The following is a 72089-nucleotide window of genomic DNA, read 5'->3' as shown; positions in this document are numbered from 1 at the left end:
GTACACACTTTTCATAGTTAAATTATTTACAAAATCTCTTAGTTATCTGTATTCACATTTTTGTCTAGCTTTCTCTTTTACACTAATTTTTACATCTTCACTTTTTTTTGGACATTGTTTGCACTTGTAGCATCCATTCCAATTTTTTGACCTGCCACCTGTCTTTGCAAAGTTACATGCTGTTCCTCTTAATTTTTGCTGTGCCCCCCTCCCATGGAAAACTCCCCAAAAAGTGAAATATCTAAGGTAGCTGCCCCTATGTTCCTGATCCGTCCTGCCTCCCCAGTTGGCCCAGTAAGACACATTTCAATGTCTCAAGATAGTTCAGTTCATCATAATATTTTGAAATCTAGCATTTGGTGTTATTAGGTACAATCTATGACTGAAAACACATTTTCATATTAGGTTTAATGTTTCACTGTAATAGTTGTTGCAGTGCTTACTGGCTGCTGATCTCAACAAGAGTGGATAATTAACTTTGAAGTTACTGTTGCCGGCCAAGATAATTGATTCAAAGCCAGTATCCTTGGCACTCCATTGGACCTAAAGTAAAAGCAGCTCATGACTGCTTTACAAATATATTTCCCCCTCTATGTTTAAAAGCTGAAGTGCTTGTGTTCTGCAAAGGGCCAGCACTGAAATGCTTGATTCTATTAATTTGGGAGTATAACTTTTTCTCAATGAATTTGTTGCATTGTTTTGCAAAAAGGTCTAACTTTACCTTGAAAAATCTACTGTGCTAAATCTCCAATACTTATTCTGTTAACAGAGGTGTCACGGATGCATATTGTACCGTAAGTGGGAAGAGGTCTGAGTTAGGTTAGGTTCATAAGCACACATGCGCATCCAATCATTGCAGAGTGTCCATAAATAGCCCCGGGGAAATGTGTCTCTCATGTCTCTTGGTACCTCCAATGGGCTGGATGGACTTGTAAAGCTTCTGAAAGCACACCTTGTTTGTGAGCTAGGAATACTGGGGAAACATGAACAAAAGCTGGGACATTCTGGCGGGTAACAGTTAAATGTTTTGACAAATTGAAGCTTAATTATTAGATACTGTATTATAAGGTAAGGACAACTCATTGTGTTCCTGTGTCTGAGCCAGAAATTCCTGCTTCACATATCTATCCAGAGCTAGACAACCAAAGAAAGTCCATTGATAACTTGACCAAATAAGTTGAATGAGCAGCACGGTGGCTCAGTAGTTATCACTGTAGCCTCACAGCGCCAGGGACCCGGCTTAGATTCCAGCCTCGGGTAGCTGTCTGTGTGGAGTTTGTACGTTCTCCCCATGTCTGCGTGGGTTTCCTCCCACAGTCCAAAGATGTACAGGCTAGGTGGATCGGCAATGCTAAATTGCCCGCAATATTCAAGGGTATTTGGGTTATGGGGAATGGGCCTGGGTGGGATGCTCCAAGGGGTGGTGTGGACTTGTTGGGCTGAAGGGCCTGTTTCCACACTGTAGGGAATCTAATCTAATCTAAGCCTGTAAATCATTCAATACACCTATGGCAGTTGGTAAGAGTATCCTGGTCCACCATACTTGATTCAGAGTGGCACTCTTAAACCTAAATCCTCTGGTGACATGCTAGGAAGCTAACTATGGGAAGAAATGTAAGCATATATGTTGTATGCCTCATTTTCCACCAGGAGTAAGACAAGCTATTATAAGACAGATATGTTTTAATAACATTGATCTTAGGACTGTTCTATACAGTTAAGTGATATTACCTTGACCACCATTAATTAGGTGTTCAGATGGATTCAAGTACATTCCCAGATGCATTGGAGCACTTTCCCTGTGGAAGAAGTGCCACAATGCATTCAACATTGTGGGAAATAATGTTTGGGAAACTTCTTACAATGATCAGCAGTAGAGTTTAAATGTTACTTAGAAACAAATTGCCTTGATGTTGAAATATAGAATACAATCCAGCCTCCTTCAGTTGTTATAACATCTGATTTGAAATGGAAAATGAGAATACTATTTGGCCTTTCATTTTAAAGATGTTCCATTATCTGGAGGTATTATGGTTTGATACCCAAGCTGAGTTTTGAAGTTGGTAAACAGTTTACATCAGCATAGAATTATGTACATAGTTTGAATAACATTTTAAAGAGATTTAAGAAGAATTATCATCCTTGATGTGGTATCTGGATAAATTGTTGCCTGTTTTTAGAACTGAATGACCATTCTTCTTTTTTTCCCTAATTAGAATGAAGGTTCCTTTCTGTTCAACATGAATGATAATGTATTTGATTGACATTAGATGGTGAGAGATTTGCTTGTTTTAAGAACAATTCAAAAGATTCCCATTATGAGAACATAGTTCCTGAGGTCTGTACATAGAGGATAATGGTTGAGTGGTTGTGGACGATACATAAGGGCATGAAGGATGCATAGGTATATTAATGGCATGGAGAGATCACAGGGTTATGAAGGAGAATGTTGGGTGGCATGGAGAATTTGAGGGGAACGGAGGCATCCAACAGTGCATGAAGGGAGCATTGGGGTGGATGGAGAATGAGGGATGAGGTTTAAAGGGCATGAGAATGAAGTGGAGACATGAATAATGTCCCAGTGAAATGATGCAGTCTTCTAAGCAGCTTGACTTGGAACCCACAGTCCTCTGTCTTTCTTAGTAGTTGGGAAATCTGAATGCCATCAGTGTATTTCTCTGATGGGCACGGTTAGAGGAGATAGTCTGAGATTACCAAGTTGGGAGAGGCCCCAACTCGCAATTTCGGAAACTAACATGAAAGAGTCAAGTTATTCAATTGCAAAACTGTTTTCGGCACATACAGGTCACTTTCACCAACATGGTGTTGGACATCTTGTTGGAACTTCACTCATCCAGGCAAGTAAAAAACATTTCCATCGCATTCCCGACTTGTGCCTTGTAGGCCACAGTATGAGTATGGCTGATCCAGTTCAGGGACAGGGCTATTGCTTGGCATTTATTGAGCATGAATATACCTTGCCACCTATCAGTCCAAGCCTGAATGCTCTTCAAGTCTAGTACTTACAGCTAAGTGCTGTTCCAGTATCTCAGAAGTTGTCATTAGTACTCAACATCATGTAATTATCAGCGAACATTACCACTTCTGATTTGAAGTCAGAGAAAGGTCTAAATATTTGGTCCAAGCACCTGTAAATAATAAAATGAGAATCAACCAATCTTCCTGTCGCTGATCAGTTTCTTGTGACTCCTGCTGAAGTGTATGTGGAGATCTAGGCTAGTTATGATCTTACAAGCCTCCATTCAGTATTTGCTCTAAACTCTGAAATTTCCTCCCTTTGTATTTCAATGCTTCCTCCTTTGTGGCAATCCTAAAGCTGGCCTCAATAGGAAGCTTTTGTTTGGCTGTCTTAATATTCCCTTATGGTTTGTGTCAAATTCTGTATCATGGCACTTCTTACTATGTTAAAGGCGCAGTATAAATGCAAGTTAATCTACCTTTTGCAATTTAAGGTGATCATGATAAATGGTTACTCTGCACTCTTCTAACTTACTGAAGACAACACCAATAGTAACTGTGATCATCAATAGAAGTTCAGATGCAAAGAAACATAATTGGGGTGAAGGACAAGAGAGTAATGTCCCCGGGTGGAGCCATAAAGGATTCTAATGATGAAAAACCTGGGAGAATCATGTGAGAATTTCAGTGAAGTCATTCTCAATATTGGGAGCAACTAGCTGAATTTTCCAATTATATTCTGGATGTTGGGATAAGATTCTTCCAAGGGTGCAGTGAGGTGCCTACTGGAAGGACTATTGCTTGGGTATTGGCCACATTTTTAGTTGTCTGAAAGTCCATGGAAGTGCCTGTCAGTCAGGGTGTCCAGGCACAGTAAATCAAGGGCACTCTCCAACATCAGTCCTTGGACTCGGCTGCAGTCGGGCATCTGGTCTCTGCAGGCAACTAGGGAAGGGCAGCCAGGAAGAGACTGTTGATACCTGAGGGCTAGCAGACCCTTCAAGGCAGAGGCTGGAAGTGACTGCACGAGGAGTGCTTGCTGTCACTTTCTATTAACCTGCAAGCCACAGCCACATAATGGTACCGAGAATGTCTGTGACCCGTCCCCTATTGGGCAGGGTAGGGCCTTCAACCAGTGAGTGGCAAGGCAGCAAAACCCAGCAAAGTGAGCCCATTCAAAGGACAGTAATGTTACATTCAGATGCATTTGGAGGAAACACATCTAACAGGCTCCCAATCTCAGGCCATTCCTATGCGTTGCCTTACCGTCTGCAATGCAACCCCTGGCCTTTAACATTGCTGACTATTTCATGCCACACCATCATGCACTGATGTCTATGATACAATAGTCAGTCCATCTGGAGGAATGATGCTGGCTTGTCAGAGTCCTTTGCATATGCAATGTACATGCCTGAACATATGGTAGCAGCTTCTCAGGTCACACATTGCTCCGTGCTGCGTCATATCCAGAATAGGGAGCTGGACTCACTGCATGGCAGTCACAGTAATGGCTATGCAGTTACTCATGCAAACAGACTGTGTGAGACTGTAGATACACAATTACAAAGGTGAGTATCAATATACAATGCAGCCTCACTTGTGCTGCTAAGGTGCCCTCAAAAGGTTTACCTGCTCCCACCCCTTCCACTGTATCTCAGCGCCACCCTGTCCTCTGTAACTAGGGTGGAACGAACCATCCCTACAGCAGAGCCTATTGGCTTTGGAGGTTTTCTCAGTTGATCCCAGCAGGGGCCGGGGAACTGGTGTCCAGAGGGCCCAGATGTACCATGTCTGTTCTCGCCAGAAGAAAGTGCACCACTCCCTCAGCTCAAGCTCCTATAGGACTGAGGGTGGCACGCAGAGTGGAGCTGAAAGGCCCTTCCACGCTGGGTGTGCTCTGAGATGAGGTTTTATGGGGCCTGTTTGTGCAGTCTGTCCTCTGGCTGGGTGCGTACAGATACCGTCCAGCTTCCTTGTGAGAGACGGACACCCTCAAATGAGGTCAAGGTCACCTGGACCCCTGTTGTCTTGATATTGCGGGCCAACGGCAGGATAAATGGAGCATTGGTCCACTGGCGTATCCTGCAGGTTTGTGGCCAAGGCTTAGAGGTTATGTGCAATGAATAACATTGACAACTAGGCCAATATGAGAGTGGCACTTGAAATAAAAATGGTGCCAACTTGGTTGGCAGCAGATGGCTACCTTGTTATCCTCACACGAAATGTCACCATCTTGTCCGTTTAGAGGATGAGGATCCAGACGCTGGGCACCCCACCACCTTCCTGGCTCTTTCAGAATTACTGCAGGCTGTTTTCTCTCAGAATGCAACAAAATGGTGATTGAGCACAGTGAGAGTGTAAAACAGAGATGTCCGTACTGGTGCAGGTAGGGCAAAGTTGGTAAGCATCCTGAATGAGTGAGTTGGCAGCACAGAGGCCCAGCACAGCTGAGGAACTGGATGGATGAGGAGGAGTGGAGGCGAATGTTACAATCAATAGTGAGAGTGGAAGAGCATGAGTCTTGGTGGGAGGTGGGTGCAGTACCAGAGATCGAGCGAGCATGAGGTAGCAGAGAGCGAAGAGTGGCACTTCCAACTCAAATGGAAAAGGTGAATGATACCCCCCACCCCACCTGGAATCAAGCACTGATGTGTATTCCCCCGGATAGTATTGATATCACCTACCTGGGTAGTGCCTTCAGACTGAGCTGACAGGGTCTGGCACTGTGGCCTTCTTTGGAAAGAGGCAAAGTAAAATGAGGCTAGCCCTCCTCTTAACAATCCCTTCCACCCATCCCTCCAAGTAACCGCGGCAACAATTTGACCTTGCCAGACGTTGCTGGCACAAAGGTCAATCACCTGTGCAGGGCATCTCCAGGACATCCGCACACGCCCAGGTGCACCAAAGCCTTTTAACCAGGCATCTCTGGCTAGCTGCAACAACTTTCAGCGATGTTAAGTAGGAGAACTGGTCTGGAGTTGATGGGACAGGCCGCATGGGAGCTAAGGAGGTAAGGAATGAGACTGGATCAGGACAATGCAGTGAGAAACCTCATCAGACCTCACAGAGGGAAGCCCTCTGTGAAAACTGACTGAGTTGAAAACCAGGAATGAATTAATACCTTCACAAGAAGGGGGAGAAAACTAGAATAAGCATTGGAGTCATTCACAATAGCAAAGTTTAACTTGTTTTCAGTCGAGTTATTTATTGGGATGTTTCAGAAGCAACACATTTTTGGACAGTCTTTGTAAGAAAACAAAAGAAAAATGTCATAAAATATCTGTTGCGTGTCCAATAAAACTTCCACAAACAGCCACAGTTATAAGTGCATAAAGTTCCAACGTACTGACTAAAAATGATTGGTCTTCCAAGAGAAACTTTTTTTGAACTTTACTGGAAACTACATTCAACAGAGACCAACTTAAGCTGAAATGTATATGTGAAGCATTTTATAATGGACGAGATCATTTTAATATGAATTTATTACTCATTCGTAATCTGTGACCTTTAATCTTTAGGATACAATTTTGTGCCCTGCTTTTTCTCAGTGAGGCGTTAAATGCCTTTCCTGTACAGCATTTTGAAATACATCAAAACTTACGTGATTTCGTTGAGGGTGCTTTTGAAAAATATAGAAGTAAACAAGAACAACAGAAAACTGTGACAAAATTATAATAGCCCAACTTTTGTTGACAAAATAATGGCGAGGACTGCAACCTCACAGCACCAGGGACCTGGGTTCGATTCCAGCCTCGGGCGACTGTCCGTGTGGAGTTTGCACATTCTCCCCGTGTCTGCGTGGGTTTCCTCCGGATGCTCCGGTTTCCTCCCACAGTCTAAAGATGTGCAGGCTAGGTGGATCGGCCATACTAAATTGCCCATAGTGTTCAGGGGTGTGTGGGTTATAGGGGGATGGGTCTGGGTGGGATGCTTCAAGGGGCAGTGTGGACTTGTTGGGCCAAAGGGTCTGTTTCCACACTGTAGGGAATCTAATCTAATCTAATCTTTTGAGGCTTCAAGTTACTTATATTTAAACAGTGCAGCAATTTTAGATGAAGTGTAGATGCACAGACAAAGACTAGCATCCAAAAATTGAGGTTTAAATTGCAGCACTCAACTGTTAGCTTTCTGAAAACAGCACCAGAGTGATTGTGTTATACCAGTGAAAAGCACTGAAATGCATGAAGGTTTTCTGTTTGCACAGCAAATATGAGCACACCACATGAACCTGTTTCTTTTTATTTCACGTGCAAGTACCATATGCTGAATGTTACAATTTTTGGCAAAGTGCCGGTTGCGTTGTTTAACTGGAGGGTTTTTCACCGCGAGGCCTAGCATCTTTTCTTGACGTATCTCACCAAATTCATCTCATTAATGATTTACCCTGCCCCTAGAGTGTTCCTCATGTCTAATTCTATCCCATTCCTGGAGCAGCTCTCTGCTGTTGTGTTAGCCTGGAATTGTCCATCATCCCTCGCATCAGCTCCATCTTTAAAAGGCCACTATGCACGCAGACAAGCAGGAATTGGGGCCTGAGGAAGTATAATTGAGCTTCTTCATAGCTTATTTTCTTCAAAGACACCATTTCATTCTCCCTGCTTATCTGTCACAACTGTTCTGATGTTGTCTCCTTCGACTGGGTTGCTTTCAACCTGTCCTCCTTTTCCACTCTTTGCTCAACTGAGCATTACACCACTCCCCCAACCCGCTGTCCCGCACTGTGGTTGAGAGGGTTCTCACTGATGTCCAACTTTTCTTGGACTTCTGCCCTCACCTGTTCCCCTCCCTCCCACAGATTTCCCCTTGCTTTCACTTTCTACCTCTTTAGCCTCCACATTTAAAGGATCCTTCCTCACCATCCCTCCCCCACACAACCAAACACACCTCCCCTTTCCCTCCAATGCCAGCATTCACTACAATCATTTTCTCGGCGATACCTTGGCCCACTCCTCCATCACTCTTAAACTTCCACACTTCATCATGACAAACTCTTTGTGCAATCGCAAATAGTGTAACACTTGCTGATTTACCTCCTCCCTCCTCATTGTTCAAGGCTCTAAACAGGCATTCCAAGTGAAGCCGCATTTTACCTGTATTTCTTTGAGTCTAGTTTACCGTTTTCACTACTCAAAATGCAATCTCCTTTAGATTGGCGAAACCAAACGGAGACTGGGTGACTGTTTGCAGAACAATCCTCCACATGAATGACCCTGACCTCCTAGTTGCTTGCCAGTTCAATAAAATACCCTTTCAACTAAATTTTCCTTTGATCTACCTCCGCTTCTGTCAAAAATATAAAACCCACCATATTCCAGAAGAAGAGTTATACAGGACTGGTAATATTAACTCTGTTTCTCACTCCATCGATGCTGCCGGGCCAGCCGAGGTTCTCCAGAATTATCACTTTTTGTTGACTGAAAACATTCTGCCATTTAAGAAGACACAATATTCTGACAGGGCCTAACCAATGTTGTCTTCCAAATTAAAACTGTGTGCATTTTTGTGTGGTGAATACTCTAGTGATCATGTCCTAGGCCTATGCTCATCCCACAATGTGGTTCAGGGATGGGTAGAGAGTAAAGCACTACAATCCGCAGATAGATTTCTCTCCCTTCTTTCCCTGTAGGGCATGTTGTGCGTTAGTCCTCCCCACATCCATAACACTGCACTGTTTTAAATTGGCCAAAATTTAAAACCCACCTCTGTGGGGGATATGTTGATGGGGGGGGCGTTTAACAGGCGTGAGGTGGTGAGTGGTAACCCTGCCACCTTCCTGCTTCTACCTTAATGAGGACGATAATGGGAATGTTTGGGGATGAGCCTTCCTGTCCCACAACCAGTTTAATTCTATAAATGGGTAATTATTACTCTTATAAGGCCATTTCCCAGCCATTGTTGGAATTCAACCAATTGCAGGCGAGGGACTCACCAACAATCTTCTGAGTTTAGTGGGTGCCCAAAGAAACACTGAGACATCTTACTCTTGGAAGGAAGGTTCTCTGATCTTGTACCAATCAGGCACTTAAGAAGAAAACGGTATGGAGGACCCCAATATACGACATCCCTATTTGCTTGAAGCTGATAACCAATAAGATGTCTAGCTCCAGGCAGTGCCACAGAGGAGAACACAGCTGTCAGTTGGCACTGCACACAGCCCAGTGTCCCAGGATTGAAGAGTGACCCAGAGAGAAAACTGGGGGCATGGAGTGGGGATCATGGAGAAGAGAGAGAGAAAGAGAGAGAGGGGCCTCAGGGATCAGAAACAGGGGAAGGAGATTGTTTCCATCACCCAGTGGCCCCTTGCCCATCTTGGCACTCCTCAATAATGCACAGGTTTATGTCAACTGAGGATGTACCATGGGTGACCAGATTGTGAAGGCAACATGTCAGGTAGCCAGCTGGGAGTTGGAAATGTTGCAGCTGATTCCAGAAGATACCACCTTCGATGGGGTAAAGCCTGACAGTCAACTTCCTGCCCAATAATTCCTTATAAGGAGTTGGAAGCAAAATATCAAGAGTTATCACTGAAAGCAACACGTCTCATTCTCAAACCCTGCCTCCATATTCCTCACTTCCTGAAAGCCAGTCAAACAAATTCTGTCTGGTTCGCTTGTGGAGGGGGAGGAGCTGATGGAGCGGGGGCGGGGGCTTCTTTCAAAGACACAGAGTCCCCAAACTCAGGTCTCAGCATCAAGGTAGTGAAGGACAGTGGGAGGAAAAGGTGCTCACAGCGAGCCACACACTTGGCAGTTCTGCCAATAGACCCGAGGCCACTGACCACCCATCATCAGCCATCTTTTGTGATCCTAGCCCTCAGTTGGGTACTTTAGCAGCTACTATCACTGCCTTCCTCATGGTGCTCCTATGCAATGAGGTTCTGATTTTCTGGTAGGTGGGACCACTGTCCAGAGGGCCCTGGGCCCCAGGGACATTATGCACCACCCCTCTCACTTTAGTCCCTGGTTAGTGGAGGCCTCCATCAGCTTTGTTGCATTCTGCCCATCCTTTGCCAAGCACAGGACAAGTGACCCAACATTCTGCACAATACACTCGTTAAAAATATACACACTGCATGCTCACAAAATATACTTGCCGACAGTAGCCTCAGCACACTGCTAGATTGAGGGACTGACAGCATACCAGCTGCAAGCCAGGAAGCTCTTTCTCAACAGCTTACTTTCTGGTCTTTCCTGTGAGTCCCACTTTATATTTCAGCAATGTTTACACCTCACTGGAATAGTAACCTTTGCTATTCATGCCCCAAGAAATGTTGCCAATGTACTTATGCAGATGACCAATCTTCAGCCTCCAACTATTGTGTCTGGACATGTGCTTGGCACTCTGTCTGCCCAAGCTGGTGGGCATCCACAGATTCAACTGAGGACAAATTCCCACGTATTTTCCAACATTGCTTAAATAACCAGCTATTTTCCACACAGGTAGCTGGCACATGCTGTACATGTTGGTTTGATGTCTCTGTGTACCATAGATGATCTCCCATCTGGACAGGCCATCTGTGCAAAAGATAATGTCAATAGGGCAGTTGTGATAGCCAACATGCTAACAGACACGGCGCAGCAAGGAGCAGATAGGTAGGTAATAGGAAACCAAGTGCTAAAAAAGCAAGCCAGTAGCCTCACAACACACCCTGGTCCAATCCTTGAGCTGGGGTGTCTATCGTTGTGCACAAAGTGACACTCGCAGAAGTTGCCCCTGTATAGGACATTGGTTAGGTCACCTTTGGCATTTTGCATGCAATTCTGGCCTCCCTCCTATCGGAAGAATTTTGTGAAACAAAGAGAAGCTTCAGTAAAGATTTATGAGTATGTTCGGATAACAAGGTGTAGAGCTGGATGAACACAGCAGGCCAAGCAGCATCAGAGGAGCAGGAAAGCTAACATTTCAGGCCTAGACCCCTATTCAGAAATGGGGGAGGGGAAGGGGGCTCTGAAATAAACAGAGAGAGAGGGAGGAGGCAGATAGAAGATGGATAGAGGAGAAGATAGGTGGAGAGGAGACAGACCGGTCAAAGAGGCGGGGATGGAGCCAGTAAATGTGAGTGTAGGTGGGGAGGTAGTAAGGAGATAGGTCAGTCTAGGGAGGACGGACAGGTCAAGGCGGCAGGATGAGGTTAGTAGGCAGGAGATGGGGGTGGGGCTTGAGGTGGGAGGAGGGGATAGGTGGGACGAAGGACAGGTTAGGGAGGCGTGGACAAGCTGGGCTGGTTTTGGGGTGTGGTGGGGGGAGGGGAGATTTTGAAGCTTGTGAAGCCCACATTGATACCATTGGGCTGCAGGGTTCCCAAGTGCAATATGAGTTGCTGTTCCTGCAACCATCGGGTGGCATCATTGTGGCACTGCAGGAGGCCCAGGATGGACACGTCATCTGCAGAATGGGAGGGTGATTTGAAATGGCTCACAACTGGGAGATGCAGTTGTTATTGTGAACCGAGAGTAGGTGTTCTGCAAAGCGGTCTCCAAGACTCCGCTTGGCTTCCCCGAAGTAGAGGAGGCCACAATGGGAACAGCGAATGCATTATACGACATCAGCAGATGTGCAGGTGAACATCTGCTTGATGTGGAAAATCTTCTTGGGGCCCAAGATGGGGGTGAGGGAGGAGGTGTGGGGACAAGTGTAGCACTTCCTGCAGTTGCAGGGAAAAGTGCTGAGTGTGGTAGGGCTGGAGGGGAGTGTGGAGCGTACAAGGGAGTCACTGAGAGAGTGGTCCCTCTGGATGGCAGATAAAGGTGGGGAGGCAAAAATATCTTTGGTGGTGGGGTTGGATGCAGATGGCGAAAGTCGGAGGATGATGCGTTGGACCCGGAGGTTGGTGGGGCGGGATGTGAGGATGAGGGGAATTCTGTTTTGGTTGTTATTGCAGAGAGAGGGTGTGAGGGATGCAGTGCGGGAAATGTGGAGACACGGTCGAGGGCATTTTCGACCCCGGGGGGTGTGTGCATGGGATGTTGCGGTCCTTGAAAAACGAGGACATCTGAGATGTTTGGGAGTGGAATGCCTCATCCTGGAAGCAGATGCGGCGGAGGCGAAGGAATTGGGAACAGGGGATGGAATTTTTGCAGGAAAGTGGGTGGGAGGAGGTAGCTGTGGAGGTGGGTGGGCTTGAAATGGATATCGGTTTCCAATTGGTTGCCTGAGATGGAGACAGAGAGGCCCAGGAAGGAGAGAGAGGTCCAGGTGAACTTAAGGTTGGGGTGGAAGGTGTTGGTGAAGTGGATGAACTGTTCAAGCTCCTCATGGGAGCACGAGGTGGCCCCGATACAGTTATAAATGTAACAGAGGAAGAGGTGGGCTTTAGACCCAGTGTAGCTACAGAAGAGGGACTGTTCCACATAACCTACAAAGAGACAGGCATAGCTTGGGCCCATGCAGGTACCCATGGCCACCCCCTTTGTCCGTGGGAAGTGGGAGGAATTGAAAGAGAAGTTGTTGAGGGTGAGGATGAGTTTGGCTAAGCGGATGAGGGTGTCAGTGGAGGGGGACTGGCCGAGCATGCGGGAGAGGAAGAAGCAGAGGACCTGTTGGCCATCTGCATGGGGATATTATGAGGATGTTGTCAGGTTTAGAGAGTTTGAACTTTATGGGGAGAGGCTGAATAGGCTGGGGCTATTTTCCCGAGAGTGTTGGAGTCTGAGGAATGATCTTCTAGAGGTTTATAAAATCATGAGGGGCATGGATCAGGTAAGTGGGTAATGTCTTTTCCCCAGTGTGGGGGAATCCAAAACTAGAAGGCATAGATTTAAGGCGAGAGTGAAAGGGAAAGATTTAAAAGGGACCTAGGGAGAAACCTTTTCACACAGTGAATGATGCGTGTATGGAATGAGCTGCCAGAGGATGTGGTGGAGTCAGGTACTATTACAACATTTAAAAGCTATTCAAAAAATAAAGTGGATGCGTATTTGAATAGGAAGGGTTTAGAGGGATAATTTCCAAATGCCCACAAATTTATATAGGATATCTGTTTGGCATGGATGAGTCAGACTGAAAGGTCTGTTTCTGTTCTATGTCTATCTATGATTCTATGGCTCTAAAGGATCCCAAAGGTAACAGTGACCATAAGATGGTAGAATGTAGGATTCACTTTGAAAGTGAGAAACTTGAGTCAAGCAAGTATACTAAACATAAATAATTGCCATTATCTAAAGAGGAAGACAGGATCATCTAGAATGGACTGAGAAAGGAGTTTGGCAAAAAAAGATAGTTGAAGAATAGGGCAGATATTTAAGAAAATAATTCATGATCTCAAGTAAGAATGATTCCTGGAAGAGGATAAACTGATAATGATTAAACAAGCAAGTTAAGGAAAGCAACAATCTCAAAAATGCAAACGTAATATTCAGTAAACATAGAACATAGAACAGTACAGCACAGAACAGGCCTTTCAGCCCACGATGTTGTGCCGACCATTGATCCTCATGTATGCACCCTCAAATTTCTGTGACCATATGCATGTCCAGCAGTCTCTTAAATGACCCCAATGACCTTGCTTCCACAACTGCTGCTAGCAACGCATTCCATGCTCTCACAACCCTCTGTGTAAAGAACCCGCCTCTGACATCCCCTCTATACTTTCCTCCAATCAGCTTAAAACTATGACGCCTCGTGTTAGCCATTTCTGCCCTGGTAATAGTCTCTGGCTATCAACTCTATCTATGCCTCTCATTATCTTAAATCAGAAGATGTCAGAAGCTTTAAAAATCAACAAAAGATGACAAAAAATATTAAACAGAGAGGAAATAAATATTAGACCAAAATAGCAAGTACTGTAAAAAGATATGTTGGATCTTCTCTACATACATAAAAGATAAGGGAACATCAATGCGAACATCAATTCCCATAGAAAACAAAGGTGGAAAAGCAATAATGGGGAACCAGGAAATGGCAGAGGAGTTGAATAAATATACTATATCTATTGTTATGATAGATGATACTGAAAGCATTCCAAAATTGCAAAATAAACCATGGGCTAAAGTAAGTGAGGAAATAAACTTAAAAGCTGTCACTGGAGAAAAAGTACCTTTGGAAACTCATGGAGCTAGAGACCAATTACTCCCCTGAGCCTGTTGGGTTTCATTCCAGAACATCAAAGGAAATAGCTGAAGAGATAGTGAAGACATTGATAGGAAACTTCTAAGAATCTTTAGATTCTGGAAACATCCCAAATTCTTAGAAAACCTCCATTATAACATACTTATTCATGAAGGGAAGGAGAAAAAAAACAGTAATTATAGGCTAGTTGGCTTAACATCTGTTATTGGAACATGTTATAGGTTGTTATAAATGATGTAATAACAGAGCACTTAGAAATACAAGCAGAGGCAACTGAGCTTCATGAAGGGGAAATCGTGCCGGACAATTTTATTGCAATTCTTGGAGGAAGTACCAAGCAAGATAGAAATTGGGGAGCCACAGATCTAATATATTGGCTTTCCAAAAGGTGATCAATCAGGTTGTGCTCATAAGGCCACTAAATAATTACAGACCTGATGGTGTTGTGAGTAGTATATTAGCATGTACAGAGGATTATGTAACTAACAGAAGGTAGTGATTTGGAATAAAGAGGGCAATTTCAGGATGGCAACCTATAACCAGTGCAGGACCAGTGCCAGGGCCGTAATTATTTACAATTTATGTTAATAGCTTCGATGAGAAAAGTGAATGCAGTCTAGCTAAGTTTACAGATGACACAAAAGATAGATGGGAAGGTAAATGGTGACGATGACCTAAAAATTCTACAGGAGGCTGTGGACAAATTGAATGAGAGTGCAAAAACGTGACAGAAGGAATAATATTTTGGAGGATCTAAAATCATACACTTTGTCGAGGGGAAAAGAAGAGCTGAATTTTATCTAAGCGGGGAAAAATTGCAGAGATCTGCAGAACAGAGAGATTTGCATCCTCATGCATGAATCACAAAAAGAACACAATCCAAGATCCGCAAGCAATCTGGAAAGAGTATAAAAATAGTGAGGAACATCTGGAATGTTGTGAATAGTTTTGGTCCCTGTATTAAGTGATGATGCATCATCAATGCAGGGATTTCAGACAGGTTCATGAGATTGACCCCAGACATGGGGGAATTTCCTTATCAGGAGAGGTTTCTTGAGTTGGTCAGTACTCCTTGGAATTCAGAAGACAGGAGACCTTATTGAAGTAGACAAGATTCTTAGATGCCTTGAAAGGGTAGATGCAGGGAGGTAGATGCCTGGCTAGCGACACCCTCATCCCATGAATGAATAAAGAAAAAAAAACCTGAGGGTAGCTGCAGCTCAGGCAAGGAGAAAAGTTGGAAAGGAAATTCCTTCATGGTGACCTCAGCTGGTGTGGGAATTTGACCCATGTTATTGGCATCACTCTGCATTTTCAAATCAGCCATCCAGCCAGCTGAGTTAATCAATAGAGATGGAGATTAGATAGACCTTAGATTTAGGGTAAAAGTTTGGCACAACGTTGTGGGCTGAAGGGCCTTTACTGTTCTACATTCCATGACCGGAAACATCGGCTCATTTGTGAGATAAATGCCAATTTGAACAAAAGCAGAAATTGCTGGAAAAACTGAGCAAGTCTGGCATGTGCGTGCAGAACCACAGAAGGACACTGGACCAGAAACATTAACTCTGCTTTCCATCCACAAATGCTGCCAGACCTGGCTGAGTTTTTCCAGCAACCTCGGATTTTGTTTTTTTTTATTTCCAGCTCTGAAGTGTTTTTTTTTGTTGTTTACTGCCAACGTGCACTGGTTAAGCGGAAAAGGTTTTGTCTGTGTTGTTAGAACTTCAGGCTCCAAGGTTATATGTAGGAGATGTGACTGAATAAGAGAAAGAAAGGCACATTAATAGGTACAGGTAAATTGAGGAAATGCACAGGTTAGATTGTGTTTACAATGGGATTTGTTGTAATGAAGGAAAGTGTGCACATGATACATGCTTTCTTATTCATAAAAATTGCAGTCACGCAAAAACAGCGAATATCTCTTTTTACTCATTCACTCAAGCAATTGATTAACACCTTCATGTAGGAACAAAGAAATCTAACATCATGTTATATTCTGGGAAGCATACAGGTTTGAAGAACTAATTGATCACGAGGAACATTTTGTGATGACAGGGTAGGCTATGCCAAACAAATGAGAACACCGAGCAGTTGTAATCTGATGTTCCTTTCAGTAATCCCTATGGAGTCTACAGAATGCTAATGATCCTGATGTTCTGCTCCAAGTTGCTTTGCATCCAAAGCAGCACAGGCTGCTCCAGGAATGTCCACTTCCAGACCTTTTTTGGAGTGCAAAATTGACCAGAGTGGAATAGCCAACAAGTATGTGGGATATTCAAGTTAGATCATATTGATAAAGTTTGCCTGACCTGTAAAGACAGGAGAAAGGTCCCTTTGAGATTGCAATGAGCATTCTAGTAGATGTAACAATCCCCTCCTGTTTACTTACAAAACTCATTAATGTGCTGTGGTTACACGGAACACATTTTAGCCGCCGTTCATTGGCATTTATTCTTTCTTGAAGAGTTCAAGGACAGTTCGGCTCTAAAGGATATATACACGGTCACAAATATGTGTATGAATCTCACTGCTGTCACATAGAGCACTTTTTAAAAAATTGTTCATTGGATGCAAATTGCCCATCTTTAATTATCCTAGTCGTCACACTGAATTTAAATTAATTCCTCTGCTCTACTGGAAAACACAAATCCACACATGGACAGCACCTGGGTGATATCACAGCAATTCCCTGTGGCTGCTTAAAGTGACTTAGCGTCATAAAAGTTCTGTGCAGTCACAAAACAGCTCCACTGAGAATTCTGATTCCTGTTCCTGACAATTCTTTGATATGGCAAGAGAAGGATGACGTATGGTGAGCAGGCAAGATGCTTCAGTGGTCCCACAATGTCACGGGCAGTCAGAAGCAGGTCTAATCTTATTTTAGCTCAAAGGAAAATAAAAAAGAACACATAAAAGTATCCTTCTTGGTTAAAGCAATCATGATCCCCAACTTTTAACAATATTCAGGCTGATACTTCCTCACAATCAGCCAGGTCTGAAAAAAGATGTTTCTGTGAATGTCACCTACCCTTGGTGCACTCTGGAGTCTTTCATACCTAAAGCTCTCTTTCACATTCCTAAATCAGCTTTAGGTTTTCTCAACCATCAGAGCACAAGAAGGGCCAAACTTCAATCCTAAATGTTGCCATATTGTTCATATACTGGAAACAGTTCTCACCATGTTGTTCTGACCAAGAGTCCAGGGTGGGGCACTCACTCAACCGGGCAAGATAAAAATGTCAGAAATGGCTTGCATTGATTTTGTTTCTATAGGTTAATTGACAGAAGTGGATTCAGGTGTGATTTCCTCAATTGCCAAACTGTGTTAAAATAGATTTTCATTACTCATGAAAGAGATTTTGGATGGGAGGTGGAATAATGGTGTTCATTGCTGGGGTTGCTGATACAAATGATCTTAGCATAAGCCAGTGGAATACAGATTGTGTGACCAAAACTGTGTAAAATTAACATTCAGGGGAAGTTATTGGGACTATGTCTTGAATACCAAACCATTTTCCTGTACAAAACCTAAGGGATATATTTTGGTATCCTAGACAAAAAGCGTAAGTCTGATCACAACGGCCAATTGATCAGCACCCCTTCTGCTAACTTAAACATTCATGGACTCCACTGCCAATGCACAGTGGTAGCAATGTGTGCTTTATATAAAGCATACTGCAAAAACATACCATAGCTCCTTTGGAAGTATCTTCCAAAGCTGTGATCTCTACACCCTAAAGGGACATGAAGAGCAGATTTGTAGGAACATCACCATTTGCAGATCCCCTCCAAGCCATTCACCATCCTGATGTGTAACTATATCATCGCTCCATCACTGTTGCTGAGTCAAAATTCTCAATCTCACTTGCAAACAGCATTGTGAGTGTACCTAAACCCCCAGGACTGCAGAGATTCAAGAGCACAGTTCATTACCAACTTCTCAAGAGCTGCTGGGACTGAGCAACAAATATTATCTTTGTCCGTAATGTTCAAATCCCTGAAGGAACAAAAACACTTCACTCTGATCAAAGATCTGTGTATCAGGAATAGCTAGAAACACCTGAACGAAGCAATTGAGAGTTTTCCATATTGATGAGTACCCAAGAGGAGGTAATGTAGAATAAGTCATCCTGAAAAGTTCATACAAAACAAACAAATTGTGTGAATTGGTGCAGAGGATATAGCTTCAACTTAGTGCAAGATTAATTTAGGATTGAGGTCAAGACATGAAACTTCAATTGTAAATTTTGGCATTTCATTTATATGGAAAAAGTAGATAAAATAATGAAGGTTAAATATTTGCCACCATTTGAGACATAACCAACTCTGATGGAGTTGAGGGAGCTGCAGGGTCTTTCTTGCGAAACATCCTATGGATAACTATGATGGACATTCACACATGTTCATAAAAACAACTCAGCTAGGTACCAGAAAGCATCTTTGTACGATCTTTGATGGTAGTGAAGTGAAGGGCAGGCACGGGTGCAGGCAATGAATCAGCTTTCTCCACGTTTTCTCATAGTTGTGCTAGCATTGATCGCTCATTCCAACTTCCACTTGAGAAGATGCCTTCTTAAACCACTGCAGTCTGTGTCTTGTAGGTACATTCACAGACAGGATAGGAAGGGTGTTCCAAGAATTTGACCCAGTCCATTGAAGAGCAAATTTTAAATCTTGCAGCTTCATCTACCATGCTTTGGGACAGGCCTTTGGACCAACTCGTCTTAATTCCAGTTCTTCTGTTTAGAGGGACACATACAGTTTTAGGTGAGGAGAGGGAGGAAGGAAATTGGAGATCAAAAGAAAAAAAAAGTTATGGTAGTCAGTACCAGGGAGCACTTTCCTATCTTGGGCATCAATAAAACAGTGTGATGTTAGTTAAAGCACAGGCCACAGATGTTGCATGAAAATTTGAGATCTGAAGTCAATTTACCATTGAAATACTGTCAGCAGAAGACATGTAGGAATCTTGCAATCAACAACACTTTAATGTAAAGCAGCGGATTTCTGTAATCCTGAGGGAATAAAAGACCTACAATGTTGATCATGTTGCAAAAAATCTCAAGAGGAAGTCTCCCCTCATGTGTCGACAATATCTTCAGGATCCAATATAGGAAACAAGCCAAAAACATCTTTCGGCTGCATTTTGTATGGCTGTTACATATGGTCTGTTCCATGTGGAATAATTTTAACAGCATGTATTAAAGACAACATTTATTTGTACTCTGTGAACTTTAATTTTTACAAGATTCAAACAGCTGCCAGTTCTGAATTCCTGTCACAATAAATAGGTTCACTTGACTCAGTAATATTTTAACCAGGCAGAGATAACGTGGCTGTAATGTAAATCCTTGCAAAGATAAAAATGGCAATGTAAACACTGATGAGATCATTGACATGAGAGAAATGTTAGGAAATAACATGAGATTCTTTGAATAAATATTTTAAAAATTTTAGTATAAAATATTTGTTTTTGTTACTGAACTTATCCAGCTATCATACATATGAATGGATAATGTTGTAGCTATTGATGCTTAAATGACTCCTTTAGCTTACTCACCCTGCTGGATAGTCAGGTTGTCAAAGTGAAGCCTCGCTATATGCTTCTTTTCACAACTTAATTCTCTCTAAATTTATCCTTTTTTCAGAAAAGTGCATTCCCGTACAGTGAAATCACTGTTCTGTCACATTTTATGAATATTTATTGTGAAGTGCATTTAAAGATCCATTGGCTTTATTAAGAGAATGATTGGCAAAATTTGCCATAAACTGCATTTTTAAGCACTTATTTTAAGCACCGTTAGTGCAGTTTTGGGTCCAAGGTGGCATTCACGAGTGCACACCTCTTCTGACGCTTCTACCAATTGCCACGAAGCACCAGAAATATGTAAAGTGACCAGTTGTGACGTCAGTCAGCACAAAACACCAATTAGACTCCAGTAACTTAACCGTTCCAGCCAGCAGCCTGTCTTAACCCTGCAAAGCTGAGCGTAGCAACCGAAAGCTTAATCTCCTACCTACTGTTCATTCATTCATGGGTTGTGGGCATCGCTTACTGGCCCAGCATTTATTGCCTGTCCCTAGCTGCCCCTTGAGAAGGTGGTCATGAGTTGCCTCCTTGAACCACTGCAATCCACCTGCTGTGGGTTGACCCACAATGCCATTAGGGTGGGGATTTAAAGACATCAGCTTGTCATGATAATGATAAAATGTGGACTATCATCTTCCAACTTCCATCATCTGATCTTAATATCTGAAATTTTCATGGACTGAAATAGTTTCAAAAAGGAAAAAACATACTGAGAAACAGTTGCAGTAATCATTTCTCAACAGAATGAGCCGAGATTCATGAAACCGTGAATAAACAAGAACCCATCTCAACTGAAATTAACATTTCGATTCAAAGATAGTGAAACTAAGCAGACATGAAGTACCCCTGGATCCCTGTTTCACTTACACCTACATGAGAAGTTTATATGCTGAAGATAAAATGAAAGAAACATAGCCTGCAATTAACTAGCTCAGAAAAATTATTCCAGCCACAGGAAAAGATAGGTCAGTTCTATTTGAACAAATATCTTTGGCAGAGTTGAGGAGGTAGATTTGTGACTGGAACTGAAGGAGGCTCTCTCTCTCTCTCTCTCTCTCTCTCTCTCCCTCTCTCTCCCTCTCTCTCGATGTTCTTGCAATAAGTATGACAAAGCTGGGCATTAAAGCAAAATCAGAAAATTATCCAAACACAGAAACTTCAAAGATGTAAGTAATATACACAGCTGTTTATCCAGAATGTCCCGAACTAACCATGGTCTTACATTAAAATTTAACACTATGCTGCAAGGGTTGGTATGGGCCCACTGGATTTGAATATAGGAGGTATAGTCAGTAAGTTTGCAGATGGCACCAAAATTGATGGTGTCGTGCCCAGTTCAAGTAAGTTATCTCAGAGTAGATTGGGACCTTGATTGGATGGGCCAATGGGCCAAGGAGTTGCAGATGGACTCTAATTTTGATAAATGTGAGCTGTTGTACTTTGGTAAGGCAAATCAGAGCGGGACTTATACACTTGATGTTCAAGTCCTGGCGAGTTGTTGCTGAACAAAGAGACCTTGGCAATATAATAAAATGTGAGGCTGGATGAACACAGCAGGCCAAGCAGCATCTCAGGAGCACAAAAGCTGACGTTTCGGGCCTAGACCCTTCATCAGAGAGGGGGATGGGGGGAGGGAACTGGAATAAATAGGGAGAGAGGGGGAGGCGGACCGAAGATGGAGAGTAAAGAAGATAGGTGGAGAGGGTGTAGGTGGGGAGGTAGGGAGGGGATAGGTCAGTCCAGGGAAGACGGACAGGTCAAGGAGGTGGGATGAGGTTAGTAGGTAGCTGGGGGTGCGGCTTGGGGTGGGAGGAAGGGATGGGTGAGAGGAAGAACCGGTTAGGGAGGCAGAGACAGGTTGGACTGGTTTTGGGATGCAGTGGGTGGGGGGGAAGAGCTGGGCTGGTTGTGTGGTGCAGTGGGGGGAGGGGATGAACTGGGCTGGTTTAGGGATGCAGTGGGGGAAGGGCAACAAACAACTGCACCTCCCAGTCGCAAACCATTTCCACTCCCCCTCCCATTCTCTTGATGACATGTCCATCATGGGCCTCCTGCACTGCCACAATGATGCCACCCGAAGGTTGCAGGAACAGCAACTCATATTCCGCCTGGGAACCCTGCAGCCATATGGTATCAATGTGGACTTCACCAGTTTCAAAATCTCCCCTTTAGGAGTTAGGATGTTACATTGCAGCTGGAGAGGACATTGGTTAGGCCACTTTTGACATATTATGTACAATTCTGGTCTCCCTGCCATAGGAAGGATGTTGTGAAACTTGAAAGGGATTGGGAAAGACTTACAAGGACTTTGCCAAGGTTAGAGGGTTTAAGCCATAGAGAGAGATTATATAGACTGTGGCTATTTTTCCTGGAGCATCAGAGGCTGAGAGGTGACCTTGCTAGGTTTATAAAATCATGAGAGGGATGGATAGGGTGAATAGCCAAAGCCTTTCTCCCAGTGTAGTTAACTCCAAAATTAGAGTGCAAAATTAAAAAGACCTAAGTAGCGAAGGCTGGTACAATCCAACATTTAAAAGGCACCTGGATGCATATATGAATAGGAAGCATTTAGAAGGATATGGGCCAAATGCTGACAAGTGGGGTTTAATGAATTTGGGATATGTGGTCAGACCGAACAAGTTGGACCAAAGGGTCTGTTTATATGCTGTACAACTCTATGAATATGACTGAAGAACAATTTATGAACTTTTAATCTGCATTTTTTTGCCGTTTTGTTCTGGATGCCATTCCCCTTTTTGACTTTACACTAATGTTTGGTGTGTTTTTAATGTTTTACTGCTATTTACCTGAAACTTCACCAATAATAAAATTGCTCCCTCTGTCATTCAAGAAATCCCTGTAATAGGCTCCTATTGTTTCAAATGAATGAGTTAATTGCAATTTAAATAGAGAGATGTATTACAGTGTGCTAAAAAATGTTCAAGCTTTTCTTGTAATTGAGGAATGGGGAATGTGATGACCCATTCAGGCAAGTGAACTGATATCTGAGCCCCACTATTCCCAGGTTTGTCACTAGAGTTTAAACTTTTATCAAAATACACCAATTCTGTAATTTCTATCTGTGATGAACTCAGAGTAACAGCAAACATTGACCAGGTTCCCGTACTTAATAAGATCTGCTATTTGTTCTAAATAAATCATTCCTAACCACAGGTGAACCAAAGCTATGAAATATCAATGTATAACTCTACTATATGAAACTCTGACCCCTTGTAAAAGCCCCAAGCATGCAGACAAACAGACGCAGGCAAATAAAACAAAATAGATGTTAGCTTGGAGGAAAAAAATACTTGGGAGACACAGAGATAACACGGTGTGAGGCTGGATGAACACAGCAGGCCAAGCAGCATCAGAGGAGCAGGAAAGCTTGACGTTTCAGGTCAGGACCCTTCTTGGGCGATACAGTTCAGTGGCTGAAAGTTTCGGCAAAGATCTGTAGCTCGGGTCGTGGGTGAGGTTGTTGACTTTGTCGTTGAGCTGGTTGGTTCTCATTCAGACATTTAGTCATGTTGAAGCTCCATTGGAGGCTTCACTGATGATGTCACCTAGCATGTCGATGAAAGGCCTGAACGAGAACATGCCAGCTCGGCAAGCAAGTCAATAACCTCATAGCTCAGAAGTCCCAGTCAATAGGATTTATTAAGTCAGCCCTTTAACTTCTCAGGGCCATCTATCCTTCAATCTTTACATCTTCAGAAGAGACACAGTTCAATTAGGACACTAATTGTTAAGGCTTTGAGTTTCCAGTTAAAAGACAACAATGTACAGCAACTGGTGGGACTTCAGTTACTTTGACCACAGAGAGACAGAGGCACAAAGCCTGTACCTTCAGCAGGTTACTTCCTCTTTCATAAACTCTAAGTTGTTCCCTGCTTAGGAGGAACCAGAGGGTTGTCATTAGGCTGATAACATCCAGCATCCACAGCTATTCACACTCACACAAACCAATCAGCAATCTCATTCTACACACACGCGCGCGCACACACACGCACACACACACACACACACACACACACACACACATGGACGTACAGGCGCACACACACACACACACACACAAACACACGCACATGTACACACGCACGCATGCACACACATACATACACACGCACGCATGTGCACACACACACACATACACACGCATGCACAACGCACGCACACATGCGTGCGCACACACACATACACACGCACGCGCACACACACCCACGCGCACACACACATGCACACGTACACACGTACACGTACACACACACACACACACACACACACACACACACACACACACACACACACACACACACACACCCTGGTGCCATGGAAACTTATCACTCCTCCCCCACTGCTTGGAGCATAACAATGTAAATGCAACTCACAACAATTTCCAGTTTCTTAAAAGTGTGTAATTCTTTGCATAGTCAGTAATTTTAAAACCATCTTTTACCCATTCTACTCGACAAAAATTTAGTCTAATAAAAAGATCAGGCCTTCACTGGAGGCCAGTTCACCCTTCCTCATCTGGTCATAAACTTCTTTCAGATACATTGATTGAATCGTGTTGATTGTTGTTGAGTTAGTAAATGTGTTCGAAGCTCTGTGCTGTCAACTGAAGGTGTAGATTTAGGGAATGGTGTCGCACATGTTGGGCATTGGTTCTGACATCAATGATTCTGTTTACCTCACGTACTTCAAATCATAGGTGATCTAGCATTGTGCTCCCCCAGCCTCCAGAAAGGCATTGAAAATGAGCAATGCAGACACAGCAGAGACCATGCTACTCAAAGAGGAAGAAGCAGGGGAGCTTTAAACATCCAACCAGGCCATTCTGAGTTGAATTCTCCTCCCTCAATCTCAGTGAGGCCTAATGACTCTAATTTACAAAGCAGCTGCTCACTGAAAACTGCTATTTGCTAGCAGCAACACTGTAGCCCCAGAACATGATGGAGATGGTATTAGCAGTGGTTGTAAAAGGCATCTATAGCCTTGAAATCTGGCCTGTCAGGCTGCTTTGAGATTGGAGGAGTCAAAATCTCCAACATCTTATACATCATCCACTGTTGAATGACGGATGTCACTCACTGCTTCAGTGAGGGAATCACTAATGCCTTCTCTGCAAAAGCTGGGAAATATATTGAGAAGCAGGCAGACTGAATACGACATAACAAAGTGTGAAGCTGGATGAACACAGCAGGCCAAGCAGCATCTCAGGAGCGCAAAAGCTGAGGTTTCGAGCCTAGACCCTTCATCAGCGAGCTAATCAGAGAGACTGAATACGACAGTTGATTTTCCATGGTGCAGGTTGGTACCTTCATGTCCTTCTGCAGCTAGAACGTGTAAGTTCAGAGATAAACAACTTGTACTTTGGGTTCCATGCCTTCCATATTCAGTACAGTTATACTCAGTATATCGATCAATGTCCACTACTCTGGTAGAAGTTATGATGCCTTTATTTAGTACCTGTCTACTATACCACCAACATTCCACCCATCGTGAGAAACTGTAAGGTGGTGCCAGGGGAAACTGATTCATTGCCTGGGTGTCTAGCCCATATTCACAGGGTGCACATAGCACGATTGAGTCTACCAATGAGCAGAATACTGGTGTGTTTAAGCAACTTCCCTGCTGCCTGGACCACTGTGAGAGAGTTTGCTTCATAATTTTCCATGGTCTGCTGCACTCTGCAGATCTTTGTCATTGTGAGGAAGCAGGTTTATCACCAAGCACAAAGTAAGCTGCCGAGGAGGTAGAGGAGGAATAGGATGAGGGGAAAAGACCATTAACTGCAGTAGTGTTCAATCTCATGAGACTACGGCTTGCATTATGATAATCAACCATGTTAAGACTTGCCTGGTGTGACAAAAAAAAGCATCTAATTACTCTTGTATGTTCTTTTAGAAACTAAAGAGGCAGTTACACCACTTTGGATATGGTCCTCTGATTTGGTCAGTGGTCGGGAACAGAAAGGGTAGAGGACTCTGAAGGCAACTCAGAGGGCAGAATAGGTTTGTGGTTCTTTCAATCTGGATCAGAGTGCTGGGGGTAGGGAGGGAGTGGAGTGTAGAGTTGCAGGTTGGATGCATAAATTGACCATTGAACTGTGGAACAAGAAACCATTTAAGTGGGAGCTGGGGGTAAATAACAATAGTTGTGGCTGATAATATAGTGAGGGGAATTGACACCATTTTCTGCAACAAAGAATGGGAGCTCAGATGACTGTGTTGCCTGCCTGGTGCCAGGGTTTGACACATCTACTCGGGCCTGGAAAGGAATTTCAGTAGGTTTGTTGGGTGGGGTTAGGACCCAGTGGACATGGTCCATTTGATATCAATGACATAGATAGAACTAGCGAAGAGGTTCCACACCAACAGAACTGAGCACTAAATTCGGAAGCACAACCTCAAAGATTAATCTCTGTGTTTATTATTACTTGAATACCTGGCTTATGAGGAGCCACATGAAGATTGGCATAAGGTATGTGAAACTAGACAGATTAATATGTAGCTCAAAGACTGGTGTGGGAGAGATGATTCTAAGTCACTGATACTAGTACTAGGGAATATGGAATCTATTCCATTGAGACAATATACGCCTGACCCACTTGGGGCCACTGTCCTTGTAAACAGGGAAATATGGAGGCTTTTAACCTGAATAAAGGAGCAAGGGTTCAAATTTGGGAAGATGTCATATCTAAGAATAGGAAAATAACCATTTGATTTGACTTATCGTCAATTGTACCAAAGTACAGTGAAAAGCTTTATTTGCGTGCAGTACAGGCAGATCACAATAAGCAAGGACATACAGGTCATAGGGTGAGAAAAAAAATCTTGGGCAGAGTAAGACATGCAGGTTACACAGCACAGGACGTACATGAGGCAAGATCAACATTAACAAAATCAACATTATTTGAAGTTACAGAGTCCATTCATCAGCCTAATAATGGTAGGGGAGAAGCTGTTCTTGAACCTGCTGGTGCATGTGTTCAAGCTTCTAGGAATTTGACACTCTCAACCCTCAATCCTAATACAGAGATTGAGGATCATAGAGTGGCTGGAAGGGTCAGAAAAAAAAATCCGAGGGCTACACCAATAATCAAGACTGAACATTACAGAGATAACATAAAAAGGCTCTGTATCTGAATGTGTGCGGCATTCCTAACAAAGCAAACAAATTGATAGGGGATAGATGCATAAGATCTGATAGCCATTTACTGAGAGGTGCCTTCAGAATGACAAGCCCTTAACATTGCAGGGTTTATGACTTTCAAGAAAAATAGGAAACTGGATAAAGATGGAGAAGTAACACTGCTAATCAAGGATGGCACTTGGGTATCTGTTCTAAATGACTTTGATTTAAGAAATTAGAAGCCAAGCCAGGCTGGGTAAAGATGAGAACAGTAATCACCAGTGGGAGTGGCCTACAGAACACCTAACGTTAACCACAACGTGGGACAAAGTATACAAGAGAAATATTGGGCGTTTAAATAAATGGATGGCAACAAACATGGGTGACAAGGTGGGCTGTCTGGCATAAGGCAGCGCTGGTTTACAGTTAGGGGTTGATGCTTCAGGACAGAGGTGAGCTTTTCTTTTCTTTCAGAGAGCTGTGCAACTTTGGAATTCCCTGCTTCTGAAGGCAGTGGAGGAGGGAACATTAACGATTTTCCAGACACAGATAGTGTCTGAATTCAGACCAATTCAAACCACAAACAGGTCAGCAATTGTCTTATTGAATGGCAGAAACAGCTTAAGGAGCTAAATGGTCTACTCCTGCTCTGATTTCATGTGATGGTACGCTCTTACACTGTCAGTATCTGAGCTGGCATCTGTATGTCTACGACTAAGTAACAGTGATCCCTCACCAGTCTTTCATCCTTTGATGCTTCTTGCTGCTGCTCCAGGTTGCAGTTGCTGGATATTTGAGGTTTGTTAGGAGGGGAGGTGAAATCTTGCCTCTCATATCCCACTTCCTCCTCCTTCCTTAATCTTCAGATTTACAACTTACAGATGGTGCAAGCATGAATCTCTTTTTTTTAAGTTTCGCAGGATGTGAAAAAGATGAACCATCTGCAGCTTGTAAATCTGAAGCGATTGAGGAATGAAGGGGGAAAGGAGTGTGGGAAGGAGGATTTGATACGATGAGACTGTCACCTTTGATGATTTTGCAGTGGTTCACACGCTTAGTCATGTTTGCCCCCATTTACCATGAGCCTTCTGAAGTCACTGGAACTGCGCCTATCACTGCTGCCCGCTGTTATACAGCACCTTTTCTCTCAGACAGAGGGAAGCCCATCACTGAGTGCGGTGAGTGTAGTTTTGGTGACACACTGAATAGCTGACGGCACGTGCAAGCTGCAAAATGTGGACATAAAGCTGATGGCAGTGTGACGTGTGTGAGCAGGAGATGAAGGTATGTGCCTGAAGCAAGTGCTTTGGTTCTTAGGGACTGATGGTGATGAGAGCTGGGCAGCGTGTGAGGCCACTTCTGAGGAAGTAGCATTTCAAGATACATTCATTGACCTTGACCACTTGTAGGAGGTCATTTCAACTTCATGTAGCACTGTGTTCAAGTCCTGATGGCTACACTTCTGGCATTGACCAGGATGGCTAGCTACTCTCACAGCCTCAGGCCTGTCTGTCCACAGGACCCCTGGCTTTCATGGATTGAAGACCCCTTTCCTCCTGCACCAGGTTTCCAGTGTTTTACAGGAGAAACTTGGAGCAAGGTCTTAGCCACACTCTGTCATTCTTGTGTCATACATAAGATTGGTCCTTAAATAACCTTCAGGAGCCATTATGCATCTGTAAGCACTCATCCGCTGTTGACAGACTGTTTGAGACTTTCTGTTATGGCTAGTATGTAATGATCTCTCTGACATTCTGACCACCACCTTTTAATACCAATAATTAATCTCTAGACGGTATATTCAGCGTAACCTCAGACCTCCAGGCAAAAGCGCATAGTCACATAGTGACTAATTTAAATTTATCATACTTGACCGAACTAAAAATTCAGCTGCTAAGATATAAGACAATGCATATAGCACAAAACATGATGAATTTGATTTTGATCACAAAAACGTAATGAAAATTATTCATTAGTTTCTATTATTCTTTCTCCACTTCATAAAGACACTGGATTAATGATTGGGTAACCTCCACCACTTCTGGCAGCTCACTCCATACACACACCACCCTTAGGTCCTTTTTAATTCTTTCCCCTCTCACCTTAAACCTATGCTCTGTAGTTTGGAGAAAGAGGTCACAGACCATTTGATTCAGCAGGTATTCTATTAAACGGAAGTTATAGTACCGAAGTGGAGATAGTCACTCAAAGTGGGAAGATTATAGGAAGAAGAAAGACACAATGCACAAGGGAGCACACTGCCAGTTTTAACAACACTAACCTGAGCACTCTGGTAATTCAGGAAGTTCTAGGAGGGAGGCTATGCTCCCACAAGTCGATAGGGAGGCTTACACACAACCTGCGAAGAGACCAGATGAAAACTGGCAGTAATGTTAATGCCAAAGGTCTAGTGCCAACGAGTTGCCAGGCCTTTTCTCCAGGATAGTGGAGTCCAAAATTACAATGTTAAGATGAGAGGGGAAAGATTCAAAAGAGACCTAAGGGGCAACATTTTCATGCAGAGGGTGGTGCGCACATGCAATGAGCTGCCAGAGCAAGTGGTGGAGGCTGGTACAATTACAATATTTAAATGACATCTGGATGGGTATATGAATAGTAAGGGTTTAGAGGGATATAAATGGGACCAGATTAATTTAGGATATCTGGTCGGCATGGATGGGTTGGACCAAAGGATCTGTCTCCAAGCTGTACAGCTCTCTGACTCGATGACAAAACACTTCACAAGGTTGAATTTCAACGTTAACCTGCTGCCTTGGCTACTAGAACAATAGGAACATAGATTGATACAGAAAAAGGCCTTAAAGCTAATTATCGGTGTCACAAGCTATCTTGTTAGGCAAGATTCATAAAATCTGAGATTCTTCAACATTGAAAAAACTGAGATGAGAGGGCAATGAAAGAGTTTAATCAATAGTACTTAGAAAAGAAAGGATTCATCTTGAGCATTAACTCTACCTAAGCCATAGTTTTAGAATTGGGAGACACATGTATTAGATGATAATTAAAGCAAAGTCAGGAGATGAAAACATTATTAACACCCGGGCTTATGGAGTAGAAAATTCCTTGTAAAAGTCAATAAGTTGTTAGATGCTGTGCGAAGGGACTGAAGGACTCCATGCAGGCTAACTGAGTTGGGATAAGTGGCTTCCCAGATTTGAACCCATTTTTACAAGCGTTCATCCTTTTTTGTATGCTTTCCATGCACACAAGCTACTCCAGAAAAGCTAGAAAGCTCTATGGAAATTGAGTCCTGACACACAAACCAATTCATTACTTTCACAGACCCATGTACCATTCTTGAGGAAGACACATGGCAACTGCAGGACTTTAGTTTGATATCCGTGATTAGAACCCAATGAAATGAACAAGCAGGAGAAGGATGTAATCAGTATGAAAATTACCTAAACAAACATCAACCAAAACAGGTTCAGAACAGTAAAAGAAAATTCTGAGCAATGTGCAAATTTCTGAGGAGCTAGCATCCATATCATCAGATTGAGACTTTGTGATAAATTTTGGATCCAGGTTCACGAAAGACTTATGATAAAATCATATCTAAGAGGTTCCATTATAAATAAAAAATCTTAAGTAAAACATGGGTAATTGGTTAATTGAAAAGAATCAGAGGATGTGAATAGATTGAAATTGTAGACTGAAATAAACTGATAGATTGAATAGGATGTCCCACACATTTCAATAGCCTTTTTGCTTCTTAAACGTATAAATGACTCCTGGATCTGCAAGTTAGTTAAACGTATTGAAGGCACTATGCCAGAGGAGATTCTGGATTAGGAAGAGGCAGTCAAAAATTGACAAAATATTTTGGCGGGAATTATATTTTGGTTGATCATGGTAAAATGTAAGGTATTGAATGCTGTAAATAAGGCTAAGAGGCCCATGTCAATGATGAATTTTATCACAATTATTTGAGGTTGTGAAAACTAACAATATTGATAAACTCAGAGATAGCAAGAACTGCAGATGCTGGAGTGAGAGACGATGCAGTGTGGAGCTGGGGGATCACAGCTGGCCAGGTAGCATCAGAGGGGCAGGAAAGTTAACGTTTCGGATCAGGACCCTCATTGCTTACCATGCTCTAGCAATATAAAGCAGCAAGAAATGACTTTAATAGAATTCAGGGTATATTATGGCAGATTTGAGGCAGATACAAGGAAGTATAATTTTACAGAAACAGTTATACCAGTACTGGCAATTCTTCAGTAGTCATATTGAAGCTGTTGAATCCTTGGTTAGATTAGATTGAGAATATTGTATAGGCTTGCAAAATAGCGAGATCATCAAGAAGCTAAGTGTAAACCATAGAAGAGCAATCAGGCTGATTTTCGGTGTTTGAGAAATGCCCTATAAAGAAAAATAGGGTCCTTTCAAACAGCCTTGTGCAATGCATTTGCTGATGCAAAACAGCAATTTTGGTTATGCCAGTAAAGATGCAGTCACCATAGTCCTGCTTTCTCCTTAGAGAGAGAGAAAATTAGTGGTGAGCTTGACCTGAGGGTTTTCATGCTTCAGGTGAGGGGGTGAGGCTGATTAGAAACACTACTCATTTGTAACACCAACCCAAATGGGAATTAAACCTGTGCTGTTGGCGTTACACTGCATTGCAAGCCTGCCACCACACAATTGTGCTAACTGACCTCTTCATATCAGTGCGACAGAGTCAAAAGCCCATAGGTTCAGTGCTGTAAGTGGTGGATTTGAGACAAAAATTAGGAAATATAGTTTTACAAAGACAGTGGAACCCCAGGATAATGTTTCTGCTGCAGCACTGGGCTTTTAATGATTGGTCAGATTGACACTGTGAAGTAGTGGTAAAGAGGTTTGTATGAGATTTTAAAATCAAAATTCTGTTTGTGTAGCACCACAACATTCACAGACTGCATGCAGTAATCAGTGATTGTGTTCAATATTTGATGTTACGCTGGTTGGTATCAGTTTAAATTTTTATTAGGCATGGATCAAAGAGATTGGTGGAGATATGTTAGACCATAAGACTTAGGAGCAGAAATTAGGCCATTCAGCCTATCGAATCGATCTGGCTGATTAGTGAGAGTAGGCAGGGTTGTGAATGGTGAACATGCTCAGAAACTGCTCCTACTGCTACAACTATTCATAGTTCTCTATAGTTTCATCCAATCCCTCGATCATGACCACCAAAGGGCCTGTTAAATATAACCAAATATACTCAAGCTGTCAGAGTGACTTGTGACATATAATTCAGACCTGACTCTCTTGAAAAATGTTCATCACGGGTGGTCTTGATTGAGCTCAGTATCAGTCAGATCAAATTGGCATTCTGGTATGAGACACAAACAGATAGAACAGATCACTTTCTGAAATACATTGAAATAAAATTGCAGGAGCAAGTTGGGACCAAAAAGTTTCCTTGGAGTAAAGGGAACCTGTCAGCTTGTAAAAACGGTGACAAAGATGGGGACAGGTTAAAGTTGTATCAGAGATAATGGGAACTGCAGATACTGGAGAATCCAAGATAACAAAGTGCAGAGCTGGATGAACACAACAGGCCAAGCAGCTTCTAAGATTGGGATTAATCTTGCTGAATTAGCAAAAGTAACAGAGAATGTTACACCTCATTAGGATAATACACTGTGACTCAAGCCGCACCATTCCTAGAGTTGTCATAAAAGTTCAAGGTTATATAAAAGCATGCAAAATTTTCCAAAAAACCTGCCTTTTAGATCCAAGGTGACAGAAAACATGTACCAGGTTTCTGTACTTAATAAGAATTGCTATTTATTACAAACAAATAGATTCAAAACACAGATAAACAATTATGAATTGTCATTGTATAACTGGTTATTAAAACTGTCTCTACCTTGTTAAACTGTCCCTTACGCACCGAGACGAACACTGACCAGAAGAGAAACCTAGGTGTTACGGGTGGGGGGAAAGACTGGGAAGACAGTTCAGTGGTCTCTATCCTCAGGGTTTGCTGACGTGATCATTTTGGTTCATTAGATCTTCCTTGATCTTCTTTCTCCAGGTACATTCAATTGTTTGCAGGAGGCACAGGTTAACATGCTCACGCTTATAAAATCTCAGCCTTGTTGGTTAAAAGCCATTGCTTATAGCAATCAAGGGAAATAAATTGCTTTCTCCAAATTTGAGGCTTTTTTGCTTGCAGAGAAGGAGGCAACTCCTTCCTTTTTGGAAGTCTGATGGCTTCTGACCCAAACATTCACACCCACAAGCTGGCAAGCCACGTGAGAACTGATAACATAGTTGTTGGCAGATGAGAAGACTTATCAATGACAGCAGGTTGCCCACTCCACAGACCAATGAGCAATTTGTTGCAGGCTGGATGTTCCTTTATACACCCTGTCTGTGACTCAAGTCCAGCTCATCTGCAGTAAGCTACCCTATTGCCTGAACAAACAGCAGCATCAACATTTTACAATGTCTTTCATGCTTTAAAATGTGCAGTAGTGATTTCCACAACCCTTTGGTGTTTAAAGCAGTCCGTTTCCTGTCTCAGTTCTTTATCAAAAATACTGAAAAATAAAAAAAAGTTACTGTCTTTACAAGGTTGAGACACCAATAATCTTTAATAACAAGCCACTGACTTTAATTGGAGAAAGGTCTGAAGAGGGAAATAGGAAGTTGAGAAGGTCAGAGTATGGTGGTACATAAGGGGAGTGTTGGCAGGATGGTTTGGTAGAAGGGAAGTGGTGAGGGAACATGATGTGAGGTTTAACTTATTTCTACACAGCCATGTCAAGGATAGCAATGCAAACAAGTGAATTTGATTCATGATATGATCGCGTCCCATGAAGTAATGGGCAAGAAATTGTATAAATGTATCTGACATTTGTTGAATCATTGAGGTGCTTTTCAGAGTCAAGTGAAGATCTTCTGCATACATACCTGGATGGCTAACATTGCTACCCAACTTATGTTACAGCTGCCCTGTGTTGAGTGTCTTTAGATACTTCACAATTATTGATACATATCATAGAGCTAAAGCTAAGTTAGAGCTAATAATGAGGAAGGATCAGATGGCTGAAAGTTGTTTTTATTTCAGTCTGTAGCATCTGATTGCATTTGATTATATGATATGTGATTATTTGAAGAAGAATAATGCGCACTGGTGGGGTATAGTTGCTCCATCGCTAACATACCAAACGCAAATGTATTGACTATTTAGCTTGTGGGATCTCACAGCCTGCTAACTTAAATGATGCGGCGTTTGCCTTTGTAATGTCAGTGACCACTTCAAATGGTATTCATTGCCTGAAGATACTTTCACAAACTCAAGTGTCCCACCATCCCCTCACCCAACCCCCTCTCTTTTTCTTTGACCTTGGCTAGAAGTTTCTTTTGCGGTAGCTTAGCAACACATTTCAGAAAGTCAGGAAATGAGAGTAAATGTTAGAATTTAGATCTCTCAGTGCATATCAGGACCTTGGGTGCTGAGGTCAATCTATTTGATTCGTGGCCAAGCGATTTCCATCCATTAACCTTTACGCTCACTGTTTAACTTTTTGGGCCAGTATGTTGATAATATCCATCTGTCTCTATATGGTCCAAAAAATCTGAAAGGAAGAGTATCAGTCAGCAGACTGTTGCTGCAACTGCAATGTATGACGACAGAAGCATTTTCTCATCAATGATCAGCATAACAAATTTCTATGTAATACAGAAAAATGCAAATGTAACCCACTATTTAAAAAGGGAGGGAGAGAGAAAAAAATAATGGTGAATTACCTACCAGTTAGCCTAACTACAGTAGTGTGGAAAATTCTAGAGTCTGTTTTAAAAGAAGTTAGAAAATAAAAGAACGGTTGTAAAGCATTAACAGGATTTGACAAAGAAAGCATGAATCAATAAAAGGTAAATTTTGCTCAGCAAATCTGCCGAAGTGCTTTGAGAATGTAACTAATATAATAGAGGAGGAAGAATCAATGGATGTGGTGTATTTGGCTTATCAGAAGGTTTTTGCTAATGTCCCCCATAAGAGGTTAGTGGCCAAAGTTAACACGCGTGGGATAATACATTGATATGAATTGGGAATTGATTAACAGACTGGAAACAGGGAATGCGAATAAATGGGTCTTCTTCTGAGCGGCAGGCAGTCACTAGTGGGATACGCCAAGGATCAGTGTTTGGGCCCCAGATATTCACGCTATATATAAATGACCTGGATGAGAGAACCAAATGCATCATTTCCAACATCATTGATAACATGAAACTGAGCAGTTTTGTGAGGAGGATGCAAGGAGACTTTGAGGTGATTGGGACAAGTTGAGTGAGTGAGCAAACAAATGACTGAGGCAGTGCAATCTGTCTAAGTGTGAAATAGTATACTTCATTGTGATAAAGAGAAAGGAACAGTATTATTTAAATGATGACATATTGGTAAGTGAGGATGTGCAAAGAGCTCTCGTACACAGATCAATGAAAGCAAACAGGCAGGTGCAGCAAGCAATGAGGATGGCAAATGGTATGTTGGCCTTCATTGTAATAGAGCTTGAGTTCAGAAGTGGGGGCATTCTGTAGCAGTTATACACAGCCATGGCGACACCACACCTAGCATAATGTGTGCAGTTTTTGTCCCCCTACCTGAGAAAGCATATACCTGTCATAGCAGGAGTGCAGCAGACATCCACGAGGCTGATGCTGGACTTGGCAGGACTGTCCTATAATGAAAGATGGTTCAACTGAGCCTGTATTCATGAAGGGTTAGATTGATGGGAGGGAATCTGTTTGAAATAGGCCTGGATGGACTAGATGCTGAGAAAAGGTTTTGCCTCAGTTGTGGAGTGTAGCACCAGTAGACACAGTCGTAGGATACAGTTTAGAGCATTTAGGGCTGGAATGAAGAGACATTTATGAACTGGTAATGTTGTAATCCCGTGGAATTCTCTACCACAGGTAGAGGTAGGCAAATGTTTAGATTTTAAAAGGCATCAAAGAGTACAAAGAGAAAGCAGGAATATGGCATTGACGTAGAGGATCAGCTAGGATCGTATTGATTGGCAGAGCAGTCCCAAAAATCCAAATGGCCAGCACGTACTCCTAGTTTCTACTTCTCCATATAAATCAATGGTAGGAGACAGACCTGTGGTCCAGTGATAGCATCCCGACCATGATTTGGGTGCTCAGGTTCAAGACCCAAGCACTTCAAAGATATGTAATAACATCTCTGAACAGGTTGATTAGAATAAAAGCCATAAATCAATGGAATCCTCTCCAATATATTTTTAGTCTCAGAAGGGCTTTTTCACTGAATTTATTTTTCTTAGCTTTGCAAATAGATTTTAATTCTCAACTGATGTGTTATCTTTCCTAGATATTGCTAATAACATTTTTATCCCAGATTAATTCTCTATCAACTGTTCCCCTGACCGTTTGACTCATAAATTATCTCAGGAACTCATGTTTGGTGGTTGAACTGTTCAATAATTATGTAGTGTCCTCATTAGCATCATTTGCGTCCTAAAGCATCAATTTCATTACATGCATAGGTTCAATAGCGTTTTGTTTAATGTAGCCTATAACGAATGCTCCAGATGATAGTAATTTCTCATTTATTGCTTAAAATGACACTGCCATGTGGATAACTGGCAATTGTTTTGACATGATGACTGAGGCATCACTGATGAAATAGAAGTAAAGAAACTGGACGACTCATAACACATAGTTGTTTGGCAGCATCTTAGTAAAGACTTAATGTGAGGCTACAGTTATATCTTCCACAGATGTGGCCAAACGCACCATATTTAACTGCAAAATGTCAATGCCATGTCCTCGAACCATCAAACAAATTGACAATGGATTTTCTCATAATCTTCAACATGTTGCAGTCACTCATCAGCAGTCATCTGCTGTACTCAATAAAGTTTGATACCAAAACATTTTCTCTTTGAAAGTTAGGCCTTTGCTTTCTCTCTGTGAGCCATTTTGTAGACTCCCTTTCCTATCTGAACCCGATTATCTCCACTAATTGAAACAACTAATGTAGAATTTTATATTTCACCAACTAGATGAGGAAGAGTAACAATTTCTGTGCTGGTCCTTTAGACAAAGCGGTATTGTGTCTTGAGGAGGATGCCTATCTTCAGTCTGTGCACTTGCCTATAGGAACTGAATCATTTGAAGGAAGTGCAGACGGTAATAGGCATGTGAAGTGAACCTGCTTCGGCCTGACAAGATATCCCTGTAATGCAATCAGGTCCTTGGATCAGCGCTAACATAGTGTGGAGCAGAAGGAACACAGTAGGCCAGGCAGCATCAGAAGAGCAGGAAAGTCAATGTTTCAGGTCGGGACCCTTCTGCTCCTCTGATGCTGCCCAGCCCACTGTGCTCCTCCAGCTCTACACTGTGTTATCTCTGACCTCAGCATCGGCAATTCTTACAATCTCTCATGGACCAGTGCTGTTGGCATTGACTAGGGAGTGAACTTTGTGCAATAACAATGGGATTGTGAGGAAAGACAGGACCTTGTTCCTTTCACAAACTCATCACAGAATGAGCTTGTTACCACTTTTGAAAGATATACTGTCCTGTTTAAAGAGCTTCAGGCTGCCTTTAGATATTTTTAATCAGTTTTTTCAGACATACTTTAGGAGCAACGGAGCATAGAGGCAGGACACCAATATTGCACCACAAGTGTCCTTCAAGCTACTGTTAAACTGTTGCCAACTAGATCTCCCTTCTTGTAAATTGGCAATCTACTAATAAAGAGCATATTTGATAATGAGAGTACTCTTGCATGATTTCAATTAGATTCAATCATGAAAATTGATAGAGTTGTCTGCTGAAAACAGGTCTGTCTATCTATTGTGGTTGTCGGCCTTCTTAGTGAAAGATGACAGCATCATTAACAAGAATTCACCAAGTATCAGGCACAGTGTGATCATTGAAGGCTAATTGGCTCAGTTTAAACCCCAAAAATATGAGTTACATGTTTGATACACTTATATTGTTGGTGTGAGAGAGGCGCTTGTACTCCTGGACTTGTAAACACCTCCTTACTGGTCTGTTCATAAGAGGTGGACCTTTGCAGATGAGACTGCGCCATCTGGAGCTGTCTAGTATAATAAAATGTGAAGCTGGATGAACACAGCAGGCCCAGCAGCATCTCAGGAGCACAAAAGCTGACGTTTCGGGCCTAGACCCTTCATCAGAGAGGGGGATGGGGTGAGGGTTCTGGAATAAATAGGGAGAGAGTGGGAGGTGGACCGAAGATGGAGAGAAAAGAAGATAGGTGGAGAGGAGAGTATAGGTGGGGAGGTAGGGAGGGGATAGGTCAGTCCAGGGAAGACGGAGAGGTCAAGGAGGTGGGATGAGGTTAGTAGGTAGGAGATGGAGGTGCGGCTTGGGGTGGGAGGAAGGGATGGGTGAGAGGAAAAGCAGGTTAGGGAGGCAGAGACAGGTTGGACTGGTTTTGGGATGTAGTGGGTGGAGGGGAAGAGCTGGGCTGGTTGTGTGGTGCATTGCGGGGAGGGGACGAACTGGAATGGTTTTGGGATGCGGATCAATGTGGACTTCACCAGTTTGAAAATCTCCCCTTCCCCCACTGCATCCCAAAACCAGTCCAGTTCGTCCCCTACCCCCACTGCACCACACAACCAGCCCAGCTCTTCCCCTCCACCCACTGCATCCCAAAACCAGTCCAACCTGTCTCTGCCTCCCTAACCTGTTCTTCCTCTCACCCATCCCCTCCTCCCACCCCAAGCCGCACCTCCATCTCCTACCTAATAACCTCATCCCATCTCCTTGACCTGTCCGTCTTCCCTGGACTGACCTATCCCCTCCCTACCTCCCCACCTATACTCTCCTCTCCACCTATCTTCTTTTCTCTCCATCTTCGGTCCGCCTCCCCCTCTCTCCCTATTTATTCCAGAACCCTCACCCCATCCCCCTCTCTGATGAAGGGTCTAGGCCCGAAACGGCAGCTTTTGTGACCCTGAGATGCTGCTTGGCCTGCTGTGTTCATCCAGCTTCACATTTTATTATCTTGGATTCTCCAGCATCTGCAGTTCCCATTATCACTGGAGCAGTCTAGTGTCAGGTTCTATCATATCTAAGGGAGGAGCGACATCTAAACTCTTCAGCAAGAATTTCAGGACTCTCTTGAAATACCTTTTCCAGCACTAATCTTTGCTCTAGCTGTAATCCTGACTCTTCAACTGGCTAACTGGAGAAAAGCAATCTGAGAGGATGTTTAATAGAAGTACTTAATAAAGAATTTTGATAGGATAATTCAGGAAAGACTATTTCTTCTTTTTGTTACATCATTGGCTAAGGTCATCAATTTGGGATAGATGGAAATGTAGTTTAAGATTAACATCACAGCTGCCATGATTTTATTGAATGGCAAAAGCAGGGATTGGAGGGGCTAAATGGCCTACCCCTGTTCCAAGTTCATATTTAGAGTTGTTAGCAAGGCTAAGTGAAGTTAAGAAAAGTTCTTTTACAAACATGATGTGCTATGTCATCAAATGTAGATGAGTCAGAGACATTTATATAATTTAAGATGAGATTGTTAAATATTTGAAGCAGTCAGAGCTATGGGAAAGAACTGAGTAGCAGAATTAGCTTTGGATTATTTTAAGAGTCAAAAGGAACTGACACAATGGAACAAATGAGCTAAAGTTTTATGATAATTGAAGCAAAGTACTGTAGACTCTGAACATCAGAAACTCAGCAGGTCTGGCAGCATCTGTAGAGAGAGCGACAGAGTTAACATATTCAGTCCAATTCTTTGGAACTGAAGGGGAGGATTATGATGTTCCCACTGACCACCCAAAATTGGAAAGTATTTTATTTGCGGGATTAATATTTCTTGGAGAGTACTGAGATTCATCAGAAGCATTAAATAGAATGCAAAATAACAAAATCCAAATTTTTTTCATCAAAGTCAAATACAATGTAAAAATGGAACCATGAATAAGGAAGTTATATTCCATGGCTGTAATAGACCTTTATCATACTCCAGAATTTCTACCCTTTATATTTGTAACACATGCCCGACTCTAAGTTGTTGGATATGGCTTTTGTGTTAATTCAGTTTTCAGTAAAACAGACGTATTTACAAAAGCAAAATACAGCTCATGCAGTGAAACAAATAAAAACAGTAAATGCTGGAAATATTGAGGTAGACAGACAATCCAGAAGAGAGAAAGAGAGCTAACATTTTTTATGCTGTTATCCTTCATCAGAACTGAGAGCTGATAGAAGGCCACTTCCTTTCGATACATGACCAGAACAACTCATGACCAAGCTGCAAGGATGGATCCACACTCTATTGATGGAAAAATATTTACATAGACTTTATTGTTAGACAAACAAATTGCCAAATCTTATTTTTACATCTGGCATTTATTAATGCTGTTCAGTTTGTTTGCATGCAACTTTTTAGGTACACAAACATAAAAGTTACAAAAATTAAGCTGCATTGTAAAAAGAATTTAAAATCAGCCTCTCCTTGAACCAGTTTGCCTCAAGAACAGAAAAATAAAGAGAGTGGTGGGGTCAATTATCTGTGCATCACTGAAATGTTCAAACCAGCTGACATATCCCACAGGTTGTTATCGTTCTTTCCCCTTGTTAGTTACAGGCTGTGGTTATGGATCAGTACTTTTGTACAGAACAGACATAGACTCTTCAGTCTGACTCTAATCAAGAATGAATTCCAGAATCTCAAAATCCAACTTTTTTTTGTAAATTACTGAATCCTTGCAGAAGAGTCTACCCATAGGCAACTTTGACCCAGGTTAGAATTGCATTTGGTTGTGAAACGTTTCACTTCATAATGATGTATCTATGAACTGACACATTAAGCAGATTCTTCCTCTGAGATGATTCTCAGTTTGGCTATGAGATCTGTCCCAGCTGGAGCAAACAATTCCAGGGTGGAATGTCTGAGGCAGCCTCTTGCACAATTGGAGGAAGTCCACATCAGCTTTCCAGAAAACTGTTATCAGAGGACAATCCCGAAGCACATGCATATTTGAAAAATTCTAAGAGCATAGCAGAGTCTATAATCTATTCATGTAGAGAATGCCAGCCAAAATTAGACCTATATAATATTTAAAACCTAGTGTGCACAGATATTGCAGGTGAATGGTTCCCATGCTGAAGAATCTTGTATAATTTTGTCAAGTCAAAGTTAACCTCCCATTCTTCGATCAATATTATTTAAATTAATTAACAATTTACTACTATGCAGTTTGAATGTTTTTTCAGTGATTGCCAACATTACTACAAGTTGTTCCAATCCAATGTTGATTCTGCACTTTTCCCACACAAACTCTTGGCCATTGGGCAATCACAAAGTGTCCTTCCAATGTAAAGCTTTCATTATCTTTCCTTTCCAAATGATGTTTGGCCCTCATTAAATCAAGTAAGTGTGGTTTTAAGTTCTCACCAAGTTAATGACAGTTGACGAGCGTATGTGTCAATTACAATTGTGTTGAGTTGTGCAAACTAAACATGTGATCCTGTTTCTTGGCACAATCGTCCTCTGTACAATGCAGTATATTTTATTATGTTTGATATATAAAGCACAATAAATAAAGGGGTAACCAGGTGGTGGTGTCCACCAAACAGATAATGGCTTGCATATATATTATGCTTTTATTTTGACAAAACCCTGAAGCATTATACAGCTGTGCAACTGAAACATACTTAAAATGAATGCCATGCATGAGGAGGAGTTATTAGGGGAGTAATCAAAAGCTTGGTCAAAGGGGTCTGTTTTATAGAGGACTTTGAATGAAGAAGATGAGATGCAGAAGCAATGTAGTTTGGGGAGGGAATCCTTCAACAGTGTTGCAATGTTTAAAGAGAGATATGGAAGAAGCCATTGTTAAAAGGAGGAGACCATTGTTTAAAGGAAGAGAGGGTTCTAAGATTGGGGGCTGTTATAGAATCAGAAGGTTCAATGTCTTTATTTAAATAAAGGCATGGAAAATAATACATTTGAATTTATGGGGGCTGAGTTTGTACTCAGGAGAGCAACAGAGCGTTGAGATTGTCATGGGGTTAAGACCCAGAACCAATCAAGGTCCTCCAGAATTCAAAGATTGACAGCTTGGCCAAGCAAAGTGGGAGTGATGCATCAAAGGAGCAAAGGTAGTTTATTTCTAACCATTAAAAAGCCCACTGCCTAGTCATGATCCGGCCAAAGCCCTCATATCACTCAACATGTTCTTGCCCAGAACTCACAATGTGGGCTGCCTTCATTGAATGGAATGTCTGTGTATATGCGTGATTTAATACATACTTAATCAAAATAATTAGATTCTGTTGGCTGTACATTGCTTGCAAATGGGTAAACAATCTACTCACCAAGCTGCCTTCATTATACATGGCTAAGGGTATTGATTGTATAAGTGAGCAGGCATAGAGAAAAGTGGCACCAAGTTGCATATTGTCCAGGTCAGATTTGGACCCATTCCTTATACAGATCCGATCCCCAGAGTCAGTGGAATTTAGAGAGGACTGGGGATGTGCACAAGTAGATTACATGCAATACAGAATTTGGTCAGGAAGGTTTTTGGATCAGCTGATATCTACAAAGGGTGAAAGTTCGTGGGAGTGAGATCACCAACAATCTGTCCTGGTCCACCCACATTGATGAGACAGTCAAGAAAGCACTGCAACGTCTCTACTTCATCAGGAGGCTAAGGAAATTTGGCACTTCTGCAGGGACTCTTACTAATTTTTTTACGTGCACCATTGAAAGCCCTCTATCTAAATACATCACAGCGAAGTTTGGCAACTCCTCTTCCTAAGACCACAAGGAACTGTAGAGAGTTGTTAGCACAGCCTTTACCATCTCACAAACCAGCATTCCATCCTCTGACTCCATGTACACTTCCCACTGCCTTAGGAAAGCAACCAACATAATCAAAGACTCCTTCTGTCCCAGTTACACGATCTTCCACCCTTTTCCATCATGCAGAAACAACAATGGCAAACTCGACCCTGCCAATCCTGCATAGCCCTCCTTCCTAATATCCAAGTGCTACTGCTAAAATTGGAAGGGCTATCTCATGGACAACAGATTGACATCACAACACACAGAAACCCACCTTGACCAGACACCACTGCATCTGAACTGAGTTGGCAGAGTAGTGGTATGCAGCCTTGGATGGAGTTGCCCTGGCACTTCTCTTCATGAGGTTTCATGGCATCTGGTCAAGCATGTGCACAGAAATGTTTTTTTTAGCATGTTACCATTTAACAATCTCTCTCGGCTATAAATCAGCACTCCTCTGAGCATCTCTAAGAAGAATCACTGAGGATAGAAGCAGCGTCAAATGTGCTCTGGATGGGGATTGTCAATGTATGTTGCTATAAATGGCTTGGCTGCACCACTATTGAGAGAGCTGGCCCCGTCGTAAATGACATATCTGCTAGCCTGGATTTCCAGCAGGTGGGGAGCAAAACACCAAGAGGCAGAGACAAACTCAGCCATGCTCCCACATCTGCCCGTCGCAGATGCATCCATCCATGACAGAGTCAGGAGGGGCATCTACTGCACAGTTCCTGGGGAGAAGAAATCCCACCTTCACTTTGAGGATGTCGTCCATTGTATTGTATGGCATTGTCATTGTGCTAAATGGGGTGGACTTCACCAGTTTCAAAATCTCCCCTTCCCCCACCGCATCCCAAAACCAGCCCAGTTCGTCCCCTCCCCCCACTGCACCACACAACCAGCCCAGCTCTTCCCCTCCAACCACTGCATCCCAAAACCAGTCCAACCTATCTCTGCCTCCCTAACCTGTTCTTCCTCTCACCCATCCCTTCCTCCCACCCCAAGCCGCACCCCCATCTACCTACTAACCTCATCCCACCTCCTTGACCTGTCCGTCTTCCCTGGACTGACCTATCCCCTCCCTACCTCCCCACCTATACTCTCCTCTCCACCTATCTTCTTTTCTCTCCATCTTCGGTCTGCCTCCCCCTCTCTCCCTATTTATACCAGAACCCTCACCCCATCCCCCTCTCTGATGAAGGGTCTAGGCCCGAAACGTCAGCTTTTGTGCTCCTGAGATGCTGCTTGGCCTGCTGTGTTCATCCAGCCTCACATTTTATTATCTTGGATTCCAAACAGACCTAGCAACTCAAGACTGAAATCCATGAGATGCTGTGGGTCATTAGCAGCAGCAGAAAGATAATTGACATGTGTCCTGGCATATCCCAATCTACTGTTACCATCAAGCCAGGGGATCAACCTTGGTTCAATGTAGAATGCAGGAAGGTCAGCTACAGCACCAGGCATATGACGGTTAAGCCTTGGAAAGCTACAACTCATGCCAAACAACTCAAGTAATTGATAAACCGAGCTAAATTATTCTACAATCAACAGATCAGGTCTGAGCTCATCCGGTTGGACATGGTGATGGACAATTAAGCAACTCATTGGAGGAGTAGGGTCCGTGAATATCCCCATCCTCAATGATAGAAGAGCCCAGCATATCGGTGCAAAAGGCAAGGCTAAAACAATAGCAGCAATCTTCAGCCAGAGCAGCTGAGCGGATGATCCATCTCAGCCTCCTCCAGTGGCCCCCAGCATCACAGATACCAGTCTTCAGTCAATTTAGATCACTCCACGTGATATCAAGAAATGGTTGGACACACTAGATGCTCAAAAATTTGTGGGCCCTGACAGCACTCCAGCAATAGTATTGAAGACTGTGCTCCAGAATTTGTGACACCTCCAGCCATTTGTTCCAATATAGTTACAATACTGGCACCTGCCTGTAAATGTAGAAAATTGTCCATGTATGTCCTATACACAAAAAAACAGAACGTATCCACCCAACCAACTATCATCAATCAGTCTAGCCTCGATCATCAGTAAAGTGATGGAAGATGTCAGTAACAGTGCTATCAAGCAGCACCCGCTCAGCAAAAACCTGCTCAGTGATGCCCAGTTTGGGTTCTGCCAGGGCCACTCAATTTCTGACCTCATTACAGCCTTGGTTTAAACATGGGCAAAACAGCTGAATTCCAAAGGTAATGTGAGAGTGACAGGCCTTGACTTTAAAGCTGTATTCGACTGAGTATGGCATCAAGGAGCCCAGCAAAACTGCAATCAATGGGAATCCAGTGGAAACCTCTCCATTGGTTGGAGGCATAGCTGGCACAAACAAATTGGTTTTGCTTGTTCAGAGGCCAGTCAACAGTACCAGGACATCAGTACAGGAGCTCCGTAGGGTAATGTTCCAGGCCCAACCATCTTCAACATCCTCATCAATGGCCTTTCCTCCATCAGAAGGTCAGAAAGGGAATGTTCACTGATGATTGCACAATGTTCAGCACCATTCGCGACTCTTCAAATACTGAAGCAGCCCATGTTCAAAATAGCAAGGCCTGGACAATATCCAAGTTTGGGCTGACAAATTGCAAGTAACAGTCATGTCACATGAGTGCTTGGCAAAGACCATCTCCAACAAGACTGAGACTAACACCATTGCTTGGCATTCAATGATGTTGCCATCACTCAATACCCAATTATCAATGTGACGCTATCCACTGACCATGAACTGAACTGAAATAGCCACAGAAATACCTGGCTATTAGAACAGGTCAGAGACTAGGAATCTTGCAATGAGTAACTTACCTCCTGACTCCACAAAGCCTATCTATGAATTATAAGGCACAAGCCAGGATTGTGATGGAATCCTCCCTACTTGCCTGGATGTGTACAACTCCAACAATATTCAAGAAGCTTGATACTGACCAGAACAAAGTGGCTACTTGACTAACACAATGTCCACAAATATTCCCTCAATCACTGGAGCAATAATGTGCACCATTTACAAGATGCACTGCAGAAATTCACAAAGGCTCCTTATACAGCACCTTCCAAACCCACCCCCACTATCATACACCGGTCAAGGGCTGCAGATGCATGGAAACACCACCAAGCTCCCCTCTAGGCCACTCACAAAAATATATTTAATGGAAGTATATTACCATTCTTTCAATTTCGCTGGACCAGGATCCTGGAACTCCTTCCCTAATGGCATTGTGGGTTTACTTACAGTAAATAGACTGCAGCGGTTCAAGAAGGCAGCTCACCATCAACATCCAAAAGGCAGCTAGTAATGGACAATAAATACTGGCCCCCACCCAGTGAAGCCCAAATCCCTCAAATGAATGAAAGAGAAGCTATAGAACACAGCTGTATCCACCCCTGAAGTATGGTGCAGTTCTGGTCCCTTTCCCTAAGGAAGGATGTACTTCCCTGAGAGGGAGTCTGATGCTTCTTGATTAAACTGAATCCTGGAATAGCAGCACAGTCTTTTGAGGAGAGTGGACCTGTATTCTCTGAAGTTCTAAATAATGAGAGGCAATCTCATGAAAACTCACAAAACTCTGAAAGGGTTAGACAGGTTGAGTGCAGAAAGGGTGCTTTTTCTGGCCATGGGCTTTAGAGCCAGCAGACAGAAGAGAATAAAAGACACACAATTCAGAACTGAAATGAGAGGGAATTTCTTCTCTCAGAAGCTGATAAATTTTGGAATTCCCTGCCCTAGAGATCTGTGGATGTCCAGTCAATACTTACATACATGATGAGCATTGATAGATTTTTATTTAGAAATGAAATGGAGAGATTTGGAAATTTGGCTTTGAGGTAGATGATCAGGTGATCCAGAACAGTGTTTAGAAGCATGGGTTATTGGGGGCGGAGGGGGAGTAAACATTTACTGTTATGTCCTTATGTGAAAGAGGACAGTGGCAGTAATCATGAGCAACAGCTCATACAACGAAATGAGCTCTCATGCTCATGAGACAGAGCTGGGCTTATGCCCCTGGACACCTTAAACTTGGGCAGTGTAAGACATAGTGAAGGTGAATGCAAACTCACATCTTGAAACAGATGATAACATGGCACAAAAATTGCCAATTTTTAATAACCTGTAAAGTGACTGGACAAAAAATGCCACAATTAAAGCAGTTGATTATACTTCTCTGAGATCAGGATTAATGCTGATTTAGAGGCTAGTCTCTTTCCATTGGTCATAGCCTGCTCTGGTCCTGACATTCCCTTTGATGCTGACACCAGGAGTTAAAATAAGTGTGTCAATTCTTACTATCTTATAACTTAACTAGTGTAAGCTTAATTATAATTTAAAACATAAATAAATGAGAGGTATTGCACCTAGTTCATGCTTATAACACCTTGAAATACAACATTGACGTAATTGAGAAATGTCACACTTTGCCACACACGTAAAATGTTGCACTTATGAAGTAACATTTATCCTGATTGGTTGAAACATCATGCACTTTTCAAAAGGATAGAGCAGTCAGTTGATCTCATTTCCTCAGTGGTCTAGAATGAGGTATGTGGCTGAATAGAGGCATTAATTTATCACCTAGTTGACTCATGTGACAGAATGAGTAAGAGCTCAGTAAGAGATTATAAAGGGAGAGAGAAATATTGAAAAAAGAGAGAGAAGCAAACAGATAGATATACCTTCTGCTACAGAGTGACAAATGGGGCTAGAACGCTCACTTCGGTGTGCAAAAAGTTCGGGGAATCAGTTTGAAAAGAGCAAAGTGGAAAGTGCCTGCTTCTTTCTTGTGAACATGACGAACACGCACTTGATTTCTGTGTGTTTGTGCGTGTGTGTGCATGTGCATGTATGTGTGTCTGTGTATGAGAGAGAGAGAGAGAGAGAAAGAGAGAGAGAGAGAGAGAGGCCAGGTGAAGTGTATGCAGATAAACTTTGTCATTCACTCAGTGAAAATAGAATGTGTTTGCTTTTCCCAGGTCCACATGAGTTCTCCAAGTCCTATAATTCCCATCCCAATTGCAGGTCAATAATTAAAAAATGGGAATTGAGATGTGGTGCAGGTAAGAGAGGGAAATGGCATTTGAAAAGTTTAACTTGAAGCTAACTGTCAATGGCGTTCCTTGGTAAACTGCAGGATCCTTTTGGATGTGTTGGGCTACCCATGGAATAAAATGCCCCAAACTTTCTTTTTGTTCAAAAAAGACACAGAGCTCAGACCTTGAAAATATGTACATAAGCCCAAAGACCTCAAGTTCAGATCACAGCCAGGTCAATTCAACAATTACATTGAAGCAGGTCCATCAAACTTCAACCTACCAGGATTCATGAGGTGATAAGGATTTTAACCACATTTTACTCAAACCACTGACTCGGTAAGCAGAGCAACATTTCACAGCTATTGAGCACTTCATACGCCAACAAGATTACCAATGACTGTCGGGTTTATAGATGAAATGTCTAATCTTACGAGGGGCATCACAAGTGTTGAGTCATCCTGTATTTGGTTTATCCGAACCAGTTAGTAGTATAACATACATAACTCACAGAGCTTCGAATAAACAGCGCCCACCAGACTCCAGAAAATTGCATAGGTATCTTTTCAGCATCTTATACAGAAACCCTCTCATATAAACACATTTACATTAAATGCCATGTGAGAGAAAGTGCACAAGCTAAATGGGCTAATTTTGTGAGAAAGGCAGCATAGAAGAAACTCTTATATTTATATAACTCCTTTAATGGGATGGATAGGGCTCTGATAACAAGGAAGTATTTGGGGGCTGGGAATCTAAAATTAAAATACTTGAAATACTCAAGAGGTCTGACACTAACTGGAGAGAGGGAAATGGAATTAACATTTCAGATTGATGACTTTTTGATCAGAACTGGGAAATGCTAGAGATTTAGCAGTTTTTAAATAAATACAGAGTGCGGGAAAGAAGGGTACGGATGGTGATGGGGAGATGGAGAACAAATGGGAAAGGTCTGCATTGTATTAGAAGACACGAGCTTTAAAATGACAAGAAGTATGACAATGTTGCAAAGTCAAACATGATGCTAAAGTGATAATTAAAAACAATGAAATATGTTCTGAGAGAAATGACTGCAGCAGAATCATTATCAACATCTGTGTTAATACAATGGTTTATCATCTGACATGGTTGAGATCAATGTTTGAGTCCAAAACTCTGCAAAGTGCCTCATCAAAAAAAAAGGATGCATGTCGTCAGCTTCCATTAGGCTCCATTGTATCAGTGTAGACGTTGGAGGTAAGAGAGGTCAGTGTGGTAGAGGGGCAAGGAATTACAACGATAGGTAACCAAAACTCAGGCCATGCCTGTGTACTGCTTGGTCACACAATTTGTAAATTATCTCTCCAACACAGAGGATACTGCATTATGACCAGCAAAAGCAATATATTTAATTGAAATAAATAGAAGTAAATTACGATTTTACTTGAAAGGTGCATTTAAGATGCAGGATGATTGAGGGGAGGGTGGTTGCTGAGAGAGGAAGCGCCTTAAAGGCAAATGTTACTTGTGCTTATTTGTGGAGGTTGAATGCTAATGGAAGAGGATATTGCACAGAATTGAGATATTGGCCAGGTTGGTAGAAAAAGTACCTTTAGAATGCTGGAAGGTAAGGGAAGATGAATGCACAGCCGGAATGGTGAAAATAGTGAAATATGTTCCAACAACAAGGGTGGTTAATGGTTGGAAGATAAGGATAAATCAAACCCTATCATTGTGGGAGGGAGGGGATGAGGTGAGGACAAAAAATGCAGGAAATGGACAAACGTAGTTGGGAATCTTGTACTGTGCAGCCATCTAACGCTTTAAGTCACTTGTGCTGCTTCGACAATCTGGAGAGAATACACGTTATGGTTTGCTAAGTGAATTACGCCCTATCTGTGATAACATAGCACTTAATTTTCATAATCTTTAATATAAAGTAATGTAATCCAGCTGAAAATGTAACTATTTCATAGCAGTATGTAGTTTATTCATAAACTTTATCATAGAGGTTTTCTCATATTGAAGCTACTTTTAGATAGTTGAAAATACTAGGCATGGCCATTGTACAAACACCTTCACTTCATAATCTACAGTCACAGAGTCAAAGCCACATCTGTTAGAAAAGCATATAGCCTGAGATGGATTTTGAGTGTTTACAGAAGATGATACTCTATTTGATACTCTATTCAGTAACATTATCCCTTTTGTAAAATTACTTCACTGTCTTGCAGTAAGACCCTTTAAAAAAAAGTTCTGAACTGTCTGCTGTAGTACTGTGAAAAGTACTTCAGTTAAATGAGTTTCTCCTCTATCCCGACCCGTACAGGATTGCGGGTCTAACAGGGGACAACAAATATTATGCCTTGCAATGGTCAAATTTATGCCAAATCCTTCATTGCGGTCAACTTAAGCAACACAGCTTGACAGAACTGTCCCCAGGACATTAGCCTCTTCAATACAAATTAATATTGACGTAGCCCTTGGAAATGTTCATATGCACTATTCCCCTTATGTTCCCGGGAGAAAAAATGCTTGAACATGGCAGATTTCATCAGCAGGGATACATGAGCTGGCCAAGGTTCTGACCTCCTGTTCAGTTTGGTTTGATTCTCTGCTGTTTGATTAAGTTTCTTGTTCGAACTTTGCCATCTATTTCCTGCCAATGCATTCAGCCAGGAGCAAAAAGCAGTCAAACTATGTGTCATGGTAATATTTTAATGGCACTATGAAGATGTTGGCAAATAACAAAAGTGTAAGAAGCTCTGGAAAATAAATTGCATGTGTAACTTTTGAAAGAGATTTCATGTCAGGTGCAGGCAGTGAGGGGTCATTGTTCCACACTCTTCATGGCTGTGAGGATGAAACAACAAGATGTCAGAACTGTCTGCCTGATGACTAATAATGTGGAGGTGCTGTCATGCAATGCAGATGCTGGGGAGGGGTTTTACTTTTTGTCATTCCAGGATTTAGCTATTAAAATGCCTGGCAGGAGGAGGCATGTACATTATGACTCCAGAACCTGGAACCAGGGGTAAGGAAATGGCACACCTTAATGATATGAAAAGTTATCAACAACTTGAATTTATATCGCACTATTCACACAGCAAAACTTTCCAAGGCACTTCATTGGAGCACTATCAAATGAAATTTGACACAAATCCAAATAAAGAGATATTTGGAGTGATGACCAGATGTTTGAGGAAGAATTTAAGGGCCATGTTAAAAACATAGACAGAGGAATAAACACTGAGCTGTTTAGGAGGGAATTCCAGAGGCGAGAGCAGTTGCCACTGACAAAATGATGAAAATTGGAGATGTACAAGAGGCCAAAGTAACTCAATAGCACCTCTGGGTGGATGACCCAGGTATGCATACCAGAGCATATTGCTGATTATCCTATTGTGGACTGGGCACTTGTCCTCCTTATACAACATTACAGTTCTCACATAGCTCGTTATACATGGCCATATTTCAGCAAGGGGACTCTGAAACCCACCACAATCACAGGCGCATCTTCAAAGACTTGCACATTTAAAATCATTCAAACAAGTTAGATGGCACACCATCAAGATGCTGACACACATTCTGTGAGGTGACCCTATCAATAAACTTTATCTTGTTCCATTGGTGATAACTGGGAAATTATTATAACAGTTGAATCACAAACACAGATTTATTTCACTTGAGAATAGAATGCTGTGAAGAGATATTCAAGATAATTCAATGCACGAAAACTTTGAACTCTAAGAAACTATTGCCTATGATCCTAAGAATTAAAACAATGGGGCAATGGATTAACATTCCAAAGAAGGAAAGTAAAAGGACAGATAAGATACTACAGAGGATGATAGGTACTTCAGTGCCAGAACCATTGGAGCAGTAGGGCATAATTTTGAAATCTGCAGATGACATGATCTGGAATGTGTCATGAAGATAATAGATTTCAAGAGAACACGGAAAGCCTAGCAGACTGGGTAATAGATGGAAAAAGAAAGTTAATGCAGAGAAGTGTGAGGTTGTATGCAATGAGCTGAAGAATAAAGAAAGAATAAATGTGAAATGCACAATTTTGATAGGGCTGTGTATAAATCTTTGAGGACAGATTGAAGAAGCAGTTAATTATATGGGCGTAAAACGGGGCTTTATAAATGGAAGCTTTGAGTAAGTTATATGAAACATCTTCAAAGACTCAGTTGGAGATCTTTGTGCAATTCTTGCCACCATACTTAGAAAAGATATGATGGTTTTGGAGGCAGTACAGAAGAGATTTATTTGACTGATTCTAGAGTTAAGAGATTACAATTCGCTTACGAAAAGAAACAGTTTTCCTTTAATCAGTTGAGAGGCAATCAAATAGAGGTGTTTAAAATCATGAAAAGTTATTGCAAATTAATTAAAAAAGAAACCATTTCTCATGTCTGAAAATTCAATGAACACCAGCTACAGAAGTCAAACAAACTAAAGGTGATATGAGGAAATTTTTTTAAGCCACAAGGATAAACATTGGATAAATACCAGTAGAAACAACAGCAGGAATGTTGTGAGAAAGCTAGGGATTGGAACCTAATGTGTTGTTCTTTAAAAGAATTAGTACAACATTATTAGACCAAATGGCCATCCACTGTGTCCTATTCTGTGATCTCACAAGACCGTCATAGACTGGTTTTATTTGTACTGGAAAGTTTCTGTCTGTTCACCTCCTCCCCTCAAAGAAAAAGATGCTTGCCATTATGGGCAAGGGCATAATTATGCCATGGTGACTGGCTACCTTGCAAAAGGATTTAGTGGAAATTTGTCCTCATATTCTCCAAATTGCTTCTCTCTCACCCTACAAACTCCGTGCAATAAACTGCAGATGATTGAACCAGCCACATCATAACAATCTTTGTTCCTCTATTTCGTTTCAGATGTTAAAGGTGCACCATTAAAGGGCAAAGAATCTCGCCCTTGTGTCATGAGCTCAGATCTTGGATTCATTAGTAATTTAGAGGCAAGGCTAGAAGACGGGTTTTCAAATGATGAGTCATAAGTCTACAGGAGCTAGAATAAGATAGGATGCCAGGGGAGCTAACTCAAGAGTGATCACACATTAGAGATGTTGCAGGAACACAGTCAAATCGACTGATGAAAGCGGAGATGAAGGAAATGCTAGGTACATTGGGCTATCTACCAGTGAGCTTGGAAGCAACATTGCTGAGCATGGAGGAGTGCAGTTCTAACTTATGGAAAGACCTCACACAAACCATGGTGAACATTCTGCCCAACAGACATTCAGCTGTCTGCTCCACTGATACACCAGTAAGACATCGCATCACAAAATCTCTTCTGACAATTCCCACAACTGCCATACCAAACCTATGTGGCTGCCACCTTACATTTGGGGCCAGTGTTGACGGGTTACTAGAGATATGGGCATGATTAGCAAAGCTGCCATTTGGTGCCCATTCCAAATTTCCTCTGGTCCATTTGGCTGTCTAGATGATTTCAGAGGGCAGCCACTAGTGGGTCTGGAGTCACATGGGCCTGACTAGAGAAGCTAAGCCGATATCCTTCCCCAAAAGACAGAAAGAGTTTTGCAACAATCAGCAATAATGAACATATTATAACAGAACTTTTTTTTCCTTAATTTCAGATTTTATCCAGTTCAAATTTCACAGGGTAGAATTCCAACCCATGTTTCTTTGATTATTATCCTGGGAACTTGAGATTACTAGCCTTTGACAATCGTACTTTGTTACTCCCCTCTTGAGTATCCTGCCCAATCCTGTAGCCTGATCTAAAATAGACCTATAAAATTCTAGCACAACCCCAGGTTCGAGGGCTGAAGACAACGAGAAAAGAAAGTGATGTCCTTTCCCAAGATGCCAACCCCCTTCCTAATGCCATGCGTCCATTTGGATAGATGGCACTGACCCACATTGTGATGTTGTAGTTTACAGACTCAGAGACAATAGACAAGGCCAGAACACCCAGAGCTTTATCATCAGGCCTGAACAATGAGCCAGCAATCAGCTCAAACTACTCTATAACTCTTCTCAATAATTTTGATTTTTTTTCACGCTTGGCATATAATCGATCATGTTCTAAGGCATACAAAAATTGACAAAGATTCACCCAACATGCTTGGAGAACAAGAAGCCTCATCTACACAAGTAATTCATTGCTTTAGTTAGTTCTGGAGGGCATTGTGCATCCCTACAGAGATCAACTGTGGCATTTGACATTAATTTGCATTAAAATGAGTGTATTGTTCCTGCACAGGCAGATATATCTGTTCAGTGCCTGCAAGAATGGGTGCATCCTCACTGAATTTCTGGAGCACAGTCTGAAATCCCAGTTTTTTCTGGTCATAGTTGTCAATGTGCTTGAGACCACGCTTACGATTACTGTCCCTCCCTCTGTATCTTCTGCTTGCCCATCTTCACCTTGTTCAACTTCAACCATGAAACAAGACACTTGCAAGGACATTAAATCAATCTCCATCAATAATTCCAACTTCGCTTCTTGGATCAACAGAACTATTCACTTAGATGGCTTGTTGTGTCTGAGTTGTAGTTACGGTTTGCACCATAAAATCTTCATTTATCAAGCCTACTGTATCTATTAAACCTTCCTGTCCTAATGATACTTTGTAAATGCAATTGACAGTCCAGTGAGGCAGAAATCATGTTAATTTGGTTCCTTTACAAACAGGTTGCTTAGATGTGCAGTAGTGTTCCTCAACGACGTTTCCTCAAATAGCAATTACTTTTGTTTTGGTTGCAAGCTGAAAGTAGCATCTGCAATGATACATTTTACACTGTTTCTCACCAGAAGTGTGGTAGATACAGCTACAGCCTCTATAGGTCATACATTTTTATTAAGCATTTCGATTGTTTAGATATGAAAAATTGCTTCTGTTGGCAGCACATTCAGTAACCAAAGCGCACAAATTTAAGCTAATTGGTTAAAAAATAAAGCAAGCATGTAAATGAGTAGGCTGCTTTACACAATTTTGATCCGGGAGCCATCGCCTGAAAGGGTGGTGAAAGCATTCCTGATAAATACTTGAAAAAGTACCCAGGGATATAGAGAAAGAGGAAGGAATAAGCACAAATTGGCTCACTCATTCAGAAAGCCAGCACTGGCATGAAGGGCCAAGTGACCTCTTGTATTGTACAATTTTGTGATTTTTCTTTACTGGAAAAATCTTGAAACTTGACCAAGTATTTGTAAAGTAAATGTGCTTCCAGCTCTCTTGTAGCTAGACGGCACTAAAATTAGCTCTTCAAATGGACTTCGAACTGAATAATTGAGTCCCCTTCTGCGCTGTCATCTGTTTTCTTTTGCCTTTTATGCACTAAAGCTGCCTCACAAGTTGCACAGTTTGGGAGAATCTGGGCAAGTTCCAGAACTCGTGCACCTGAAATGTTGGAATGACTCTCCGAAAAGCTAAATCTCTTGTTGCTCCTGGGTGACCTCACTGTAATATCAAAGTAGATGAACTTGCAAATCAAATAAGAGCAGACTACACCCATTAAATATTTACATTCTCAGAAAGGGTACAGAAACATTTGTCTAATGTAACCATTTGAATCTCGAGATACATCTCTATGCTTAATAGGAAAGTTTGAAGGATTCAAGACTTCAAGAAAATAAACAAAATCTATTCTAATTTTCTTTCTGAAATTCAAGAATAACAATTTGCATTTTGTCCTAAAATACCACAGAACATGCAGTTCAAAGGGAAAGGCTGCAATTTTAGTACAAGAGTTCTGCGAATTAGCAAGATGACTTTAGCAAATTCCATATCATCAGCAATAGCCACTTGCATTTAAATAGCCTCTAATACAGTAAAGGCTCACAGCAGTATTATCACAGAGAAGTTGCGACTCAGACATATATCGAGGGATTGTGGCAGGTGGCCAAAAGGATTGTGAAAGCTAGTTTTAGAATCCGTACACTGTGGAAACAGGTCATTCGGCCTAATGGATCCACACTGACTCTGTGAAGAGCAACTCATCCAGGGTCACCCCTTACCCTATCCCTGTAACCACACATTTCCCCTGGCTAAACCACAGATCCCTGGACACTGTGGGCAATTTAGCACTGTGGGCCAATCCGCCTAATTTGCTTATCTTTTGGACTGTGGGAGGAAACCAGAATACCCAGAGGAAATCCACACAGACACAGGCAGAATGTGCAACCTCCACACAGACAGTCACCCCGAGGCTGGAACTGAACCCAGGTCCCTGGCGCTGTGCGGCAGCAATATTAATCACTCAGTCATCATGCCATCCCAGTTTAGGGAATGCCTTGAACTTGAAAAGAGAGGAAGGGGACAGACAGTTTGAAGATGAATTCCAGAGCTTGCAGCGTACGGAATTGACTTACTGCCACCAACATGTAATCAAGAAAAGCGAATCTTCATGAGGCATGACCCATAAGATCCCGTTTCTTCGTCAGCTCATTCAACAATGCAAAGGCATTCAAAAATGAAGCAGCCAAAAAGTCAGTATCCATAAATAGAGGTGAAAATATGTTTGGTTTAGGACTTGTTTCAGAGACAGTACTGAGAAATTGCAAGAGCATAACCTCACATTTTTGCTTTCTTTTTAACCTTTCAATCTTTTATGCTGCTGAGAAGCACATGAAGATTGGAGTTTCTAATCAGGTTTTGTTTTGTAACTTTGTTTTCTGCACTGTGCTCAAAGCAAAGGGTATTAATATATAATTAAACGCAAAATAGAATTCCTCTTACCCTGCGCCACCAGCATATGTAGATTCAAATTCAGCTAGATGGTCTTGCAGATGTTAATTTAGTGCGGCAGCTAAGACAGTTTTGTGCTGTCAGCCCACACATAACTAGGTCAAATTTGTTCCAATATAAAGGCAATGGATCAGGTATGTTCTAATCCATTAATCTGAATTGAACTTTAACCCAAGGTTCCATAGGAAGAGGACAATGCCTGACTCCATTGAGCACTCTAACACTCTAGTGGCTTTCACTTAATAAAAAATCATGCTTTCAAACATCTCAACCACAGCACCTGGTCATTTGTATCACTTTTTCCATTAAATAAGAACTCATTGTGACACTTTTCGCTTACTGAGGAAAACAATTACTTGTGTTGAAGTTGTTTTAAATGGCTGTTTGTCATTCAACTTGGATGATGAAGTAACTGAACTGATGATGAACTGCAAAAGCTGGAAACCTCATTCGAGACCTTTCCAGTTCCCTATAATGCCTTTACATCGGCCAGTTAGAGACTATCATAAATTCGCTGTCTGCTAATGGCTTCATCACACATCAGTGGAAGAGTTTCACAGACTTAAAGCAGGAGCACAAGAACACAACAAGGTAACTAAGTCAAGCTATCTCACATGAGCTTGTGTTAGTACTTACATTGAGAATTCTTCATTTTTATTTAACCCATTTCCCCAATGCCTCAAAAAATTCAACAATCTCATGCGTTTGAACATGAATTGAATCACCGTGTTAGATGTTGACCTATTTTTCAAAGGAATAGGAAGAAATGGTGATGAAAAATATGCTGAATTATCAGACAAAACTAAAGGAGAAGAGGTATTATTCAGCTATCTTGTTTTAATGTCTTACATTCTACAAATCTTGATTTGTGACAGCTCATTTATGTTGAACCTCAACTGATGTGCAAAATGAAGTCTCATTTCAGCACTGAAAAGAAAGGATTGTTCGAGGGGAGCTGTACAAGTCATTGTGATGAGTGCTATTTTGCCGTTTTACCAGCAGATCTCCTTTGGCATTGCTCACACGAGGCAGAGGAACAGACACAATCTGATGCTGCATGTGACTGATAAACCGTAGGAGGTAGAATGATGCTTAAAAGGAAGTGCCTGCTGTGCATAAAAAATTTAAGATAATAGAATTTTGCCATTTCAACTTTACTAATATGTTAAGAAAGTTTAATTTTTGTTCAGGTATCTTTAACACTGTTTTCCAAAATTATATGCTTCCCATATTTAATCTTTTATATACAGTTAATTTATTCTTAGTCTTTCATATTACAAATTGTGTTTTGCTTTATCCCTTTGTTTACAACATACTTTTAAATGTTGTTTTTTCAATATAGTCCTTTTCACCACAATATCATCTGTTTTTCCTTAATCCAATGAACATATACCATCCCCAAAACAACTGCATTACTTTCATTAAGAATTCTTGGTTTTTTAAGTTTATATTTAACAAACTTTGAGAAAATCTTCTACTCCCTGCTATTTGCTCGCGTTACATTGACTGTTATCAGTGCATCATTACATTGTTCCTCACGTATTTTCCTTAAGCAACCTAATTTTTTTACTCATAGCACAATGCGAGGTTCTACTGTATGTAATAACATTTCATTCCTGTTCAGTTTCAGGACATGTTTACAGTCTCGTTAAAAGAAATTTAAAAAAGAGGAAATCTGTAACTAAGTGTTTACACATATCACCCAGAGGAATTTATACCCCATCATCTGTGGTATACAGCAACTAAATCTTCATATTTTGAAGGCACAAAAAAATTACTGTGTTCCTCTGTGGAAATTACATTTGTTGTACCTTGCAGATTGTTGCTTAACTTTTGCTACTTGAAATCTCAGAAAACCTCTTCCCTAAAACACTAAAGCAGTCATAATAATTCAGCAACATCAATAGATTTACAAGCAAAGAAAAAGCTTTCCCATTACAGACAAAAACTTCTTTGCCATACAGCCGCCTCTCTGTTAAAGGTTCCTTTGTTTCCAAAATTCATTGTTAAACTCTTACTCACTTTCAAAGCTTCCTCTTGTCAATTAATTCATTTTCAGTACGTGGAATCTTTTTCCAAAGATGCCCTTCTGAGATTCACCTTCTCTCCCTCAGCACAGATTATTAAATCTGCTTCTTCTAGAACAGCAAAGTCTGGAGCAGTGCAACATTTGCTCACACAGTATAGTGCAGTGTGCGTCCCACTATACTGCAACCTCTGGAAAGGCTTTTTGGAAGACTGTTAGAATTACTGGGAGGGAGCTGCCCAGCCTTGGAGACATTTTTTTTTGCACAGCCAATTGCTGCGTACCTTCACATAAAGCAAACCAAACCCTAAACTTTGGTTGCATTTCCTGATTCCCGGGGAAGAAGGAAAAGGGAAAAGGGTAGGAAATGATTGGTAAGTTACTTTGCCTAAATCACTTCCATACATAAATCAACTAGCTTTGGAATAAGAGGGAACACATCTTCTGCTGTTAATCTAACAGGTATAGTGAACTACGACAGGCGAAGGAAATAATTAATGCACAAACAAACAAGTACAGGAAGTGGGAAGAATGGGAACAGAAGCTGTACAATCTTTGAATGTTGTGAACAGCAAAGAAATGAAAGGGACTGTGTTCTCTCCCAAAGAGCAAGAAATGACAGGCCCTTCAAAAAGCAGTTATTGAGGACTTCAGCAAAAAAAATGCAAGGGCACAGTGGATTCTAACAAAGGGATACAAACAACGGGCCCTGAAAAAAGCCTGAGATGATGGGCTCCAGCAAAAAGTGAAGGGCAATGAATTTCAGTGATAGGCAACAGGCTCCAGCAATGAATCAGAGACAATATGCTCTAGCAAAGTCAGAGTCCATTGGCTTCTGTACTGTAAATTTCTACAGTTGTGCAAAGAAAGTAGTTTTGTGATCTAAAGACGCAATTCATAAAGTGACAGCTCAGTGGTGCAGACAAATGATTGAAAGAGGTTATTAAGATGCTTAACTTCATCATTATAGAATGCCAATGTAAGGACGTAGAACTGATTTGACCTAATTTTGGAATATTGTGCTTATGGAAAGGCTATAGTCTCTAGTCTTGTATTTAGTGACCAGAGGTGATCAATTTAATATGATTACTCTAAGTAAGAAAAGTGATAAGGTTAGAGATATTTATATTTGCAGAATGGAATGTTTTGTTACTGTGAATAGTTCAGGCAGAGGTCAATGTAGCCTTTAAGGAAAGCAGAGATAAGGGTTTTGATGAGCAAACATTACAGGATTAGAAGAGCGAACAAAGATTAATTTTGGATTGCCCCAACAAAATACTTGCACAGAGTTACTCTCTCATTGTGTTGTAATCTCTTATGGTCATACTTTGGGCATCTATTTGCCTTTGGGAGTGTCCAAAAATAATTTCAAAGAACCAAATAAAAATGTTGAGTACTTAGCTAAACTCATGTTGGTTTCCTAGAGGTTGGAGTCTCAGTGTATTTTTCAATGTTAAGTTAATGCCTGTGACAAACGGAAGTAAGTAGCCTGCCAACCACAGGAGTGTGATATGCCATGTTTGCTTACCAAGCTCCATCTACCAGCTATTTGAAAATTGCAGTGAGTTACGCCAGTGAGAAAGTGTTATTGAACTGAAATTTCCTGAGGCCAATCAGCGTTTGGATTGAAGCTTAACAGTGAAGGACCCCATATTGTAGCAGCCACAAATCATCCATTTGATGCACCCATCCCTGTCAGAAATAAACCTGCCTGGCAAATGACACAATGAGGAAATTGGAGTCACTCAGGAATTGATTCAAACTATCTGTCCAATTCTTATTTGCTTTTGTATGCATTCTTCATTTCAATTGCACTGGAAGAGAATAAATATCCTGCCTATTGTATCAAGATTTGTTATTCGTGCCAGTCACATTTAGCTAGTAAGAATATAAAGAAGTGCCCACAAAGGGCTAAGGTTTACATCAGAGACACCTCTTTCAGAAAGAGTTCTAGGCAACATGTAACCACCACATTTATGGTGAGTGGATAAAGTCAACATGATTCTGCTTTTCAGTATCTAGACAAACCAGAACAACGGATGTTTGCAGTTTCATCCCACTGGCTAATCACACATCTATCAAGGAGGTTGTGTTTGTAAATAGCATTAACAATTTTCAGTGTTTTGCAAGAGCACTAAGTGCAATGATATTTCACACACTTGCCTCCTTTCCCTGCATCATCAACTTTACCCATATTCCTCCTGCAGAACACCACTTTGTGATCTGAAAGAGTTGTTTTGTATTTCAGAATACAGAAATCACCAGTATACAATTATGCAAGTCAAAGCCAATGTCCCTAGAGGTTCAACAATGTTTACAGAATTTGGTGAAATTTGACTTTGCGCTCCTTTTATAAGGCTCTCCAATTCCAACGATTCATCCAGCATCCTGGCCCAATTTGCACCTGCAGCTCTTAAAGGCACCAACTTAAATTTAAAGATCAGCTTCTGCTCAAGGATAAATAACTAAAAATGAAAGAAAGAACCATAAAACAAAGGAGGAGACCCTAGCAACTCAAGGTTGTGTTTGCTCTTTGACAAATGATCTAGTTCGTCCATCAACCCTATTCTGTCCCCATAGCCATGTAAATTTTCCCTTTTTTAAATCTAAGCACTGAAGGTCCCTTATTCCTTTGGATATGATGTCAGAAAAGTACTACAATCCCTCTCCACAATCCTTCTTCCATCCTTTCTCCTCTGTACAACTCCTTCACTTTCTTTAACTTAATGGTATCACAGCAAAGACTATTGGTGTTATTATCGTTCCACTGACTGTTAATAGGATATCAACCGTCCTCAATTATATGTGGTTGGAGATCATTAATTGGGTGTTTGCTTGCTGTTGAGCAGATGTCAAGAGAAATTTAATGAAACAATAGTTGGGTTGAGTTGAGCAAGTAGTGTTTCACTCTGTAAATAAATGTGAGACTAATTGGCTTCAATATTATTCTTCACCAACTGGCTTTGAGGAATAGAAAACAAACATCCACAGTGTGGCTTAATGTAATTGTATCACCCAGCTTACTTCTCAAAATCATTTGTTCCCGTAATCTTGAAGTGAAGGAACACTTTATCTCTCTGCCTTTCATTTCTGCTACAAGACCCAGCTTGAAAAGTTACTTAATTTTTTCCTTATCCTGTACTTTTTTTGATCTTGGTGATGTGTTTTTAAGCATTCATCTTGATCCTCAACAACTGAGATTAATTGAGAGAAAATGTGCCTTTCTGATGGAAAGGCTTTTGACAAAGTGTTTGCAATAAAAAATACCATGCTTTCTGTTTGAGAGAAATGCAGTGACTTTCAATTGTTTTAGAATGGTTGGAGCCAATTTAAAATTGTTGGTGAGAAGGTAAATTCTTCTTGCATAAAAGCAATGTTGAAGATGTACAGAAAACAATCCATAAAGAAAGAAGACTTCAATGAAGAAGAGCTCAAGTTTAGCAGTAGATTGGAAGCCACTCATTACTGAGTAAACCCCGTAGGAAGTTGAACTGATGCACAATAACCACTGACAATATCCTTTATAGATACACAAGATAAATTTTGGAATGGGATTGACAAAGGAAAGCAAGGAATAAGTAAATATATTGTATTCTGACAGTGTGGACAATGTGGAATCTTTGCATTTTAGGAAAGAAGATGGGTTTATCAGGGATTGATCATAATTTTGTTGATATTTTCCCAATTATTTGTATATGAATGAACGCATGGTTGCTCTAAGAAATTCAAATGAAGAAAAGTAGATTCCAGATTCATATAACTCTGACAGAGACCGAACTGCAGCAATGTTGTGTGAGGGCCAGAGCATATATATGCCATTTGCAAAGCAACTGATGGCAATCACACAGCTCCAAGAAAAGGGACTCCCCATTTTTGCACTTCAGTCAGGGTGTAGAGCAATAGAGGGGGGTCGCTACTTCAAGTGAGGGGAGGGAAGCTGGATTCCACTCAAAATGTAAGCCATACAGTTGGAGACCAATTCCTCCATGGTCATAGCCCAGACAACCCTTTACTCCCCTAGACCAGCCTCAGGATGCACCCAAAGTTACACTGACTCTAAAGTTACCTACATGAATGAGTTAGCCTTAAACTGACCCACAGAAAGCGTGGGACCATGAATGTAACTCAGATTGAGTCATCCTCTGAAGACTTTCATGGTTTAAAAAAGCAATTTGTGCCCAGAACTGGAAGGCCAGAATTGTGACTCCTCTAAGGAATGACCTGAAGCCACAGACATGTCCCTTTGCCACACATGGATTGAGGGGGGTTGGATTGGCACGGATGGATAGGACCTCAAAAGTCCCTGGCTTGAAGCTGGGAGGCCAACTTCAAACATCTGCCAAGCTCCAGCATCAACTAGAACCTGTCTGCTATCAGTGCGCCCAACAGCAGAAACAATCTGCCCCAAAATGGCGGCTTAAGTGCTGATCAGCTACCTGGCACTGTCAGACGAGCAGCTGATGCCAGTCTCAGAGTGCGTCAGGTGAGATTACTTGGAGGTATGAATACATCTGGGCAGCACGCTGACCAGCCTTTTGAAACCTCCCCCCTCAAAAACATTCTCCATGCAAACTGCTAGATTCCACTGAAGAGGAGAACATGAATCAAAATCATAGTGAGAAGGTGCATTTGAAGGGAGCATAGGCTGGAGGCATCCCCTACAATATCATCAGCCATCACAGAGACATGGCTGCAGGGTGACATGGATTTTGACCTGAATCTTGCAAAGATCAGAACATTTCAGAATATAGCATGAACGTTGGAAAGGTGGAGGTGTGGTTCTGTTAGTTAATGATGATATCAGCACAATATATAGGGATAATCTAAATCATGAAACCAAGGTGTGGAAATAGATTGGGAATAAACTAAAAATGAGAAAGGCAAGATATCACTAGTAGAAATGGTGTGCAGATCCAAGAACAGTAAATACACAAATTGGGTAGAGTATGAAGGAAGAAATAATGAAAGCTTATCTAAAAGGCAACAATAAATCGATATCTGGACTCAGTAAATCAGATGAGCAATGATAGTCTAGGTAAGGAGTTCATAGGATGTTTTCGGGACAGTGTCTTGGAACTATGTTCTGGAGTTGACTGGAGAGCAGGTTATATGAGACCTGGTGTTATGCAATGAGATGATGTTAACGAATAGCCTCATAGTAATGACACCCCAAGGTGGCAGTAAGCATGATATGATTGAAATTTATATTCAGTTTGAGCGAGAGAGGACAGTGTTTGAGATTATGCTTTAAAATTTATTTAAGGGTTTGAAAGCAAAGCAAGCTAAAGTGAATTAGAAAAATAGGTTAAAAACTTGTTCAGTAGAGATTCAGTGGCAGCCATTTCAGGAGATATTTCAGAATACACAGAAAATATACATTTCAATGAGTAAGAACGAATTCCAAGGAATGCACCCACTATCCATGGTTAACTAAAGACATTAAAGATAGTATCAAAAATATATTTTATATTTTTTAATTTTTTTTGTTTTTTATTGGGGGGCAAAACACAGTAGCATAGTGGTTAGCACTGCTGCCTCACAGCACCAGGAACCTGGGTTTAATCCCACCCTCAGGCGACTGTCAGTGTGGTGTTTGCACATTTTCCCTGAGGTCTGCGTGGGTTTCCTCCAAGTGCTCTGGTTTCCTCCCACAGTCCAAAGATGTGCAGGTTAGATGGATTGGCCATGCTAAATTGCCTGAAGTATTCAGGGATGTGTTGATTATGAGGATTATAGGGGGATGGGTCTTGGTTGGGTGCTGTGAGAGTCAGTGTGGACTCGTTGGGCCAAAGGGCCTGTTTCTGCACTGTAGTGATTCTATGACCTAAAGAAGAAAGCATAGACTAATACAAAGACAGTTAGAAAGTGAGAGGTTGATTAGAATACGAAAAGCATCAAAGAATCACTAAAAAACAATTAATAACATGGGAGAAATTAGAGTTTGAGAGAAAAGTAGCCAGGAATGTAAAAACAGACAGTACAAGTTTCTATAAATATATAAAGGAGAAATGAGTTCCCATTTGTTTTACAGGAAGCGAAAATGGGGGAATTAATATTGGAAAATAAAGAAAAGTCACCGGAACAAATATTTTGCACATCAGCCCTCATTGTAGAGGATACAATGAACATCCCAGAAACAAAATAAATTAGGAAACGAAAGGGAGGTAAGAATTAAGGAGAATCACCAGAGAAGTGGCACTAAGTAAATTAATAGAAATGGGGGTTGATAATTGAAGTTCTATTAGAGTTCTTTGAGGAAGTAACACATGCTGTGGATAATGGGGAACCAGTAGCTGTACATAGAAACATAGAAGATAGAATCAGGATGAGGCCATTCAGCCCTTCAAGCCTGCTCCACCATTCTTCATGATCATGGCTGATCATCCATCACAATAGCTTTATCCCGCTCTCTGTCCATAAACTTTGATCCCATTCACTCCCAGTGCTATATCTAGTCGCCTCTTGAACACCTTCAATATTTTGGCATCGACTACTTCCTGTGGTAATGAATTCCACAGGCTGACCACTCTTTGGGTGAGCAAATATCCCTTCATCTCCGTCCTAAATGGTGTACCCAGAATCCTCATACTGTGACCCCTGGTACTGGACACATCCACCAGCAGGAACATCCTCCCTGCATCTGCCCTGTCCATTCCTGTTAGAATTTTTTAAGTCTCGATGAGATCCCTCTCATTCACCTGAACTCCACTGTACATGGATTTTCAAAATGCATTTGATAAGGAGCCATGACAAGGGTTAATGTAGAAAATAAAAGCTTATGATGTAAGGGGTAATATTTGATCTGGATAGAAAATTGGCTACCTAATAGGCAGTAGGTGTAGATTTATACTTTTCAGGTTGGCAAGATATCGTGTGCACCACAGAGACTGACATGAGAGCCACAACTGTTTATAATTTATATAAGTGGCTAAAATGAAGGGATGGAAAGTATGGTTTCCAAATTTGTTGATAGGATCAGGATAGGTATGAAAGCAAATTGTGAAAAGGGCATGGATTGTTACAAAAGTGCAGGTAGTTTCAATGGAATACAATGTGGGAAAATTGGAAATAGCCCATTTTGATGGAAAGCATAAGCCAGAAACAAGTTATCAAAATAGTGAGAAATTGCAGAGCTCTGAGAGGCAGAGGGATCTGGGTCCCCTTGTGCAGGAATCATAAATGGTTAGTATTCAGGTACAGCAAATACTTAGAAAAGTTAATAGAACACTATAATTTATTGCAAAGGGAATTTAATACAAAAGTAAAACTTTCATGTTTCAGTCATACAGGACAATTGCGAAGTGGCATTTGACCTCAGTATTGGTCACCTCATTTAAGGAAGAATGTAAATGCATTGAAGACAATTAAGAGGAGGTTTACTAGACTAAGATTTGCAATTGGGGGGCTACTTTAGCATGAAAGAGTGGACAGGCCAGGCATTTACCAACTGACATTTAAAAGTGTAAGAGGTGCCTTGATTGAAGCATGTAAGAATGTTTTCAACGGGGTAAATGTGGAGAGGATGTATCCTCTTATGGGACAATCTAGAAGTAAAAATCAGGGGCCCCATTAAAAAACAAAAGTTAGGTAAATTTTCTTTCCCTCTAGAAGATCTTGAATATTTGGACCTCTTTTCCAGGAAGGCAGAGGAAGCAGATCCTTGCATAGTTTCAAGAACAGAAGCAGATAAATTCTTGTGAAGTAAACCATTGAAAAGTGATCAGGAAAGGCAGCAATATGGATTTGACATTAAAATCAGGTCAGCTAAGATCTTATGGAATGACAGAGCTCAAGAAGCTGAATGGCCTAGTCATGTTCCTGATTCTTATTCTTGGATGCATCACTGATCCTCCAGCCTATTCTCCCTTTCAATAAGGCTTGGCTGCTGTGAATATGGTATCATTTGGCGTAATTCATGATTGTAAAATAAAGGAAGGGGTTTGTGTTCAAATAACTACATAGCATCCCCTCTCCCTATTCATGTAGACCTACAACCTTCCGATAACTTCAGGAATCCTCCAATTCTGATCTCTTGCACATTGCTGATTTTGATTACTCCATCACTGACAGATGCCTCTTCAGCTGAGCCCTGGAATTTCCTCACTAAATCTCTTCATCTCTCCTTTAAGGTACTCCATAAGATGCACGTCTATCTTGGCCTAATATTTCCTTATGTGAGCTGATGTCAGTTCTTTTCCCTATGGAATTCTTTGGGTCATTTTACTACCATAAAAGCTCTTCTTAAATGAAATTGTCTTTGTCACTAGCCATTTAGCTGATACATTTCTCTCATCTTCTAGACTGAGGCAGTGATAATGGGAACTGCAGATGCTGGAGAATCCAAGATAACAAAGTGTGGAGCTGGATGAACACAGCAGGCCAAGCAGCATCTCAGGAGCACAAAGGCTGTGCTCCTGCGATGCTGCTTGGCCTGCTGTGTTCATCCAGCTCCACACTTTGTTATTCTAGACTGAGGCAGTTCATTTGTACCTAGCTCAGTTGAAATGCTACCAATGGTTAAATACTACACTGACAACTCCGTTCTTGTGGTTTATAGAACTGAGGCACTTGCTTAAACTCAATCATCAGAACAGACAACAGAAAGTTGGCGATGAAAAAGATCATTAGCTCAGACATATTTAGAAATTTAAAAGTGCACTAAAGCCAGGCAACATTCAACCTATAACGCAAAGTAAAATACTGCGGATGTTGGAGACCTGAAATACAAACAGCACATGTCGGCACGAGCAGGGCTGTCAGCATCTGTGAAGGTAGAAGTAGAACTAGTATTTCATGTCAGTGATCTTTCATCCAATATTGATGAAGCAATTGGCTTGACATCAAGGAGGAAAAGAAGTGTCAAGTGATCACATGGAAAGGTAGCAGGATAAGGTGGGGAGAGCAACTAATGCCAGCAGGCCAGAGCGGTGGCCAAAGATGGGCGCTGGCCAACGGGAGATTGCCACATGGCAAAGGAAGATGCCTAAAGCAGTCAGCAGTCTTCATGCAGCAAAGGAGAGATGAACAAGGGAGGCCGAATAGAAATGGCTGGAGCCAGAGAAAGGTTTAGTGACAGCTCCCTGGGGATGCTCCTGCAATCAGTGAAGTAATAGAGACTGGTTATCTTCCCAATGGATAAATGGGGAGCACATCTCAGAAAGAAGCCATGACCAGTGGTGGCTGAGGTGTTTGTTCAGGTGGGTATACAGTACCTGAAGTGTTTCAATGACCTGGTACCGTCTGACAAGGTACGTGACAATAAACTTACATCATAGAACTGAGCTTGGAGCTCTTAATATACTCAATGGCGCATGTTAGATGTGGGGTGAAGTGGCTGCATGGACAATGAATGACCAGGGACCAATGTCCAGTGAGATGATGAATATAGGAGCTCTGTGCAGTCAGTACTTTTCTCCATACTGGGTCATGGCTGAGTGTTCACTTGCAGCACACCTCCCTCCCAGTGAGACTGGAGATTGGAGCTGACACAGATTATTAAATGAAGCTGGGATTGAGAGGCATTATGCATTTATGTGATCGCAGAAGAATCACTCACAATGCCTGGCAGCAGAGCGACCTGGAGGTGGTGGCCTGATCATTGCTGTAGTGACACTGACAAAGGAGAAGGCAATGATAAGAGGATAGGGTGCAGCAGGACAGACTGTCACTGAGTGTGAGGTAGCTCTGGAGCTCATGGCCAAGTGATTCAAATGATGCATGCCAACGTCAAACTGTCCTACAAGTCCTAACTACAGAGCCTTTGGTGGCCATGATAAACAGTGGAAGCTCTAGATCAAGGAGAGTCAAAAAGGGCTGATTAAAAGTGCAACTGTACATGTCACCCATCTGTCCCATAAACCTGGTTGTGGGTGCCAGTCTGACCATGGCTTCAGGAACAAGGAGAGTTCAGAGGAGCATCTGAGGGGACAGAAACACATCAGGCTAGTCCAGCCTCCAATAGCACAAGTGGGCATTGATGCACACTTAGAACAGAGGCAGCAGCTGGTAAGCATGGTGCACATGCTCAAAAAGAGGGAATGGAGGTTGCGACCGGAGTCCCTTTGAAGGAATTGGGATAGATCTGGCTCTGCGCAGTTTCACGCAGATATCAAGCCTCAGGGATTATCACAAGGTGGCTAATCTACAGCGGCAGTGTACAGAATGTGAGTATCTGGGACCAGACAATAGAGGAGCCCGTCAATACCATGAGTGGTATCATGTCTGTGGCATCTGACAGCATGGTTGTTTTCATTTATAGGGAGACAGAGAGAAAAAGAAAAACATCTTATGGAGAACAACATTCAGCTCACACTGAGTGGATGCAGGAGTGAGTGCCAACATCCACAGCATTACCTCATCTATAAGCTTCATTTAGCAATGGGTGAATAAAGTAAACCTGACATCTGAATTTGCTGCTAGATGTCCCATTACTCCAAGTATGCAGAGAAAGGCAGATGGGTCTTAAAAGGCGGAAGAGTGGCCCATAAAGTCACAAGGCAGTGATTGTAGGTGTTGCTCTGCTTGATAGTGTAAGTGTGCACAGTTGTAAACAGCCATGAGTGAGGCGTGAACAGATCCCCACAGTCCTTCCATGGTGTTCACAGACTAATTTACCATTCAGACAAACGGAATGTCTTCTTGTTCACAAAGTCTCCTTGCTACTTTATAGAAATCTTGACAGGCATACGTATGCAGTCAATTTTCCCTGTCCTTGACAAACTCCAGCAATGGCACTGAGTCCTATCACCCTTGTGGCCTGTCTGGTTTAATCATTGCAATACTGATGGCATTGTCTTACTCTCTTGGACATGGCATCCATCAGAAGCTTGATGCAATGATGGGCCGGGACAGAGTAAACTCTCAGATGTCTCCTGGAGATGTAAGCATTGAGCAGTGTAGACAGTATCACTGTTACAGACTATAATAGGCCTGAGAAACATCCTCCTATTAAGCAACCTCTATTATAGGATCACACAATGAGCAGTGTGTCCACATCTTGAATCCTTTGCTTTTCTGAACATTATGTACAATTGTACTCAATGGCTGCCACCTCCAGACAACCCTCATTGGTCACAAAGTTCTTGTTCACTTCTAGCAGACAAGCCATAACACTCAGGAGCAGAAATTAGGCCATTCGGCCCATCAATTCAGCCCACCATTCAAACACGATTTGTAAGTTTCTCAACCCCATTCTTCCACCTACTCCCCATAACCTTTGATCCCTTTAACAATCGAAAACATATCTCTCTATGTCTTAAATATACTCAGTGACCTGGCTTCCACAGCCTTCTGCGGCAATGAATTCCATAGATTCACCACTTTCTGGCTAAAGACGTTTCTCCTCATCTCTATTCTAAAGATTCTTCCCTTTATTTTAAGGCTGTGCCCTTGGGTTCTAGTCTCTCCTGTTATTAGAAACATCTTCCCAATGTCCACTCTATCCAGGCCTTTCAGTAACCTGTAAGTTTCAAATAGAAGCCCCCATTCATCCTTCTGAACTCCATGAAGTATAGGCCCAGATTCATCAGATGTTCCTCATGTGTTAAGCCTTTCATTCCTGGAGTCATTTTCATGAACGTCCTCTGGACCCACTCCCGGACCAGTACATCCTTCCTGAAGTATGGGCAATATTCTAAATGTGGTCTGTCCAGAGCCTTATAAAGCCTCAGAAGTACATCGCTGCTTTCATATTCTAGTCCTCTTGAAATAAATGCCAACATTGTGTTTGCCTTCCTAACAACCTGCAAGTTAACCTTCAGAGAATTCTGGACTAGGACTCTTAAGTCCCTTTATGCTTCAGTTTTCTGGATTTTCTCCCCATTTAGAAAATGGTCTATGCCTCTATTCTTCCTACTAAAGTGCATGATCTCGTACCTTCCCACAATTGTTCTGTGTTTAACAGCCTCAATTGCTAGCATCCTGCCCATTCCAAATTCAGACAGCTAACCACCTGTAAGAAATTTGCCTAGCATTGTGAAGACATGGGGCTGTGCTCTGACAAGTTTCTCTACCATTTAAGCGGCACACACCCATGCCTCTGAACCAATCGCATGGGGCAGCTAAAATTCCACAGGCCCGGTGGTCCAGTAGTTCACACTGCTGCCTCACAGCACCAGGGACTGGGCTTCAGTTCCAGCGGTTTGCACATTGTCCCCACGTCTGCATGGGCTTCTTCCGCGTGCTCCAGTTTCCTCCTACAGCCCAAAGATGTGCAGGGTAGGTGGATTAGCTGTGCTAAATTGCCTAGGGATGCTAAGGTTAGGTGGGTTAGACATTGAAAATCAGGGTTAGTGGAGTAGGTCTGGGTGGGATGCTCTATGGAGGGGCAGTGTAGGCTTGTTGGGCCAAATGGACTGATTCCGCACTGTAGGGATTCTATGATGATAACCCTGCAGCTCTATCTTATATCTTTTTAAGCTGCACATTTTGGAAAATCCTTTCCTATGGTCTACTCAAAGGCAATTAACCTGTGTTTATTTCGAAGGTAACTGTCAAACTGTCAAACGGGGATGCCTCACACTCTTAATTGTAAGTCATTTAAAGTTCATGACTGCAGTTAGTGTCTTTTTTAAACCAGTTGAGCTCAGCTGTCGGCATCAAAATTGCACCCAGCTCACTGAAACATTTAGACGTTTGAGTGACATCATTTTCTTTTTTGGAGTAATACTTTAGATGTTTCTTCACATGTCTAGCTGAGCGCTAAAATTATGTTTTATGATCATGTGTAACTTCTTTTTGACCAATTTGTGCCCTTTCTAGGAACAAGAAAAGGATACTCCGTCTGTTGTGCTGGCCCTGTCATTCAATTTGATTTAGTTTGTATCATCCAACACTCTGGTTTCATTACCCCGAAAATCCTTGCCACAGGGGGAAAAAGAAACTAACCATAAAAATGTGCAGGGACATGAGAAAGAACAGGAGATTTGCATCAGGTAACAGAACCAGTGTAGGCACAATGAGCTAAATGGCCTCTTTCCGGACTGCAACAATTTTGTGGTCTGAGTGGGCTGATGGGCATTCTGTCCAGAACTGACTGCGGAATTTTGGAAATGCAGAACTGAATTTCAGATGCAATCTCAACAATCGCTTATTGCCCGCTTCTCCGCAGCTCAAGTTTTGACTTGCAGCCAATTACAAGTCCCTATCTTTCTGGACCTCAGCCTAGCAACCAATGACTATGGGGAAGATAATTCACAGCATGCAATAGTATCACTGGATAATAGCTCAGTTCACCAATGTGGCACCATGCCTCTCTTGGTACACAGCATGGAGTGTCCAAAGCTCAGGGTCAGGATTTTCTGTACATACACAAGGATGTACGGACATTTCTGGTTGGCACATGTCCTTAATGGAATCTATATTTGAATGGACCATTGATATCGGGTAACTTGCTGTCTACTTAGTCTGGCTTTATCCTCAGATGGAATAACGATGAGGATCTAGCACTCTCCCAATATGAGGCCACCAGTCACATGCTTCTTGCAGTCCTCAAAGAACTGCGGCCTTTAAATAGGAAAGCTATCAATGTAGTCACTGAAGACAATATTAGGGTGCAGCAACAAGGCACCCATCTCCAATGAATTGGGAATTGATGCACACTGCAATCAGAGAGGCTTCTTGTTCCCCTGCAATGCATGTCAGCTAAGCTCAGGGATGGGTCACAACATTTGGTAGGAGGTGGCTGTTCAGACAAATACCA

The sequence above is a fragment of the Stegostoma tigrinum genome, chromosome 17 (genome assembly GCF_030684315.1).
Source record: "Stegostoma tigrinum isolate sSteTig4 chromosome 17, sSteTig4.hap1, whole genome shotgun sequence".
In the NCBI taxonomy this organism is placed as follows: Eukaryota; Metazoa; Chordata; class Chondrichthyes; order Orectolobiformes; family Stegostomatidae; genus Stegostoma; species Stegostoma tigrinum.
The sequence above is the reverse complement of the archived record's forward strand: the minus strand, read 5'-3'. Positions refer to the sequence as shown.